Raw genomic sequence first — 72,089 nt, 5'->3', positions numbered from 1 at the left:
AAACCACAAAAGTCATTTATCTTTTTATTATATACATAATTCCACATAATCCACATTTATAACACAAAACTTTATTCCTATTCATACAAATACATTGCGAATCTCAGTTGCTAAAAATTATATTTCCCTTCTTTTTTTATCTGATGTTTGTTTCAATTTAGCACCAGCTACCGTCAAATTTATTTTTAACTGTTGCAACACTTCATCGCGAGTTAAGAGACTTTGTTCCACTTCGTTAACACGAGAAAAACCATCAGCATAATTAGGAATTTCTGGTGGAAGACGGCCATATAAAGCCTGGAATGGTGTCATCCCCGTTGAGTTGTGTGATAGGTAGTGTTATAACAATATTTCGTCTAAGATAGAAAGATGAACCATTTTTTAGGCCACTGATGGACAAAATAGCGCAGGTACTGTTCAAGGCACCGATTCACTACCTCCGTCTGACCATTTGTTTGGGGATGATATGTTGAATTGAGCTTCAACTTTGTGCCCGACATTGTGATTTTTTTTGCCATAATTTACTAATAAAAACAAAACCTCAATCACTAATGATGGACTTTGGCATTCCATGAAGTTTTATAATATGTTCCAAAATCTTTTCAACCACAGTTTTTGACATGAAATGATGAGATAAAGCGATGAAATGGGCGTACTTGCTAAGTCTATCCATGACTACCATGATGTTATTTTTTCCAGATGATGAATTAAGCCTTCAATAAAATCCAGAGTAATATCGTCCCAAAATGACAAAGGAATTGGAAATGGTTGGAGCAATAGGGCAGGTGTTAATGTCTCTAATTTTTTCCTTTGACATGTAACACATTGTTGGATGTACTTGTGAACATCTTTATGCATAGATGGCATGTAAAACTGCTGAGATAATCTCTTAAAAGTACGAAGAACACCAGAATGGCCACTAACTTTGGTATCATGTAACTCGTGGTGAATTTGATTTATTATTGAAGTTGGAACCACTACTCTTGCTTGTAAAAACACAAACTATTCCATGTTACAAAATTCCCGGTCTAGTCATTAGCTTCTCGTTGTGATATATTTTTCATATACACATAATTTTTGAAGCCTTTTTGATCTCATCCCATAAAAAACTTGTTAAGTATATTGGTCGTTCAACATGGAGCTGTTTGGGCGGCGAGACAGAGCATCTGCAGCAACATTCTCTTTTCCAGGGTGATAAATTATCTCATAATTATAACCAAGAAGCTTGGCACACCATTTTGTTATTCTAGAGTTTTTACACGCTGATTAATGAAATATTTGAGACTGCATTGATATGTTCTTCCAAAGAATTTTTGGCCCAAGATATATGGTCTCCTCGTGTGAATAGCCTCGACAATTGCTACATCTCTTTTGCATAAATTGCGTTTATTGACCCCTAAAGATTGACTCGTGTATGAAATATGCCTTCCATTTTGAGTTAAGCAGCCCCAATTCCATCTCCTAAAGCATCACTCTTAATGGTAAATGACTCCTTAAAATTAGGCATTGCGAGAGTAGGTGTAGTTATCATTCCAGCTTTAGTGCTAAAAGGGAAATGGTAGAATCTGTATTCCATTTGAAGTGACCATTTTTCAGCAAATTGGTGAGTGGCCGTGCAGTTATTCTATAATTTTGAATGAATTTCTAATAATATCCGGCCAAACCTAAGAAACCACGTAAATCGATAATATTTGTGGGTTGTGGTCAGGTGACCATTGAAGGGTTTTTAGCACATTAACGCAGTAAAAACGTAAATTTAAATCTTAAAAAAAAATGAAACCCTCCGCAGGATCCATGCGAAAAATAATATTTAATTCGTAGTTCAGTATGTTTACCTTAAGAAGCTTTACGTTAATGGAAAGATGGAGGTCTTTAATAGCGATCCAAGAACGATAAGCGGAGATCCCTAGCAGTTGCTCCTCAAGTGTGAAGCATTCCACCGGTATCCACCAAGAGATCAATGTAATGGAGGAGGAAGAGGTTGAGAGAATTAGTTGCCTCCCTCTATTTCTACTTTAGAATTAAGGTTTTTATTTGGGTTAAGGCAAATAGGGTTTATAATAGTATATTTATAGACAAAATTTTCAGCTGAAAATTTTCCATAAAATATTATTATTATTAACCCTTTAATTGATTATTCTTATTAACCAATTAACTAATAATTAAAACACCTTTTAATCATTAATCCCTTTTCTAAACACTTTAGAAAAATAATTCTCTCACTTGATTTAATTTCCAAAATTAAATTCTTAATTAATAATATTAAGAACTTTTCTTAATTAATTTATAATTAATTAAATCTCATTTAATCAATTATTAAATTTGCTAATTAATTATTTATTTCACAAATAAATAATTATCAGCCATTATTAATTAATTTCTCCGCCATTAAATCATTCTCTTTTATGGTGTGACCCTGTAGGTTCAATATTAAGCCGGTAGTAAAAATAAATAATAATAAAACTATTTTATCATTATTTATATAAATTCTCTAATTTATTAAATATGATTAATTAACAAATTAATCATGTTTATTCTACATCGTGAGGGATACTTCTCAGTATATTGCGACTATCCAGATAATACGAATTTACTGCTTAGAATACCAAGAACCTATTCAATGAATAGTTACCGTACAATTAATTCCTTCTACCCTGCAATGTCATGATTAAATACAAGGCATGGAACTCGTGTCAAGCCTGTCTTATTTAATCATATGTTTTCCCATTCACTATGCTTAGTTCTAATTAATGTGAATTAGAAACTCCTTTCTAATTTCATTCACTCTGGCCAGAGATTCCTGAACTAGCATAAGTGGATCATCATTGAATATTCTCTTCCTTTCACTGGAAGGGGTAGATCCTTTATTGATCATACACTATCTTCGTGTACAAATTCCTACACCCAGTAGAGCCCTTATTATTGTCCCTGGAGACTAAGAACTAAACCAAAGTATAGTTCAATGTACACAAGATGACTATGATGACCTCAAGTCTAAGGATACTTGTACAACTATCACTATGTGAACATCTGCTGACACGTGAGTGAACTCCATCAGTTGTTCATCTGTGTGAGTCATGTTCAGTGAACTTATTCTATAATAAGCACCTACATACTAGCTATAGTGTCACCACACAAATGTCTATGAGAACAGACATCCTTCATAGTGAAGCAAGCATAGTATGTACCGATCTTTGCGGATTACTAATTACCAGTTAGTAATCCTACGACCAGGAAATATTTAAGTTCAGAGTTATCATCTTTTTAGGTCTCATTATTATGATCTCATTATAATCCATAAAAAGCTTACTCTAAACTATGGTATATCTTATTTAAACACTTAAATAGATAAAGCCCGCAATAAAACCAAAACAAGTCTTTTATTAATATCAATGAAATCAAAACAGATTACATAAAAGTTATTCCTAAATCATCATACATGATTGGACTTAGGACACATCTCTTTCAATCTCCCACTTTTACTAAAGCCAATCACTCTGGTATCTAATACCCATCTTGTCTTTATGACGATCAAAGTGACTTTGAGAAAGTGGCTTTGTTAAAGGGTCTGCTATGTTGTTATGTGTGTTAACTCTCTTGACGTTGACTTCTCCTCTTTCAACAATCTCCCTAATCAGATGAAAGTGTCGCAAAACAATTCTTATAAGAAGTATGTCATCCACATACAATACAAGAAATGTTACCGCGCTCCCACTAACCTTCTTGTAGACACATGGTTCATCTATGTTTTTGATAAAACCAAACTCTTTGATTGTCTTATCAAAACGAATGTTCCATCTACGAGAAGCTTGCTTTAAACCATATATGGTTCGTACCATCTTACACACTAGGTTTTCATTTCCCTTGGAAAGAAAACCCTCTGGCTGTGTCATATACACTTCCTCTTCAAGTTTCCCATTGAGGAAGGGCATTTTCACGTCCATTTGCCAGATCTCATAGTCGTAGTAAGCAGCAATCGCAAGCAAAATCCGAATTGATTTTAATAGGGCTACAGGCGAGAAAGTTTCATCAAAGTCAATCCCTTGCCTTTGTCTGAATCCTTTTTCCACGAGCCTGGCCTTATAGGTCTCCACCTGGCCATCTGCTCCAATCTTTCTTTTGTATACCCATTTGCACTCATTAGGCTTCACACCCTCAGGTGCTTCAACCAAAGTCCAAACTTGGTTGGTATACATAGATTCTATTTCGAATTTCATGGCACTTTGCCATTTCTCTGAGTAAACACTACTCATAGCCTCATTATAGGTCATAGGGTCGTTATCATCAATGATTGACAACTCATTGTCATTCTCAATGACAAGGCCATAATACCTCTCAGGTTGGCGAGACACTCTCCCTGACCTACGAATGGGCTGTTCCACAAAAGGTTGTTCAGTCTGAACAGGTGTTTCCACTTGATCCGTAGTAGTTTGTGCTTCTTAAACTTCATCAAGTTCAATTTTGCTCCCACTATTTCCTTCAAGGATAAACTGCCTTTCCAAGAAGGTAGCATGTCTGGAGACAAACACCCGATGATCGGTGTAAAAGTAATACCCTAAAGTCTCTTTAGGATATCCCACAAGATTACATTTTACGGATCAAGATTCCAGCTTATCTGGGTCAACTTTCTTGACATAAGCTGGACATCCCCAAATCTTAACATGTTTAAGACTCGGTTTCCTTTCTTTCCATATCTCATATGGAGTTTGAGGAACAGATTTGGAAGGCACCTTATTCAGTAAATATGCTGAGGTTTCCAATGCATAACCTGTTAGATATATTTGATAATGTCATGTCTAATATGATTTATGTTTAGTTTTCAGATCTTACTTAAACAGGACAAATCAGTACTTAACTGAAATCAGCACTTATACTGAAGTCAGAACTTAAGTCGTCAGTACTTAAGGTCCAGGAGATATTTATCAGAAGATAATATCAGGACTTGTAGGAAACGTTCAGATAATAAGGAAGGTAGCTGATTTACAGGAAGAGAAGATCGAGACAAACATAAGAAGAGATATGCATGAAGATGGAATTCTATGAAGAATAGAATACATGGAAGAAAAGATATCTGATTGATATATTTTAGGAAGCAGAATTATATTCCATATCAATTAGCGATTATCTTGTAACTGTGTAGTATATAAACACAGACATAGGGTTTACACTATAAGTGTTATCATTATCGAGAAGATTATTTATTGTAACCCTAGCAGCTCTCGTGATATTTGTTCATCACTGGGAGAGGACAGTTCCATACTGTAATAGAGTTTATTGTTTTGAATAAAGTTTGTTTTCTGTTACTTGAGTTATTAAAGTTCGATTTGATTGTGCTATACACTGTATTCACCCCCCTCTACAGTGTGTGTGACCTAACAAGTGGTATCAGAGCCTATCTGTTAACACACAAACAGTTTAAGATCCAAAAACAATCATGTCTGAAGTAGAAACTCCAACTAAGCCCACCAAAATTGAAGAATCTCCAAAGACACAAATTCAAAGCCGATATGAGACTATTAGAGTTCCCATATTGAGACCATCTGAATATCCCATATGGAAGGTGAGGATGACCATGTTTCTGGAAGCTACAGATCCAGAATATCTTGATAGAATCAAGGAAGGGCCTCACAAACCAACCAAGCTTGTTGTTGCAGTTGCAGGTGAAGCAGCAAAGTTAGTACCAAAAGAAAAGAGTGACTACACTGCTGAAGATGTCGCATCAATTGCTAAGGATGCTAAGGTACCACACTTACTACATAGTGCCATTGATAATGTAATGTCAAACAGGGTAATAAACTGCAAGACTGCAAATGAGATATGGGATGCCTTGGATACAAGATGTCAGGGAACTGATACGATTAAGAAGAACAGGAAGACTATACTCACTCAAGAGTATGAACACTTTGACTCAAAAGCTAATGAGTCATTGACTGATTTATATGATAGATTTGTCAAACTCTTGAATGATTTGACACTGGTTGATAAGGAGTATGATCTTGAAGATTCAAACCTTAAATTCCTGTTGGCTCTTCCTGAAAACTGGGATTTGAAGGCAACAACAATAAGAGACAACTATAATCTTGATGAAACAACTCTTGATGAAATTTATGGGATGCTCAAGACTCATGAACTTGAGATGGAACAAAAAAGCAAGTGGAAAGGAGGAAAGTCAAGGACAGTTGCTCTTAAGGCTGAAGAAGAATCCCCCAAGGCAGCTACCTCAAGGAAAGACAAGGGTAAAGCTCTCTTCACAAAGTCTGGTACTGAGTCATCAAGTTCTGAAAGTGATGATGACTCAGAATCTGAAAGCTTGCCTGAGACAGATGCTGATGAAGAGATGATGAAGCTGTGTGCTCTTATGGTGAAAGGAATCACAAAGATTGCATACAGGAAGTTCAGGAAGGGAAAGAAGTTTTCCAAGAAAGGTGCAAGTTCTAATAAGAATGATAAAGGAACTGTAGATATTAAGCCTATAGTTGTTAAACAAAAGCCAAAGTTAAAACCTGTTAAGTTTGTAGTTGTAAAGTCTAATACTGAGAAATCAGAAGTTAAAAAGGAATTAACTTCTGACAAACTAAAACAGGAAAATACAACTGAAGTAAATGTAGGCTTAATGACTAAGAAGCAGCTTAAGCATAAGCTGAAAGATGTTAAGAATGCAAACAAGGTAAAATTACCTAGGAAAAATAGGAATAGAAAGGAAGGTGTGAAAAAAAGCAATGATTATAAGTCTGTTCCTGATGCTCCTAGAAAAACATGTCATAACTGTGGAAGTTCTAACCATCTGGCTTCTTTTTGCAGGAAGAATAAGAACATAAACTCCTTACCTTCAAAGTCCGGAGTTAAGAGTCAGTCTGTTAGATATAAACCACAAAATCCTTGTTTTCATTGTGGTAGTTTATGGCATTCCATTTATACTTGTAAGGAATATCATAGTTTATACTATGATTATTATCAAATAAAACCTTCTTTAAAGAAAGTTAGCATTGTTCCTTCTAGTGTAAGTTCTGATTCAAAGTCTGATAGTGTAAATTCTGATAAGAAAAATGTTAACACAAACTCTGATGCTAAATCCGCTGCAAATGTTAACAAACTTAATAAGGCCAAAGGATCCAAGCAAATCTGGGTCCTTAAAACTAATCATTAGTGGTCTTTGTGATTGCAGGGCAACAGGAAAAACATCCTAGTTCTGGATAGTGGATGTTGAGGAAATATGACTGGAAATAAAGCCATGCTATCAGACTTTGTGGAGAAGGTTGGCCCAAGTGTTTCTTATGGAGATGGCAACATTGGAAAAACATTGGGATATGGCAATATCAATCTTGGGAATGTCATCATTAAAGAAGTAGCTCTGGTCTCAGGACTTAAACATAATCTGCTGAGTGTCAGTCAAATCTGTGATAGAGGTTATCATGTGGATTTCTTTGAAGAACACTGTGAAGTTGTAAGTAAATCTACAGGCAAAGTTGTTCTGAAATGATACAGGCGTGGTAACATTTATGAAGCCAAGCTTTCAACGAGTATTGATGGTTCTGCAATCTGTCTGATGAGTAGAACATCAATTGAAGAAAGCTGGAATTGGCACAAGAAACTCTCTCATTTAAATTTCAACAATATAAATGAACTAGTCAAGAAAGATCTTGTGAGAGGACTACCAAAGTCAGTATTTGCTCCTGATGGCCTTTATGATTCTTGTCAGAAGGCTAAACAAAGGAAATCCTCATTCAAGAGCAAGACTGAATCATCAATTCTTGATCCTCATCACTTACTACATGTTGATCTATTTGGTCCAGTAAATGTCATGTCTATTGCAAAGAAGAAAGATTCTATGGTCATAGTGGATGAGTTCACCAGATACACATGGGTGTATTTTTTGCACACAAAAAGTGAAACTGCATCTATCTTGATTGATCATGTCAGGCAACTGGATAAATTGGTCAAAGATTATGTGAAAATAATAAGAAGTGATAATGGTACTGAGTTCAAGAATTTGATAATGGAAGAGTTCTGCAAAAACCATGGAATCAAGCAGGAATTTTTTGCTCCTAGAACTCCACAGCAAAATGGAGTTGTTGAAAGAAAGAATAGAACTCTCATTGAAGCTGCACGTACAATGCTTGATGAAGCAAAGCTTCCAACCTATTTCTGGGCTGAAGCTGTGCAGACTGCTTGTTTTACTCAGAATGCAACACTAGTTAACAAGCATGGAAAGACACCATATGAGATGGTGAAGAAAAAGAAGCCAAATTTGAAGTATTTTCACGTATTTGGATGCAAGTGTTTTGTTCTTAAGACTCATCCTGAACAGTTATCCAAATTTGATCTAAAAGCTGATGAAGGCATCTTTGTTGGATATCCACTTTCCACAAAAGCCTTCAGAGTCTATAACTTGAGAACAAGAGTGGTCATGGAATCTATCAATGTTTCTTTTGATGACAAGAAGATTACTGGACTTGAACATTTCAATGATTATGATCAGTTGAGATTTGAAAATGAAGACTTAAATTCTGATACTGAAAATCCTGACAGTCAATATCCTGATACTGCAAACTCTGATGGATTAAACTCTGATGTTATTGAAACTGTGGTGACTATGCCAAAGGAAGATGCACCTATGTAGGGGGGGCATACTGAAGATGCAACCACATCTCAAGAAGCATCAGAACAGACAACTGGCTCTTCAAGTTCTGATTCATCAAGTTCTGATAAGCCAAGTTCTGATAGTTCTGAAAATATAAATTCTGAAGGATCCAACTCAGTGAGCATAGTTCCAGGGGGAGCATCAGAAAATGTTGATGAAGATAGTATGGATCATGGGGGAGCATCCAGTTCTAGAGAAAACCTTCCATCTTGAAGTGGACTAAATCACATACACCTGACTTAATAATTGGAAATCCTGATGCAGGAGTCAGAACTAGAACAGCTACTTCAAGTGAATGTCTTTACAATTCTTTTCTTTCTCAGACTGAACCAAAAAAAGTGGAAGAAGCTCTTCAAGATGTTGATTGGGTGCAAGCAATGCAGGAAGAGTTAAATGAATTTGAAAGAAACAAAGTATGGACCCTAGTGCCAAGACCAAAGAACAAATCTGTTGTTGGTACCAAGTGGGTATTCAGAAACAAAACTGATAGTGATGGCATAATTACAAGGAATAAGGCAAGGTTGGTTGCAAAAGGATATTCTCAACAGGAAGGAATTGATTATGATGAAACATTTGCACCAGTTGCTAGATTGGAAGCCATAAGGATATTTTTGGCTTATGCTGCTCACAAATAGTTTACTGTCTTTCAAATGGATGTGAAAAGTGTTTTTCTCAATGGAGAATTGGAGGAGGAAGTATATGTTGAACAACCTCCAGGCTTTGTAGATTCCAAATATCCAGATTATGTCTATAGGCTTGATAAAGCACTCTATGGCCTTAAGCAAGCTCCAAGAGTATGGTATGAGACTTTAGCTCAGTTTCTTCTGGAAAATGGATTTAACAGAGGAACTATAGACAAAACACTGTTCTACCTCAACCATGGAAAGGACTTACTTCTGGTTCAGATATATGTTGATGATATCATTTTTGGTTCTACAAATGACAGACTTTGCAAGAAGTTTGCCAAACTGATGTAGTCAAGATATCAAATGAGTATGATGGGGGAACTTAGCTATTTTCTGGGCCTTCAAGTCAAGCATAATGAAGAAGGCACTTTTATTTGTCAAACCAAGTACACCAGAAATTTGCTGAAGAAATTTGGGATGCAAGATTGTTCAAGTGCATCCACTCCCATGGCCACTGCAACAAAACTGGATAAGGATACTGGTAAATCAGTAGATATTACTGATTAGAGAGGTATGATTGACTTTCTACTCTATCTAACTGCTAGTAGACTGATATCATGTATGCTACCTGTCTTTGTGCAAGATTTCAAGCAGATCCAAGAGAACCTCACTTAACAGCTGTGAAAAGGATTTTCAATTATCTTAAGGGAACAACTGATCTGGGATTGTGGTATCCCAGAGAATCAGATTTTAAACTAATAGGTTACTCAGATGCAGATTTTGCAGGTCGCAAAATTGACAGGAAAAGCACAAGTGGAAGCTGCCAATTTCTTGGAGGCAGATTGGTTTCTTGGTTTAGCAAGAAATAAAAGTCAATTTCCACATCAACTGCAGAAGCAGAGTACATTGCTGCAGGAAGCTGTTGTGCACAGATTCTTTGGATGAAGAATCGGTTACTGGATTATGGGTTAACATATTTTAAAATCCCTATTTACTGTGATAATCAAAGTGCTATTGCTATGACAGGTAATCCAGTTCAACACTCAATGACAAAGCACATCAGCATTAGGTACCACTTCATAAGAGAACATGTGGATGAAGGTACAATGGAATTGCACTTTGTTCCAACAGATCAACAACTAGCAGATATCTTCACAAAACCACTGTGTGAAACTAATTTTACAAGATTGGTAAATGAACTTGGAATGGTTTCAGGTTCTTTCTCTAAATCTTCTTAGTTTTTGTTCTGATGCATCAGACTTTATGATCAGTATTTACAGATATTACTCTCTCTGTGTATTCTGTGTTTAATTGAAAATTGTTTAAGTACTGATTGTTATCTGATATGAATTTCTAAACTCTGATAGTGAGGAACAGGTTTCTGCATCAGAACCTGTTGTTTTAGAAGCTGAGAAGGTTCCTTCTCAGAAGGATTCTGGAATTGGAGGATCTAAGCTTCTCAAAAGGCTTAGAAGAATGACTTCTGCTGAACCTCTCAAGGAATCCCCACCTTCAAAGAGATACAAGAAACAAAGAGCTAAAAGGCCAGCTTCAGATGATGAGGAAGCAGCAGCTAAGGAAGGAGATCAGGAATCTCTGATCTCACAAGAACCAGAATTTGCTGAAGCTACTGCATCTCCTTCTCCATTGACCCCAACTCAGGAAGCTGCTACAGACATGGCAAACACACCATCTGTGTCTCCTGTACATGAAACTGTATCTCCTATAGACCCAGGCACAAGTGCTGAAATTGATATTCAAAACCTGATTGTGCCTGAGGTTCTCTACTTAGAAACTCCAATAGCAATTCATCCATCAACAATACCTGTTACTGATGCTACTTAAACTCCAGAATTGTCTACTACACCTTCTCTGCATTTAGATGTTGATGATCAGAATATAGGTGAGCATCAGGATATGGCTGTTGATCAGAACTTGGCACCAGATCAGTACTTAGTGGATGATGCTGAAGCCTCAATTGCTTCTCATACTGTTGTTTTATTAGAAGATGATGATTCTGTTAGTTCTGATGCTTCAAATGCTTATCATACTGGTGATGCTGCTATTAATGCAGATGTTGATGCAGCTGGTCCTTCAGGACATGCACCTCAACAAATTGTTCATAAATCTAAACTAGTTAAGAAGTTTGTTACAAGAGAAGCACCAGTACCTTGGAGTGAAACTCCTCGAGGACAGGAGTGGACTACGGAATGGAACTCAGTTACCTTTGTTCCATCTGAAAAGATTCTTGCTGAGCACTTGGCAAAAGCTGATGAAATGTTAATTAGTGATGATTTCAAGACACAGCTTCGAGTCACTGCATTGAGTACTAGACATCTGCAAGGTCTCCATTCAAAAACTCATGAAGAGTTACATAAAATTCAGGAAGAATTGCTCAAGCAAGAAACAGTTAAGAAACTTGAAAAGAAAAGTTTCTTTAAACCTACCTTTGACAGAGTTGCTTACATTGAGAAGACCCAAGAGAAGCAATAGTCTCAGATTGATGATATTTTGAAAAATCAAGTTTCTCAGCAATCTCAACTCGATGAAATCCAAGCCTCAGTGGAATTGCTTGTCTCTCTTCTCTTACCTGCTGATGCCAAAAAGAGGGAGAAAGTAATTAAGTCCAAATGCAAAACTAATCAGACACTGAAGGGGAAGGATGATGAAAAAGATGACCAGGGAAACTCTGGAATGGGTGGAGGTCATGGTCAAGGTAGAAGTTTTTCATCAAGAAGAGTTGAAATTACAAGTCACAGGACAAGTTTTGATGCTGGAAAAAGAATTACTTCTGCTACTGGTAAAAGGATAAGTTCTGATGAACTTTTGGATCTTGATGAAGAATTATCAAGACAGTTATTTCTAAAGGAGAATCCATGAATGGACTTGGAAAGTCTGATGGAAGAAGAAGCTAGACTTAAGTGAGAAAAAGTCAAATCTAAATCTGAAATTTCTGTTGGTAAAAAGAAACTTCCAAAAGTCAAAGGCATTGTGATAAAAGAAAGAACAAATCCTGAAGCAACCAAGGCTAAATCACAATTGCAGATAGATCCAAGGTCTAAGGGAAAAGAGAAAGTTGGTGAACCTATCAAGGTTTATGTGCCTCCTGTGAATGAAGAAATTACTGATGAAGATGCTGATCTTGCTCTAACTTCAAGAAAAATTTCTAAGACAACCTCTGACATGGCTCAAGTTGTTCAGAATCAAGTGATAGTTAGTTCTGATATCTCAAAGAAGCAAGTAACCTCTGACATAGCTCAAGTTAATTTGATATCAGAAGATAAATCAAAGGAAACCTCTGACACTGCTCATGTTAAACCTTCAAAGATACTCCTACCAGGATTCACCAAAGCCAAACAGACTCAACCTTTGAAGACTGCTGTAAGTGGTTTTGAAGCAAGAGTGGTTACTGGAAAGGAAGCAAGAGATAAAACTGGATTGGAAAGTGCTGATGAAAGAAGAATACAAAACACAACCAATGATCCAACTTTCTTAAGTGAACCATGTATTGGAGCAACTCCTGAAAGATTGAATCAACTAGAATCTGTACAGATGGTTTACCATACCTACTTGAAAGAACACATCTTGTTGTACTTCATGACAGGTGGTAGGGTTTATCATATAAGGGAAAATGTCATTCCACTAAAGTATTTTGAAGAACTGGAACATGTGTTATTCTTACTTCAAGTGAATGACAAAATAACAGAAAGTGCTGCAAAATTTTTGAAGAGTCAAATTCAAAAACAGAAAAGGCTTTATTCTGTTAAGTCTGACAGCACATATATTCCAAAGTACAGAAATCACAAGGGTGATATTGTTGAGATGAAGCCTAACTCTGCTAAGATTATAACTACCTTTCTGGGTTACAGGGCTGTGGAATTCAATCTTGAGTCTGACAAGGCGTATTTGATCAGACTGGATCAGGACATAAGGAAAGCCAAAATTAATGATCTCAGGGCTGCAATCTTTCAAACTGGTGAAGATTCTGCAGAACTTAAAGATGCTAAAAGGAGGATGGTTGATGAACTCAATTATGCTGAGAGATGTTTGTTGAAGAACTATCTCAGAACAACTCCTGACATCAGAGAGATCAGAAGATGAAGCCAAGTCAAGATCTACAACTGCTTAAATTCTGATATGAATACAGACTGAAGTTGTTATCAGAAGATAAAGTTGGTAAAGCTTTAAGGACTGTAAGTTGTAGTTATCTAGTCAAATTCTCATGCATTTGTACTTAATGTTTTTGACATCATCAAATATCTGTTAACTTGTATATTATGCTAATTTACAAGTTGGGGGAGATTGTTAGATATATTTGATAATGTCATGTCTAATATGATTTATGTTTAGTTTTCAGATCTTACTTAAACAGGACAAATCAGTACTTAACTGAAATCAGCACTTATACTGAAGTCAGAACTTAAGTCGTCAGTACTTAAGGTTCATGAGATATTTATCAGAAGATAATATCAGGACTTGAAGGAAACGTTCAGATAATAAGGAAGGCAGCTGATTTACAGGAAGAGAAGATCGAGACAAACATAAGAAGAGATATGCATGAAGATGGAATTCTATGAAGAATAGAATACTTGGAAGAAAAGATATTTGATTGATATATTTTAGGAAGCATAATTTTATTCCATATCAATTAGCGATTATCTTGTAACTGTGTAGTATATAAACACAGACATAGGGTTTATACTATAAGTGTTATCATTATCGAGAAGATTATTTATTATAACCCTAGCAGCTCTCGTGATATTTGTTCATCACTGAGAGAGGACAGTTCCATACTGTAAGAGTTTATTGTTTTGAATAAAGTTTGTTTTCTGTTACTTGAGTTATTAAAGTTCGATTTGATTGTACTATACACTGTATTCACCCCCTCTACAGTGTGTGTGACCTAACATAACCCCACAGGAATACTGGAAGATTCGCATAACTCATCATGGACCGAATCATGTCTAACAAAGTTCGATTTCTCCTTTCAGATATACCCCATTCAACTGTGGAGGATATGGAGGAGTCCACTGGGAGACTATACCATTTTCTTTGAGATAAGCTAGAAACTCTCCATTCAAGTATTCACAACCTCGATCTGATCGAAGAGTTATAATACTATGTTTGGTTTGTTTCTCCACTTCATACTTATATTCTTTGAACTTTTCAAAGGCTTCAGACTTGTGTTTCATCAAATACACATATCCGAATCTAGATCGATCATCTATGAAAGTAATGAAGTATGAAAATCCACCCATGGCTTGCGTAGACATTGGTCCACATACATCTGTGTGTACCAATCCTAGCATATCTGCAGCCCTCTCTCCATGTCCATTAAATGGAGATTTGGTCATTTTACCCAATAGACAAGACTCGCATGTAGGATATGATTTAAAATCAAAGGGGTCAAGTAACTCTTCCTTATGCAATGTCCGCAGTCTATTTTCACTAATATGACCAAGTTCGCAGTGCCACAAGAAAGTGAGATTTTCATCATCCCTTTTTCTTTTATTAGTATGTTCAATTTGTAGTAAATTATGCTCTGCGTCACATACATACAGACCATTGTTTAAAATACCACTTCCATAAAGATCGTTATCTCTAAGAATTGAACATTTATTATTCTGAATAACAAACGAAAATCCAACTAAGTCTAACATGGAATAGAAATAATATTCCTTACAATCGAGGGAACAAAATAACAATTATTTAGAACAATAGTCTTGCCCGTAGGTATGTAAATGAAATGATCCTACAGCTTCAGCAGCAACTCTTGCTCCATTTCCCATCCGTAGAATCACCTCCTCTTCTTCAAGAGTCCTACTTCTCCTTAGTCCCTGCAATGAATTGTAAATATGAGAACCACAGGCGGTATATAATACCCAAGTATAAATTTGACTTAGTGACATATTAACTTCGATCATGAACATACCTGAATCAGAAGCGGTAGTCTCACTACCCTTCTTCTTCTTCAATTCTGCAAGGTAAACCTTGCAGTTCCTCTTCCAGTGCCCCACCTTGTTACAGTGAAAGCAAACAGCTTTTCTCTTGGGGTCTTCAGCTTTTGGGGGAACCAACTTTTTCTCACCTACTTTCTTCTTCTTGGAAGGGTTCTTCTTCCTTTTCTTAGGATTGGAAGCTTCACCAATTAGAAGAACAAAACTCTTCTTAGGGGGGAAATTCGACTTCGCAGTCTTCAACATGTTCTGGAGTTCAGGCAGGCTGACATCCAGCTTATTCATGTGAAAGTTCACAACAAACTGCGAGAACGAACTCGGAAGTGATTGCAAGACCAAGTCTTGGCTCAGCTCCCCATCCATGGCAAAACCAAGTTATCCAAGACATTCAATCAAATTGATCATCTTAAGTACATGGTCATTCACAGATGATCCCTCAGACATCCTACAACCGAACAGCTCCTTCGATATCTCATATCGAGTTGTCCTCCCTGCCACATCATATAACTCTTGTAGATGCATAAGGATAGTGTGACCATCCATATGCGCATGTTGCTTCTGTAGCTCAATGTTCATGGAAGCTAGCATGATGCATTGAGCAACATTTGCATCATCTATCCACTTACGATACACAACATGTTCATCATTATATGCATCGCTAGCAGGTTCAGTAGGCTTAGGTGAGTCAAGCACATATTCCAACTTCTCAACCCTGAGAACAATTCTCAAGTTTCGAAGCCAGTCAGCAAAATTAGGACCAGTCAACTTGTGAGCATCTAGTATACTCCGGAGTGATAGTGCAGAAGACATAACGAATATAGTAAATCTGTAAATGATGAACACATAACAACACTTAGCAAATATTCAATTTCATTTCAAAACACTATATGAATCGGGTCTTTATTCATAAGTGGCTCCCACTAGTTTATCTAATTTATACAACCCCTAAGTGAAAATTAAGCATTCATAATGCTAGTGGGAATAGGGATCCTACATTCCATCACACAACCTCGGCTGTAGCACGAAACGTCATGTGATGTTCAATAGGCAGTCAATTACATCTTATGTTATTCCCTAATAAAACTTTAGCCTCTTGAATAATTGAGTCACGGCTGTAGCATGACAAACTCAATATTCTAAGTCAAGTCTAACCCAACATTTCGTACAATTGAATCAGTTTCCAACGGCCCACGGCTGTAGCACGTAACAACCTTTAGATTCTAATTCAATGTACACATCTTTATGTAATAGACAAGTATTTCTTATTTCGAAATCAAAGCCCTCGGATGTAGCACGAAACGACAATGATTTAAAAATAAGAACTACTTTCTATCATGTTGGAAGGCTTTGACCGACACAAGCCCGTTGTGTCATTGGCCAATTAATATTTGATATTATTTAATTTTAGAGGGATTATATTATGTTACAATCATAATCATATTATAAAGAGATTCTTCCTTTTAAATTAAATATTTCAAATCAATAATCGATAATCAGATGATACCCAGATCGGGGGGAGCATTGTCAAGAGGCGTCACTTAATACCCCTTTCTTACAGATAGAAATCTGCTTTTGACAGAATCATCCTTTCTCTCAATATTGAAAATTCATATTTAATTACGTGTTTCATAAACACAAGAATCTCATGATTGTATTCATAATATTATTGTTAAGGCAAGATACGATTCCTATTCTAGATTTTCTAGAGCACGACTTATATTGATTTAAGTTCACCTAAATCTATCATCGCATGGTAAACATAGGCATATATCTCATATATAAAATTAAATAAACAAGTAAATGTAAAGTGCAATAAAGTAAATATATTTGGTTATGGCCCCATCCTATGTGATCTTTATCAAGCTCATGATAAAGATCAAGGTCAATCTAATATGGTGATGGAAATAAATACAACTACTTATTACATAAGTCTTCTTCTTTGTTTAGACTTCTTGTATGCCTCGTCTTCTTCTTTGTATCACCTCCATTGGATAGCCTTCTTGAGTCTTCAATTACATTACATGATTTAAAGTAAAACTAATCTAATGAACTTACATGAATAACTCGAGTTACATTCGAGATTTATGATTACAAAGATTGACGACATGCAAGTCGTATTTAAAACCAAAACCATTACACTAAGGTCGAAAGGCCATAACCATCCACCATGCTCATACAACACATAAAATCATGTTAAAACACATAATCTGATCTTAACATATCATATTATCCATGATCTAATCATAAAAAAAAATATGACAAAAATCAGAAAAATCATAATCAAATCAGAAAAACAAGAATCACTGTTTACGGGAAGTAAACGCCGTCAAACGCCTTACAGAGGAGTCGTTGATAGGTTTAGCTATCAGTTTTGTTCAGACGCTCGTTTACCTATGGAATAGGGTATTCGTTTGCGTAAATCAGACACCAGACCCAGATTTCAGCAAATATGCAGCAGCCAATTCAGAATCCGTATCTAATATGATTCTCATAATTAGAACAAACATAAATCATGTATATATCAGTATATATACAGATTACATAATCATCTTATGATTATACAACTCACCTGAATATCATATATTCAAAACCATACATATATAAGCATATTATTTCAACATCAAATCATGGTGAATCACGTACATGCTCATATATCGAAAACAGTTAAACACATAAACGAATTAAAAACTTTTCGCAAGTAGCTCCGATGCCATTGAAGGAATTTTAGCACATAAACGCAGCGAAAACGTAAATTTAAATCTTAAAAAAAAACAAAACCCTCCGCAGGATCCATGCAAAAAATAATATTTAATTCGTAGTTCAGTATGTTTACCTTAAGAAACTTTACGTTAATGGAAAGATGGAGGTCTTTAATAGTGATCCAAGAACGATGAGCGGAGATCCCTAACAGTTACTCCTCAAGTGTGAAGCACTCCACCGGTATCCACCAAGAGATCAATGTAATGGAGGAGAAAGAGGTTGAGAGAATTAGTTGCCTCCCTCTATTTCTACTTTAGAATTAGGGTTTTTATTTGGTTTAAGGCAAATAGGGTTTATAATAGTATATTTATAAGCAAAATTTTCAGCTGAAAATTTTCCATAAAATATTATTATTATTAACCCTTTAATTGATTATTCTTATTAACCAATTAACTAATAATTAAAACACTTTTTAATCATTAATCCCTTTTCTAAACACTTTAGAAAAATAATTCTCTCACTTGATTTAGTTTCCAAAATTAAATTCTTAATTAATAATATTAAGAACTTTTCTTAATTAATTTATAATTAATTAAATCTCATTTAATCAATTATTAAATTTGCTAATTAATTATTTATTTCACAAATAAATAATTATCAGCCATTATTAATTAATTCCTCCACCATTAAATCATTCTCTTTTATGGTGTGACCCTGTAGTTTCAATATTAAGCCGGTAGTAGAAATAAATAATAATAAAACTATTTTATCATTATTTATATAAATTCTCTAATTTATTAAATGTGATTAATTAACAAATTAATCATGTTTATTGTACATCGTGAGGGATACTTCTCAGCATATTACGACTATCCGGATAATACGAATTCACTGCTTAGAATACCAAGAACCTATTCAATGAATAGTTACCGTACAATTAATTCCTTCTACCCTGCAATGTCATGATTAAATACAAGGCATGGAACTTGTATCAAGCCTATCTTATTTAATCATATATTTTCCCATTCACTATGTTTAGTTCTAATTAATGTGAATTAGAAACTCCTTTCTAATTTCATTCACTCTGGCCAGAGATTCCTAAACTAGTATAAGTGGATCATCATTGAACATTCTCTTCCTTTCACTGGAAGGGGTAGATCCTTTATTGATTATACACTATCTTCGTGTACAAATTCCTACACCCAGTAGAGCCCTTATTATTGTCCCTGGAGACTAAGAACTAAACCAAAGTATAGTTCAGTGTACACAAGATGACTATGATGACCTCAAGTCTAAGGATACTTGTACAACTATCACTATGTGAACATCTGCTGACACGTGAGTGAACTCCATCAGTTGTCCATCTGTGTGAGTCATGTTCAGTGAACTTATTCTATAATAAGCACCTACATACTAGCTATAGTGTCACCACACAAATATCTATGAGAACAGACATCCTTCATAATGAAGCAAGCATAGTATGTACCGATCTTTGCGGATTACTAATTACCAGTTAGTAATCCTACGACCAGGAAATATTTAAGTTCAGAGTTATCATCTTTTTAGGTCTCATTATTATGATCTCATCATAATCCATAAAAAGCTTTACTCTAAACTATGGTATATCTTATTTAAACACTTAAATAGATAAAGCCTGTAATAAAACCAAAACAAGTCTTTTATTAATATCAATGAAATCAAAACATATTACATAAAAGTTATTCCTAATTCATCATACATGATTGGACTTAGGACACATCTCTTTCAACCATGGCTTCAATTTTTTCTGATCAACCTTGACACCTCGATTTGTCACAATATATCCTAGATATTCTAGTTCTTGCTTACCAAACTCACATTTATTTTCTTTGATATAAAAGTTGTGCTTCTACAAAATAGCCAAGGTTTTCTTCACATGACTCAAGTGCAGTTCCCAGGTTGAGCTATCAACTAGTATATCGTCGAAGAAAACTAGTATAAACTTTTGAAGATAAGAACAAAAAATGGAGTTCATTATTGCTTAAAAGGTAGAGGGAGCATTACACAATCCAAATGCCATGATGAGATACTCAAATTGTCCATTATGCATTTGAAATGCAGTTTTTGGTAATGTCAGAATCATGAACTTGTACATAATGATATCCTGCTTGTAGATCTAGCTTTGTAAAATAGGCAACTTCGTACAATTCGTCCAACATATCATCTATTGTTGGAGTCAAAAATCGATCCTTAATTGTCGCTTCTGTTAGCGCTCTATAATCTGTGCAAAACCTCTATCTACCATCTTTCGTTTTCATTAAAAGAACAGGAGAAGATAATGGGCTAGTGTTGGGTCGAATGATACCCACTTCAAATATTACATGCACTTGTTTTTCAATTTTTTCCTTCTAAAAATTTGATATCGATATGGTAGAACATTGATGGGCTAATTTCATTTCTTAAGAGGTATATGATGATCAATTTCTTATAAAGGAGGCAGACTAGTAGGTTCACGAAAGGTAGCCTCGATTCTTTTTAAAATTTTCAGCATTTATGGTTGAGTGTCAATACAAGGAGAGTCCTCTCATGGCTATACATGTATAACAAAAATCATTTGTCATTGTCGGTGGCTCGGTGCTCCTTTACAACTGTTTCGAGAGAAGTTGTTAGAATGGGCTTCTGTACATCTTGCAATGTTTTTAGTTTATTCTCCTAATTAAATTTCTTAGTCAGGTGCTCCAATTACAAATCACAAGCCCTAACATCTCCAACCACTGTATTCTCTATACAATATCTAGTCCTGCCAATGATAAAAAGTAACAAGTAATAGAGAATGAAATACCTTGTAAATTTATAGGTACCTTTTCATATCATTCTTGACACATGATTCGTTCTCCGTTAGCAACATGTACAGTGAAGGACTTTGTAGGAACCACTGGTAAGTGCAGATACTGAGCCACTTTGCCACTAATAAAATTATAAGTGGATCCGCTACCAATTAGCACCATTACAGATTATGACTTGATGGTAGTAGCTATTCTCATAGTTCGCAAAGATTCCCAACTTGTCAAGGCATGTAAAGACACTTCAAGTTCTTTTTAATTGTCATTCTTATTTGACCTTTCTTCATTTATGTACTCCATCATGGTCCTCAATAAGTAGCAGCTTGGGCCCCTGCATCTATAGCTTGGTGTAAATCTTTCATTACAACTAAAATATAAACCTTGAGCTCTTCATTTTCGTATTTTATCCCAACCCAACCGCCTGGGAACTTTTGTGGTTTCTTGTGCTAGTGAATTTGTGGTTGTCGGCATCCGAGTTTGAGATACTGGATAAGCAAACCTTCTTTGTCGGGCAAGTTGTTCATCACGAGTTCTGGCAAGACTTATAACCTCTTATAATGTTTTCGGCTTGAACATTCGTATTTCATCAGCTATTTCATATTTCAATCCTCCCATGAAAGTGCCCATCAGGGACTTTTGTGTCCACTTTTGTACTAGATTGCCCAATTTCTCAAATTCTTTTTGATAATCTCGAAGAAAACCATTTTATTTTATATGTGATAAAGCCTCATTAAATTCTTCCCCATTTACTGGACCAAACCGTGCCAATAATTCTTCTATAAACATGTCCCATATTTAGTTATATTTTCTTCTTTATATGTCCGATTTAGCCACTACCATCATTAATTTGCCTCTCCTTCCATAGGAACTGATGCAAGATATACATTCTAATCTTCCGAGGTCCTCTGAAATTCTAAGAACTGAGCCACCTTATTGAACCATTATGTTGGATCATCATCAGCATATCGTGAAAACTCAATTTCAGTTCGAATCAACGGATAATTTTGTAAGGTTTGACGAGTAGTTTCTGCATCATTGAGTTCTTGCTTAAGTGGTCCATGTTTGATAGTACACGAAGAATAAGTGGTCTTAGAAAGAAGCATAATAATAGATAGAGTTTTTATAGACTCATCAAGCCATTGTAAACGATCGTTCATCCCTATTCTTATCCACTGCATCTCTTCGCGTAAGCCTTCTACTTAAAAAAAAATCAATTCATTCTTTTTTGGTAGTCATTGTAGCTTTGATACCGATGGTAGATCCCAGACGGATTACAATGAAAGAAACTACAGAATAAACTTTCTTTGGGTGAAAGTGAACCACAGTTTTGCAAAAATCTCTTCATGTCTTTCTTTTACTTCTATAAAGACTAATATACATAGTTTTTTAAATAATCATCCACTACAATTACCCACTACTGACAATATTTATCCACTATTGCAATTGCTCATATATTTAAGCTATTTAACACCTTCAAACTTAACTACTGGTCATGAAACAACTAACATACACAACTAACCAGAACTAATGATCAGGACACACTAACAGAACAACTACTGATACGATTAACAATAATAAGTAGAAGTCTACCCCATTAAAAATTCAGATCAGCTAAACTAAAAACTTGGGATTTTTTTTGGGAATCATAAAGGATCTTCCTATTTGATATTGAAGTAGGAAGCAGAAACCAGACTATTTTATTTCAGTACCGACTCCTATTAATATTGAAAATTGGATACTTTATTTAGAGAAGATACCCAATGTGTTAAATTATGATGAGGGTTGTAGATTGTAATGAGATTCAGAATATCGGGTTGATTATGTAGAAGTTGAAGGGGAAATATGAGGATGTGTGATAAAGAACTATCCTTATTTTGTTTATTAGGATTTCATACTTCTATCATTATCAAAACTTAATTATTTATTAGATATTTTTGATTTTTTATTGTTGGTTTGAACTATTTGGAGATTTAATATTTATTTTAAAAAAATTTAGACTTTTCAATTATTATTTAGGAAATATGTTAGTACTCTATTTGCATATTTATGAAAATTAAGTGATATCTCCTTCGTATTTGAAACTTAAGGGAATAAATCTAGCATAAATTATGAGCATGCCCATGTGACTTAAATTTCGTATGTTGGAATTAACCTAATGCAATATAAGGTGATCAATCATATAAATATGTTAAAGTAAATCAACCTAGGTATATAAAACTAAATCTTGGCATACATCACATATAATAACGTGCATCAAAATATATGATTAAGATTAATCAAAACTCCATAATAAGTTTTGTCACTCACAGAGGACAAAACCATGAAGGTATAAAAATTATAACTAATAAACATTCAATGTAAATATAAAACGAGAGGGGGGGCGAGAGAGAGAGATTACTTGAATATAAAATTAGATAACCGAATGTATGCATAAAAGTTCTCTCTCAAAAATAAATATATGAAATTATATTACAATATTTATGTAAAAATCGCAAAGATAACACGTTTAAAAAAATTGAAATTAGATACCTAGTCGAAATTGAATAGAAATTCAACAATAAAAATAATAAACTAAATAATTTTAAATTCTGTTCGGGCACTATATGCGCCCCGAGAGTCTGTGTAGAGCCCACACTCTACCAACAATTTATTTTTTTGGTCCAACGATTTGCCAGTTTGCCCAATGACTTTTTACTTGCCAAATTTCCACTCCATTTTTTCTTCTTGCCATATCTTGAAATAGTAAAGGGGATTATCACAACTTCCGTGTGCATTACCATTTTACTGAACACGTGTAACAAGCCATGTTAAACTCATACAAAACCATAATAGGGTGTGGTATGTCTAGTGAGGTCTATAGTTAATCTATCCAAATAATTTATCCACTCCTGTATATAATTCAGGCACTTCGTGTTTTACTATATGCTTATAATATTACTTTTTTCTAATATTAATTTAATAATGTAGATTTACACATATTTAGGCAGGTAGATTTAAAGTGATAAGTGTAAAAAAAATAGCTTAGTACCGCTCAGTGTTACAAAAAATGGCGATTTCACTAATAATTCGGCCGAAAAATCTCTGTAAGGCAATAAAGTGGTATTATAGAGTAAAATTGGAGAAGAAAATATTTTTTTGACATATCATGTGAAATCAACGATTTTTGACATACCGATCGGTGTTATAATTATCGATTTCACTGAATAATTCGGCCGATAAATTGTTGTAAGGCAACAAAGTGGTATTATAGAGTAAAATCATCAAAGGAAATTTTTTTTGACATCATGTGAAATCGATGATTTTTTGGTCAAATTCGGAGATTTCCGATCAAAAGCCGACGAATCAGATACATGATTCGAGGCTCTGCAGAGAAGAAATCGACAATAGGAAGAAGAAAGAAACTATTCGTTGTGGTAATGAAGATCGGCGAATGCAAACGAAGAACCCAGCCGAGTGGAAAAGGAAGGGGGAGAAGACAACAAAGTAGGAAATGAAGAGATAAGGGGGAAAGTTGATTAATTCATATTTTTTTAATAAACAAGGCACGTAAACACAATGTTACAACAAGTATGTGGCCGTGGAAGTGACAACACTCACAACTCATAGGGCCATGGACCATATCCATGCCAATTTTACACATATTAATATTTATTTTACATATATATTTTTTAAAAATAATGTTAAATTATGTCCGATTTTATTCTGATAAATCCTCGATTTTCGATAAATTATAAATCGGTAACTAAACTGATTTAGTCCTTAGGTTAGTTATTGTCTGATCGTAAGAATTTTCAAGCTGTTAATCCATCAGAATTTAATGACAACATACAAGTTATTTTTTTGTTTGAGTTTTGAACTAAGAGATTAATTATCCTAAGATTATCCCGGGTAAGTTTTCCTAAGGTTATAAAAAAAATTCATATAAATACACGAGGTGTTATTGTAATTATAGAAGATTATATACATTTACAATAATATCATTACTATTTTATATTAAAAAACACATGCATCCTAAGTAAGTTTTCCGAGATAATCTCATAAATTTTATTCTCTTAAATTAAACACTCTGTATATTAGGTAATTTAGCTTTCAAGTTTTATGGTTGAGGTCTTTCTATTAGTTTAATCATAATGGATGTTAGAACTTACCGAGGTGACATACATTTTTACACATAGTATATTACGTGGATAAATAATAAAGTATAAATAAATTGAATCATCCATAAATCGTTATCGTTTTGTTGTCTGGATACCTGAACTATATTGAAATTGAAATTTAGATTATGATGAGATTGAATTAGAATAAAATGATGAACAAAAGATAACAATGAAACTGATATGTTGTCAAATATAAGCATCCACCATTCAACTAGTATATCAAAAAGGTAAAAAGTGTTTTATAAAGAGTATTAGCAATCCAAAACTAATTAAAAGTAGTTCAACAACTGAAATAATAAGTAGTTGAAAGTAGACCATCTAAAACAATCTTAAGAAGTTCAAGGATTCAGAAAACGAAACATCAAAATTTTAATAATAATTCTATTATTTTCCTTATATTATTCGTCCACGTAAGGTACCACATGTAAAAATGCCTACAATCTTACCAAAATTCTAATCTTTATGAATCTTTTAAATGGAGGGATCTAAAACATAAAAATAGGAAAGTTATATTATCTTTATTACTTACTCTTTATTTTATTAGGGACCCACGTAATAAAATTACAATAGTTTAAGAACAGTTCAATTTATTTTTTCAATCTTTTCTGAGAAGAATCCAAGAATTTATTATTGGGGATGTATTTAATTGAGATCAATAGTCAATAAAATTTAGAATATTATTAATAATTTATTTATACGGACTACGCCTATCATTTTTAAGTTAACTTAGAATCTTGTATACATAATATATAGAGTTTCATATTTTAGGAATAGTTTTTAGAATCTTTCAAACTCATTAAATTCTACTTGGATTCCAAAACTTATTAATAAGAATAAATCTACAAAAGTCATCACTTCATTAAATTCATAAATGTTCATGGAGTTTTTAAATTCATATTGAATATACATAGATTTTAAAGTTTTAATTGATTACATCCAAATTTTAAAAGATATTTTATACTCGAAAGTAGATGTAACAAAATTTTAATAATTATATTAGCATCCAATTAAAAAACATTGGATTTCTAAGATTCAATTTTTCTAAAAAATCTTAATTTAAACCATGTAAATCTCCAAGTTTTGAATAAAAATCTAAGGATCATCAAATAATGTGATGATTGGAAGAAAAATCCCAAACTTTAGGGACAAAATTGACAATCTTCCATTCCTATTTGACTTGGAGGGCTTTTATACCTTTTTCTAATTTAACAATCTCTCTTCTCTCTCTTTCGTTCGGCTATCATTTCTCTCTCTTAGGGTTTGTTTCAGATCGTCAATTAAACTATCCCCTTTCTTCAATCTCCCGAAAAATTAGGGCTTTTATCCCAAATATCATCTCACACCTCTCATAATCTTAATTGACCATGTGAAATTGCGAAAAACGGCCCCAATTTGTCGAATTTTTTAGAATTACACGATGAATTTACAACCCAATTTATCGAATGATATGATGATGGGGCAAGTGACACAGATGTCAAATTCGGGTTATAATGGGCAAGCACAGAATGTTCAAGGCGCAGGTGATCATCGAAACCACCCGGATTCGGAGAAAGTTCGAAGATTTGTACAGAAGAAGATTTATGATTATTTAATGGCTAGAGGGCAACAACAATCTAGTGATTTATCGACGAAAAGAATGATTGATTTGACTAGGGTGTTAGATAAGGCGTTGTTTAATGCGGCTTCCACGATGGATGATTATATGAATATGGATACGTTGGAGACTCGATTGATGTTTTATTTGAAGCAGTTACGGAATACTCAACAGAATCAGAGAATTATGTTGCAGCAGCAACAACAGATGAATGCTGGGTTAGGGAATCAGCAGCAGCAAGGGAATGCAGGGTTTGGGAATCAGAGTGTTTTGCAGAATCAGCAGTTTGTGCAACACGGGAATTCTTCGGGGAATGTTAGTACAATGATCCCGACTCCCGGTATGGGTATCTCAAGTTTTGATTTTTAATGTGTGTGGAAATTTGTTGTGGATTATGTCGATAATGTATTTTAGACTAGTTATTATTGGTCTAAATGTGAGTGAGAACTTAAGAATTTTCAAGAATGATGCTTTATGTTGGAAATTAGTTGATAATGGAACAAGGGGTTAGTTGAAATTTTAATAGGTGGGTCATTGGCATTCTCATATTTCGAACTACAAATGCTTGAAAATTGGTCTTTTTTTCTTACACAGGCAATGGTTTTACTTTGTGTATAATGGTTGTGTGTGTGCATATATGTTTGTTATACAAATGTAGGACTTTAGTGTAGTTTATTAGTGTTAAGAATGCTAGTTGATTGGTTTTGGCTTTAAGTGCTAATAAGTGTATCCTTAAATTATGTACCAGTTCAAGAATTTTTTAAATTGGGACTTCAAAGTTGAAATTTTTATATAAAACAAGAGGTGATTGATTTGTGAATTCAGCAAGAACTCTGAAATTTGATTTTTTTAGTAGAAAGTAGATACTAAACTTTACACCCTTTCCTGGAATGCAAATTGTATTATTTTTGTGGAAGGCAAAATATGCTAAAAATATTGAGTTATCTAGATTAGAATCTAACTGGTTAGTTGGTTAGTAAGTTATAATGAAGCTCTAGCTGTATTAAAGAGCCTAAATTTTTTTAGGGAATTTACTAGATTTAATCCTCTTCTTTATAATCACATCTTTTATTATCCATGATGATATATGTTTTCTGATGTGTATTTTCCTTTTCTCTTTTTTTTGCATGAAAAATTCAGGTGGCTTTTTGCCACTTACTGGTGGCATGGGTAGCGCGTCTTCTTTTTCTAATGGTTATCAACAGCCAACTTCAGTCTTTCCCACAACTTCGGGCAGCAATAATATGGTTTCATCAATGGGCGGAGGTGAGAGAGTTCTAAGCCAGATGATGCCTACTCCAGGATTTGTTAGCACCAATAATACCGAGGCTTACAGGAGTTTGGAGTCTAGTAATGGTGGTGTGGTTCCAACAGTTGAATCTATGATGGCATCACAGCCCCTGCAACAGAAGCAGCACATCAGTGGTCAAAACAGACGTATATTGCACAATGTTGGTAGTCATATTGGTGGTGGGATCAGAAATGGCACCTTCAGTAGTGGTTTGGGAATGATGACTAACTATTCACAGTCTGTGAATGGTGCAGGTAGCTTTGAGAACCAACTGCCAATGTCACAAGTGTTGCATCATGATGGGTACGGGAGTGGTAATGCTGATTTTTCTGGGTCTGGTACTGGTAATGTGTATACTTCTTCGAATGCTCCTGTGCTTATAACAAATAATCAGGCCAACCAGTCAGAATTTCTTAGTGCTCAACAGGATGTGCATGTAAAGCTCGAACAGTCCGTAAAGATTAATTATCAGTCGCCACAATTATTAACTGAGAATGTTGTGCAGTCTCATCAACTACTTCTCCAGCAACCCAATCAGATTTCCCAACCAAAGCTGCAAAATCAGCCAAACCAGTTAATACAGCAAAATCAGCAGATCCAGCAAAACCAGAGTTTACCAAATGGTGAGTCACAAATGCACAAAAACCAGGTGAGGTGGTTATTGTTCCTGCGTCATGCTAGATCTTGTAGTGCTGCAGAATCTTGTGTAGAAAAGCGTTGCATAATTGTTCAGAAACTGTATAAGCATATCGAAACATGCATACTAACGCAATGCCCATATCCTCGTTGCTATGGTACGAGGTCATTACTTAATCATTACAAGATATGCAAGAGGCCAGACTGCCCTGTTTGTGTTCCTGTCAGAGAATACATGAAAAAGCAATACATATGTAAAGAATCTAAGACTAATGATCCTTCTGTAGATGGATCTTTTAGTACCTATAACACAATGGATGCCTCTGGTAGATTGATGAATCAGTCGGTTTTAGATACAGAAGATGTTCATCCTCCTGCCAAACGCCCAAAGATCAAGCAGCCTTTGCAGTCTACAATGCCTGAGCATGAAACTTCTGCCCAGCCACTTTCTGCTTTTCATGATTCTTGTACTCTGCAGGATGTACAGTATTTGGAACATAGACCTGATGAAACTTGTAGGCCAGTAAAATCCAATGTTATAGGGGTGAAGTTGGAGACTCCTGCACAAGGTGTTCCTCATGTTGAGGTGAAAAAAGATATGAATGATACCTCTATGCGATTGTCTGATGGTGTTTCTTCTATACCTAGTGGTGTTGCTGGCTTCCCTAAGGTCGAAAGTTTTAATACTGGGAAAGAAGTTGTCCAGACTAAGCACGAAAGTGTCACATTGCCCGCTGAAAATACAGCTACAACTAAGTCCGGGAAGCCAGAAATAAAGGGAGTATCGTTGACAGAATTGTTTACTCCAGATCAAGTTCGGGAGCATATCACAGGTCTCAAGCAGTGGGTTGGCCAAAGTAAAGCCAAGGCAGAAAAAAATCAAGCAATGGAACACTCAATGAGTGAAAACTCTTGCCAGTTATGTGCAGTTGAGAAGCTTAATTTTGAACCTCCGCCAATATATTGCACACCTTGTGGTGCTCGCATCAAACGAAATGCAATGTATTACACCATAGGACTAGGTGAGTCACGCCAATACTTTTGCATTCCCTGCTATAATGAAACTCGTGGAGAGACAATATCTGTTGATGGAACTCCTTGTCCCAAGGCAAAACTTGAGAAGAAGAGAAATGACCAAGAGACAGAAGAAGGGTGGGTTCAGTGTGACAAGTGTGAAGCTTGGCAACATCAAATATGTGCATTATTTAACAGTCGGAGAAATGAAGGCGGTCAAGCTGAGTTCACCTGTCCAAACTGCTATATTGCTGAAGTTGAAAGAGGAGAGCGTATGCCTTTACCACAGAGTGCAGTACTAGGAGCAAAAGATCTGCCAAGAACAATTCTAAGCGATCACTTGGAGCAACGACTGTTTAAACAATTGAAGCAGGAAAGAATAGACAGGGCAAGGGTCCAGGGGAAAACTTATGATGAGGTTCCAGGAGCAGAATATCTTGTTATCAGAGTTGTGTCTTCGGTGGACAAGAAGTTGGAAGTGAAACCGCGATTTCTCGAAATTTTTCAGGAAGTGAATTACCCGACTGAGTATGCATACAAGTCGAAGGTAGTATTATTGTTTCAGAAAATTGAAGGTGTAGAGGTATGCCTATTTGCTATGTATGTTCAGGAATTTGGAGCTGATTGTCAACAGCCAAACCATCGCCGTGTTTATCTGTCATACCTGGATTCTGTGAAGTATTTCAGGCCAGAGATTAAAGCAGTAACAGGAGAGGCTCTTCGTACATTTGTTTACCATGAAATTTTGATCGGCTATCTTGAATATTGCAAGAAACGTGGTTTCACGAGTTGCTACATATGGGCCTGTCCTCCACTTAAGGGTGAAGACTATATTTTATATTGTCATCCAGAAATTCAGAAGACCCCGAAATCTGATAAGCTCCGGGAATGGTATTTATCAATGTTGAAAAAAGCTTCAAAGGAGAAAGTTGTGGTTGAATTAACTAACTTATATGACCATTTCTTTGTATCCGGTGCTGGTGAATGTAAAGCTAAGGTGACTGCAGCTCGCCTCCCATATTTTGACGGTGACTATTGGCCTGGTGCTGCTGAAGAGATTATCTACAAGCTTCGACAAGAAGAGGATGGTGGGAAGCTGCATAAGAAAGGGACAACTAAAAAAACATTTACTAAAAGAGCTTTAAGAGCATCTGGCCAAGTTGATCTTTCTGGAAATGCCTCCAAGGATCATATGTTAATGCGTAAATTGGGTGAAACAATCAGCCCAATGAAGGAAGACTTTATCATGGTCCACTTGCAGCATTCATGCAGTCATTGTTGTATTCTGATGACCTCGGGAAACTGTTGGTTTTGTAGCCAGTGCAAAAGTTTTAAGTTGTGCGACAAATGTTATGAGGAAGAACAAAAACTTGAGGAGAGAGATAGGCATCCGATCAATCATAGGGGGATGCATACGCTCTATCCTGTTGAAGTCACCGGTGTGCCTGCTGATACACAGGATACAGATGAGATTCTTGAAAGTGAGTTTTTTGATACCCGGCAGGCCTTTCTGGGCCTTTGTCAAGGTAATCATTATCAGTACGATACCCTACGCCGTGCTAAACACTCTTCAATGATGGTCCTTTACCATCTTCACAATCCGACGGCTCCTGCATTTGTGACTACATGTTATGTATGTCATCTTGACATAGAAACCGGTCAAGGTTGGCGCTGTGAGATATGCCCAGATTATGATGTATGCAATGCTTGTTATGAAAAGGATGGAGAGGTTGATCATCCTCATAAATTGACTAATCATCCATCTATTGCGGATCGTGATGCACAGAACAAAGAAGCTAGGCAACAAAGAGTGATTCAGCTGAGGAAAATGCTCGATCTGTTGGTGCATGCATCTCAATGTCGTGTTCCTGAGTGCCAGTATCCTAACTGTCGGAAGGTGAAAAGGCTTTTCCGCCATGGTATGTACTGCAAAATACGTTCGGCTGGAGGCTGTGTTCTATGTAGAAGGATGTGGCATCTACTTCAGCTTCATGCTAGATCATGTAAAATCTCAGAATGTCATGTGCCGCGCTGCAGAGATTTACGGGAACATATACGAAGGAATCAACAGCAGGCTGATAGTCGTCGACGTGCTGCTGTTACAGAGATGATGAGGCAGCGGGCTGCTGAGGTTGCAGGTGGTTGCTGACATCAAGCTGTGGAAAATACGTCAATCAACGAACATGCTTCTGTTTAGTTAAATGAGTGTTTGAAGATTGTAGTTTTTCTGCTCCTGGTCTTTGTCGGTTACACCTACAATCAGGACAGTAAACAACACAAGAAACTCTCCATTGGTAAACTTCTTGTGGCAAGATTGCGGAGAAGTTGGTTGACTATGAACCCACTTGATTATTTTTTTCATTCATATCAGGGGGAATGAGCAATTTTTTGATTCTTAAAGTTAAAAACTGTCCTTCCCTTTTAATAAGTAGTCTGTCTAAGCTGTACACAAGTCAGAAATACATGTAGCAGCAGGAGAAAGGAGTAGATATAGATTATGGATTATGTTTTGGCAGTATGGCCAGTTACACTTTTGCAGTTCTTTCCATATCATCGACTTCATCGCATTTTGTTGGTGTGGTGAGTCGTTTCTGTAAAATCTTTCTGGTAATATTAACTCCTTTCACCCCCAAATTAGCTTTCTTTATTGTTATCCTTCATGCATTGGGGTTATATGGGAATGCTTACTATTGTTTATATTTTAATATATTGCTTTAATACATTATATTTTTTCAATAAGATAGATTTTTAAGTGTATGTTGATATGGTGATAACTTTGCCTTTTCTTGGATCCTTGTTCATATTTGTGTTTAAGCATCCTGGAACGAATAAATACATTTCTGAGTAATTTTTTTTGCATTATCAGTTCTATTTATCTTTGGAAGAGTTGCAATATTTTGACTCATATTTGACAGCAGAGCTTCAATATTTTGGCTCAAATTTGACAGTTTCAGCTGCATCCGCAACCGATCTAAACTAGTGAACGGACACGGGTACATTTTTTACAATTTGTATCTGCAGCCAAGCTAAACTAGTGAAAGTAGATCATGCTATGTTCGGATGTCACTGATCTGCAGCACGGTCTATAATTAGCGCATAATTGGACGGTTCAGCCCCATTAAGCATAGGTATAACAGGCTCCGGACCACTGTTGGAAATTAGTCATATGTTGCTAATGAAAATGGGGAAGTGAAGCTGGGAAAGATGTGAGTCGAGGGATTCTGTAATTTTTCTAAAAATATTAATGAGATTAATCCACTGTTGAAATTGTTCTAAGAGATCAAATAAGAAAATTCTTCAATGGGATGAAACCAGATTCACTTGCAACTTTATCTTAATACATGCACAGGTCCTGGTCCATAAGATGCACACAACTTTTGTCACAATTTGATTGCAATCTCCATCACAATTTATATTAAATGACCAGCGAAGCTCCCAAATTCTCTGAAACCTTTGCAGCGTACAAGCATGATAAACATACCGAATTGCAACTGATATTACATTCCCTGCTACAAGGGTACCTCCAACTGCCCATGTCTTATTGCTTTCTTCTAATTATTAATCGTAACCTGCAGATGCAAGAAACATATTCATTCAGTATACATTTGACGAATTGTGTGACCTGCAGTTGCAAATGAGTAGTCAACCTTACCAGGACGCCCAAACTCTTACAGTAAATTTATATAACTCCGTTGCTTTCATCTAGTTAATCATCAACATTCCTGTAATATTATTACTCATACAGTGACATAATCCACAAATTACTTCTACATATAGGGAACAAACAAGTTTAAAATAGCTTATACTTTTAAAACTATAATAAATTAGTTAGTTATTACATATTCCAGATTGCGTAAATATCTAAGGAAGGATCTAGAATATAATAAATTGGTTAGTTATTACTTATTCCAGATTGCGTAAATATCTAAGGAACGATCTAGAATATAATACAAACTTGACATTTTTCCACGAAGGGGGCGCCTTAGTGCTTGACACCACAAAAACCAGTAATAGTCATGACTCATCTTCCACTACAAAAGCCACTACAAACTTTATTTTTTGCTAAATACAAACTTTACACAATATAATTGGCTGTTTTAGAGTTTGTGGGTAAAAATGTTTGTATCTGAACACAAGCCTAACCACTACCCAAATTTCTTTTAAATTTGCCCTTTGTTGCTCTTTTATGCAGCACCAAGACAATTTCAAATGGAGGATTCTACAGAAGGGATCTGCAGTGAAAACTATGACACTATACTACAGACCTTTGTTCGAATCTGTGACCAAAAAAAAGAAGCACTATTCAACAAATTTACACCACCAAGCAGTAAGCAAGATATAAGAGTTACACAGACAACAAGTTCTCCACCATCGACTCTACTTCAAATGATTCATTTCATCGCTAAGCCACAAAGTAAAAGCTTGTTGTGGCGTTTCAAATCAAGAATATTAAGGATTTAGTAGTTAAAATTGGCAAGCCTAATAATCAATCTCTGCTTATAATCAGAAGCTCGACATTGTGTGTTAATATAAGAGTCTTGTCTTGTCAATCAACATTATTTCCGATTGTTTATGTTGCAGAAATAATTTTAGGCATCTTCCATGTCCAGTTAAATAGATAACAACTTATCTTTTATACTCCATCCGGTCCATTGTAAAATTTTAAAAATTATTGTAAAGTAGTTACTAGGTACATAAAAGTTTATCTATGGATCAAATCATAACCACCATCAAGTTTTACAATAGTGTCATCCAATTTCTAGGATCAGTCATGACAGCCTCATCTTTCCCACAGAAAGACAACATCAACTATCCAACCAAAGAAAAACACAGAGGACGCGTAATAAGAAAACAGAGGACAAGAAAAACCAGAGGATATTGCAATAAAATCGGTAACCTAATCATCAAAAATGTAATTGTGTTGGTAAAAAACATCACATACCTCTTCTTAGTTCTTTTCCTTTAACATTTTCCTGCCACATTTTGTCTACCTACATGCCCTGACAAATGAAGCCATAGGGTGAAACAAGACTCTCCTCGTATGTAGCCACATCAAGAGTACCCGCCCTTTCTCGCAAATTAACACCAAGATTCTTACTTATTCTTCTTACTGGATCATACAAAACAATGCTCTCACGCTTAGTCATCAACAAAACTTTATCTTCCACATAACAAATCGGGAAGACATCCGTAATGCCATCATTCCTATAAGCCCCTCCGAACGACAATGTCCTGATCCAAGACTCTTTCAGCCCATACTCCATCATAATCCACATCTCCAAAAACGAATCCACATCTCTCTCAGTAGACAAAACACAAACACAGCCTCCAAACTCTCCCAAACCCTTAATCCCCCTCTCATTCATACCCTTGCCCAACGACAATACCTTAAATTCCTCTTTAACAAAATCAAACCCTATAATTTTATTCACAGGTGGAAACTTCCCACCAAACCCTAACCAATGAACCACACCATTAACACAAACAGGCTTCACCCAAGGAAGAACCCGAAAAGGAACCTTACTCGAAAGCGTCTTCCAAGAATCCTGTCTAGCTGAATAAACCCTGACCACTTGCTCACCAAGACCAGTATTATCAGTACCAATACTAACAACCATATAGTCATCACAAACAGCAACATAACCAAACCCTGAAAGCCTGATCCTGGCATCCACAGGAAACATTCCAGGATCAGGCAAAACCCGAAACTCTCGTGTCGTGGGATTCATCAAAGAGTAGGTATTAGGAAGGTGGTAAAGGCAAACTAAGCCACGACATGATCCAACTATCTGAATGGGATTGTTAACAAGATTTGAAGGTAGCTTAAAAAGATTTTGATGACGTGGAGCATGATGATGAGTGTTGATGTTGAGAGTTTGTAGAGTGGAGTTTGAGAGAAGTAACAGTAGTTGTTTGAGTTGAGTGATTTGGTTAAGGTGAGTTTTGGTAAAATGAGGAGAAGTGATTAGGGTTTTGAAGGGTTTTGAAACACACTTGAGTTGGCCAAGTGTTTTGATGGGAAGTCTTGCAAGTATGTTTGTGTTAAGTTCAAGTGGTAAATTTTCCATTGATAAGAGTAGAAGAGGGTAGATAGAGATATAAGAAGATGATGAGGTGTTTGGGACTTGGACTTAAAATAATGTTGGAGTCAATGCTTGACTTGCAACTTTGAACTCTGCACAATATTCTGCATTGGGGTTACAAGCTTTTAATTACCCCTCTAATAAATAAATAAAACTAAGTTACATGACAATTCAGAAAGGGTAACAAATATGTCTAGATTTTTTTTATCAAACAATGCACATCTGTTTAAAAAAAAAAAGAATGACTATTCAATTACTATTCTTCAAACACGGCTTAGTATAATCAAGTCGGTCACATATTATAATACACATTAAAAAAATATACGCTTTCAGCATTGAGGAGTCCCGGACCGATATCTGGCACTACAAAATATGTATACAAACAAAAAGGTAAAAATTATTAACACGCATAAACAATAAGTTATATAGAGTCTCCAACTTGCTCTATACAGCTTTATACCCCGAATTATATTATTTTATTTTTAAATTATTAAAATATATTAATCTTGGACTTGGACTGAATTGTAATGAATATATCATAGAAGACAGTATATTAAATTCCAAGACTCCACAAAAAATAAAAATATCATAGAAATTTGTATAAAAAACTACTGACGTGCGAAATTATTACCAAAAATATATCATATACGTTTATATACACGTTTATATAGAAATGGAAATGTAATCTGATACATAAACAAACAATCATACAAAGATCATGTAAACTGAAACGATTATTCAATACATTTTCAATAAAATTTACAAAAAGGTATAAATTATAACCAAAAAAATTGGCAACAAATATATTTCAATATCAAATATCAATTTATAGGAATTTATTGAGAATCAAAGAGAAAGAATTAGCTTACAAGAAAGATTAGAGATAAGGGCATCGAGAAACGAAATTATATCGAGAGACGAAATTATGAAATTGTAAAGTGAATTGATTTAGTGTTATACGACGATGTAAGTTATAAACGAAATGATATTTACTTACATAAGATTAGGTAAAAATTTAAAGAGGATATAGACTATGAATTAAGTGGACCACTAATCGGGTTACAAATAAAGTGGACCACTAATCGGGTTACGAATTAAGTTGGACTGGGTAAGTGCTAAATTACGCAGAGATATAACTCATTTCATTTTATTGGACTAGGTAAAAAGTTTCTTATTTTGAACTTAAATGATTACATTTGTAGAGCCCAAATAAAAAATATATTGGATCGGGTTATGCAATTCGGTTGAATTATATTTTATATCTTTTTTTTAACTAAGAAAAATTTCATTAATCACGAAATTGAATCAAACATCAAATTCCCCGGTACAGAGACCAAAATGTGTTTGAACAATTTACCATACAAGGTTCCCTTGCCAAGAAATGGGCAATTTTATTGGCTTGACCTTTAACGAAAGAAACAGAAATGTCAGGGTGGCTATTAAGAATTGAGACACATTCCTGGATCACATTACCTACTTCCTAATAATTTTCCAGACGCTTTGTAATTGCATTGACCATGAGCAATGAGTCAGTTTCGATATCCACCGTGTTAATCCGTAATTCTCGAGTACACTTCAAAACCTCCAAAACACCCCAAGCCTCGGCCTCAAATACAGAAACCTCCCATGAACGTCCGATATTTTGAGCACAAATAAATTCTCCATTGTGATTGCGTACAATCATTCTTATCGAAAATGAGGCCATACTTGTCACTACAGATGCATCCACGTTTAGCTTTACTCTACCTTCCTCGGGAGCCTGCCACTATATGTTCTCACTCCCACTATGATGTAATCGAGGTAATGCTTTACTCCTTCTGAGATGTCGCCACTGCGTCACCATCTTACTACTCCATTGCATCGCAAGCTCTGGTGTCACCTGCTTTTCTTTCCAGACCTTTAGATTGCGAGCATGCCAAATACCCCAGAAACCAGTAGCAATATGTACACACATTTCCCTAGTTTCTCTGGCTAGAAGTTCAAGCAACTATTCCGGAGTTGATTCCACGCTCCACGTATCAAAATCCAGACCCAGAAATCTCCAGCACTGTTTAGAAAAACTACAATTCAGAAAAATATGTGAAAGATGTTCAACATCGACTACACACATAGGACATAGTATGGTAGTTTGCACTTCTTTACTTTTCAACAGATCACGCACAGGAAGATTATTTTTACAGATTTTCCATAAATGTATTTTAAACTTGTGAGGTACCTCTATTTTCCAGAGATTCTTCCAACCTTGCTCTCGATCATCTGCAACATTTATATAATTATGCATATACCAGTATTTGTATCATGACTTTACGCTGTACTTTCCATTTGCAATACTTGTCCAAGCTATACGTTCACTTACCTGATTTTGAGGGATATGTGTTGCCAGAATCATCCGAGCATCACAGTTTGAAAATAAACTGCTCACCTTTGAGACATCCCACATTTTCCTACCAGGAACAAATAAATCGCTTACTTTAACAGCACTTGCACTATCAGTACTTGTATTTTCCAGTCTACAATTATCTCTACCTCTAAGCCAATAATCCTCAAAAACTCTTATTTTCTTCCCATCTTCTATCACCCATCGAAAGCCCTGCTTCAATTGTTCCTTAGCTTGCCACAATCCAGACCATATAAAACTCACCTCACCTCCTCTTGGCGCTTCAAACAACGAACTAATGAGATAATATTTGGCTTTAAAGATTCTAGCCACCAACGAGTCCGGGATATGCAGGAAATGCCAACAGTATTTTCCTAACAACACGAGATTAAAACCATGTAAATCCACTACACCATATTTGACCTGTAGCAACACCAAAAAAAAGTGTTAAAATGACCAAAAAATATTACCTAAAGCCAAATTATTGGCTATGGTTACACTTTTTAAAAATAATGGGGTGTTGGATTTGAGCCTGCTACAATAGGGGTCTACGGTTACATTTTTTGAAATTTTGGTAACACCTCTCAATGTGTTACAATAGAGTACCTATATTTATATTTTCTATTTTTATGGTAACAAGTTGAAGGTGTAATCACAGTTCTGTTGCAACATACTTTTACCCATTAGTAACACCAAAAATATGTTGGAATAGACTCTTTTGTAACACCATATTTGCTATTGTAACACTCAATTCAATCTTTTGGTAACACTTTTATATCTTATTGTAACATTCTTTTTTAACACTCTGGTATTTATTGTAACACTTTTTCCAATTTTTACTAACATAAATATATCAATCAGTCACACTTGGAACGCTAAAAACTTAAATACATTTAACTTAAAAACTCAAATTGAAGTTCAAATTCAACACAATACAAAGTTCCAAGTCACAGTGTGGGAGGAGTTTTAAACACGCCCTTAATTTTTATGAAAATACAAATCAATTCCAATGCAAATAGTATATTTTCCGGCAGCAACTAGCATGACGACGTCCATAGATACACATGGCCGCCACTTGTAGCCCCTGCAAGCATTCCAAAAGCTGGATCTTCATGTCACAGGTGCCGGTATATGTATCAACTCAAGGCAAAAATCTCCACCACCATGGCCTTGGTTGGGAGCACTTTCACCATACCAGCATCACCAATATTCAATACTTGGGCTCCTCCTTATGCAAAAACTTACTGTCTGCAGTTATCAGATTTGCTGCAACAGAAATTTAGCAATTTAGAATGTGAAGATAAAAATTTCACACATCAAGGAACAAAGATGTAACCACAGTTGGGACATGGGAGCTTAGTTTATTGTGAATCGATACTCGTGTAAGGCCAGAATATGGTGTTCAGTTTATTCTCAGAAGAGACATCCAATTTATAAAATGAACTAATTTTATGAAGATGCAGGAAAATCAATATATTGAAATCCAAAACTAAAAAAATAGAATTTCAAGTTTTATATCAAACTGTGAAAAGAATGGTCCCAATGTTGCAGACTAATTAATGTTGCTAAGAATTGTCTGACTTACTATAGAACGTAATGGGTCATCGACTCGACTTATAATACACCTAAACGTATGATGGATTCATATGTAAGTAAAAGTTCATACTTTGTAGGAAGCGAAGAAAAGCAGTAGTGATGAATATGTGGACAGCCTATATAAGACATCTCTTGAAATACATCCAGTAAAGAAATTTCACTCCACGCGATGATAAACATAGACTTCAGTCAGAAATCATTCTCAACTAGTTGTTTAAAATATACAGGAGGCCTATCGGTTTAGGGGAAAAGACAATATTAGGTCATCAGTTGTTAATACATACTTATAGTACCAATATAAAGAAAGTCCACAACTGATCAAAACTTCAAAAAATATGCCATGATGAACGGGTTTCAGTAAAGTACAATTTTCCAGTATTTCTTGGAGCTGTACATAATCCTTGTTTTCCCTGGCATAGAAATTTATGAAAGAAATAATAGAAGCTCATATAAAAACTATTTTTTTAAATGAATGAAAAGTACCTGTGTCATTGCACTTGTTGACTTGAAAAAATCACAATCATCATGCATAGGCCAACCTATTGAGAAACAAGCAGACGACCTAACAACAATGAAAATATCAAACCAGAGATTATATTAGATAGTAAGGCTAGAAACATTATATTAAACACCATTATATCTTCAATTGATATTGTTGTCGTCATCTGTAAAACCAGAGATTGTTAAGGTAGGGGCACAGCCGAAAATCAATTATTACAAATTTAGCTCTATTAAAAAGTGAGAAAAATGGATTGCACAATGAACATTAGTTTGTATCATGTTGTTTTGGCTGTGAAATATAGCAATATAAGCTCAACCTTACTAAATTTCTATGTTTAAATATATTTGAAATTGTACCTAGTTTGGACTTTGTAGTGTGAAATGAATTGATTCAACCTTACCAAATTTCTCGAAATTTCTTTACCGAAAGTTTTTATTTTTTTCTCTTGTGCTTAATTATGATCAACTGACTATGTACATAATTAACTACTAGACTGATTATCATGTGATAACCTTTAACTTGATATATGGTATTAATCAGTGACAGTCATAAAAAGATTTGGACCCCCTTTACACTATTAATTCATGATCCGAAATGATAGGCATGCTTAAGTGGTTAAACAGCATATTGGACAGGCCTGCGATGTGAAGGTACTAAATAAGCTTCTGAGATATCTCGAAAACCAAGACCCCATTTACACTTAGGCATATTCATGTTCAACCATGACAACCAACGAATCCCTTTTCTGTTCGTGTTGGTCGAACCCCACAGGAAGCTATTCATCATCCTTTATAGTTCTTGACACAGAGATTTAGATAATAAAAAGCACGGCATTGCATATGACGGGATGGATTGTTCTACATTACGAAGTAAAACATATTTTCCTGCTCTCGACAAACACTTCACTCTCCAGCCTTGAATTTTATTCCAAATGCGATCTTTGAGAAAGTTAAATACCATTTTCTTTGATCTTCCAATGAGAGATGGTAATCCCAGATAATTCTCGATCCCCAGATCATTGTGAACACCCAACAATCCCTTTATTATTGTTTGCTTACCCACTCTAACATTAGCACTAAAATAAATCCCAGACTTTTGAAAATTTATAGCCTGCCCTAAAAGTAGTTCATATTTTTGGAGAACAACCCTCACCTCATTGATTTCTTCATTCGTCGCTTTACAAAACAAAAAACTGTCATTCGTAAACAGTAAATAAGTGACTGAGGGAGCATACCTACTAATTTGACAACCATTAATCTTCCTTTCATCAACTATTTTTTTAATCACACATGATAGCCCCTCCACACAGAATAAAAATAAGTATGGTGACAGAGGGTCACCCTGCCTTAACCCATGCTTAGGTGTGATAAGACCAACCTGTGTCCCATTAAAGTTTATTGAATACAAAACTGTTGAAACACGCAACATGATCCATTTAACCCACTGTCCTGAGAAGCCCATTTTCAACATTTGATTTCGTAAAAACAACTAATCCACTCGATCATACGCTTTACTTACATCGAGTTTTAAAGTCACCTCCCCTTCGGTACCTTTTTTCTTCCGTCTCATGTAATGGAGTATCTCAAATGCTACTAGCACATTATCAGTAATACTTCTCCCTGGTACAAATGCGAATTGATTTTCCAAAATAATTCTTGGCAGCATTGTTCTAATCCGATTTGCCAAAACCTTTGCAATTATTTTACAGAGGGCGATAGGCCTTAAATCTTTCATATTATCTGCATTTTCCTTCTTGGGGATTAGCATTATACCTGTGTCATTAAGGTCTGCAGGGAAAGCCAAATCATGCAACTAGCCCTTACAACATCGATAGACTTCCTTTCCAAATATAGGCCAGAATTGCTGAAAAAAAGCTGGGTTTAACCCATCTGGGCCTGAAGATTTATCAGGATGCATCTTCTTGATTGCAAATATGAATTCTTCAAACGTAAACTCAGCCACCAACTTGTTATTTTGCTCCTTTGTAATGACCTCACTACCAGATTCAACATCCATATCCCCTTCTCTCGAATCACATTCAAACAACCTTTTGTAATAATCTTTAACAACTCGACACATCTCCTCATGACTTTCCACTACCTCCCCATCATCAGTTCTAAGTTAAGACACCTGATTCTGCCTTTTCCTCGTAGTGGCATAAGCGTGAAAAAACTTCGTGTTCACATCCCCCTCTGGCAGCCAAAACAATTTTGCTCTTTGTTGCCAATATGCTTCCTCGTGGACTAATAACTCATCAAGTTTATGTCTCTCCTCGAAATATTTCCTTGTCCTCGTCTCATCTGCACAATCTTCAAACTGGCCGATTACTTCTTTTTGATTCCGTATTTTTTCTTTGAATTTATTGAAAAAACTCTTTCCCCATTTTTCAATAAATGATGATATTTCAACCAGCTTAGGGAGAAAGTAAATTGGTGACAACTTCTCCCAGTGCCCAACAACTTCAGCATGAATCTTTCTTCTTTTAGCCATGTATTTTTGAATCGAAAGCGAAATTTTTTCCTGGACTTCTCAACACTACACAAATTAAGCTGAATTGGCTCATGTTCCAAATATATTGTATGTTGAACACTAAGATGACACAATGGAAACATACACCGCCATGAAGCTGAAGCAAAAGCTCGATCAAGTCTCTCACGTGTCCATTCACTAGAACCTCGACTCTTCTCTCAAGTGTAATTCCCTCTGGTCAAATCTAATTCCACCAAATTACATTCTTCAATCATTCTATGAAAACCATCTAGCAAGCATTGAGGGTGTTTATGGATTCCCTTCTTATCTGCTTCATTTAACATGTCATTAAAATCCCCCACAATACCCCATGAAAAACTGGATTTATTAGCAAGATGTTTAATCAACTCCCATGATTCTTTTCTTCTTGTTCTTTCAAGATAACCATAAAATCGCGTCATTCTCCATCTCGAATTACCATCTTTCATGAAGTAGACATCAATATGATTAGATGACCAGACAGCCACCCTACACTGAACACTCTAGTCCAAAATATAGTTAACCCACCACTTCTACCTATGCAATCTACTGACCAACAATCAACAAAGCCCAACTTCATACATAACTTCTTAATTTTCTCGCCATTAGTAAGCGTTTCGGACAAGAATAGGAAATCAGGTTTATGAGACTTTATTAGGTCCCTAGAACACGAACTGCTCGAAGGTTCCCCAACCCTCGACAGTTCCAGCTTATGATATTCATGGCTGCTGGCTAGCTTGCTCCGCAAGCTTAGCCAAATCATTGTTAAAAGACAGAGCACAACCCGTTTCAGAAAGAGCAATGTCTGAAATTGTGACTAATTTATTGTTACCTGGGCCCATCACTAGCCCACCTGTAGTCTCCATAACCTCGTACTCGCCTGGGCCTCCTCTCATTATTTTTCTATCCAATAACTGCATCCCAATTAATTCATCTTCCTTTGGACCATCTCCAAAATTTGAAATCCCACCAAATCCCTGGTTTACTGGGCAATTAAGCTCCTGATTTGATGGAAAAGATATGGTTCCAGTTGGTTTTACTGGCATTCTAAAATTATTCCTAGGAATTAGCCGATTTCCCCTTTTGTTGTAACTACCTTCCTGTGATTTTGGATCGACGTTGCCCCTGCCAGCTCTCTCCTCCCATCCTGAATCTCCTTCCTCACACAACCATTTACTCTTTGTCGCACCTGATGATCTACGAGGTGGAGCTTGTAACCAACTGCCCCAGCCCTTACTCAACTCTTGATTACCTTTCTCCAAAAATCTTCTACAATATCTTTCAGAATGTGTTATTAGCCCACATGTAAAGCAAAAATCCCCCAATCGTTCATACTTACATGTGACTAGTACCTCCACTCCATTCTTCCTCATAATTTTCTTCCTCCGCTTTAACGGATTCCTAACATCAAGCTTGATTTTTACCCTCATAAGTTCTTGCCACATGCTTGTATTATTCCTCTAATCATATTCGAGGAATTCACCGAAAAAGTTCCCTAGCTGTTTCCCACACTTTCTGACATGAAACCAGTTGGTAAATCATACAACTGAATCCATGTGTTGAGCTGCCATAATGGTACACTCCCAGGTTCTTCTCTTTGCGGAATTGCAGCTAACACCAACATTGCTCTATCAAACGACCAAGGCCCCCCCATTTAAGACCCACAATTTGTCTTCTTTATGATAAAATTGGAACAGAAAAATCCTCGGTTCAAGTTCCTTAATGCTGATTCACATAGTCGGCTTCCCTACATCAGCCATTTTTGACTTCATGGCTCGAACATTCATATTTCTCTCTGTGAGGAATCTTTCTACCACACACAATTCATACTTACTGGTTTCTTCCTCTACATCACCTTCAAACACGAACGCTACATTTTCCTCCTCCTCGACATTCAAATCTGCCATTCTATCACTCAAATCTTGTTATCGAGACATATAGACTTACACAAACCAAACTTTGTGCATAAGTTTGATCGGAGAGAAATCAAAAGGCTCTCACATGAAAGGAGAGAACAGTAGGCGTGTCAATAATTTTCATATTTTATATGTTAATTATTTTTTTATGATATATATATATATACTATTATATTAAAGACGAAACTTTAAAATTTTGGTTGTTGATCATTGGTCACTCAATTTGAGCCGTCAGTTCAAACTGATGATAACCGTTATATATAATTTTAAAAATTATTATTCAAATGATATAAGATCGAATCCTACAAGCAAAATATTATTAAAATTACAATTTATAATATATAATGATAAAAACGATTGTGCATCGCACGTGTTATAATTTTAAAAATTATTATACAAGTGATATAATATCGAATCCTACAAACAACATATTATTAGAATTATTATAATATATAATATATAATGATAAAAATGACAGTATATATTAAAAATCATCTCTTGTTTTTGAAACAAAGCAAACTTCAATATATCAAGCAATCTGAATACATCGTGGCTTTGAGTTCTGTTGTAGCCTAATGCTCTATCATGTAGGTGTTGAGTCGTCTCGTACACTTCCAATTTTGTTTAAAATGTTACTTAATTATACTGCGGTTGTTATGTCTTTTGCTATAAAATATATGTTCAATCAATACTGTTAAAACATAAATTAAGTAATGCACTATTGCAGTCTGAATTACGGCAAGAAATGCACACAACAGAATCTAAATTAAGTTTCGCTAGATGAGAGGTAGTCCCTGCAATAATTTAACAGATGCAAAAAGGGACGCAGAAAATTTAAAAATATATCATCTCAGTGTTGTAGTTGAGGAAGTTGAACCCAAGAAAATTCCTCTTTGTAAGCCATGCTTCCATCACAAGAGGCTTCACATGTATAGATGACTATGGTTGACCAATCAAGAGAATCTACTTCATTTTGCACGCCCAAGTAGTACAGTAGCTGCCGCATAATCTGTAAGAAAAATATAGTTTATTCATACACAAAAGAACATGGTTTAAGGTAAAATCCACTCACACTTTATCAACAACTTAAAAATAAAAGTAAGGTAGCTCCCCATACCTGAAGCTCAAAGCAGCGAGGTCCACCACATTAACAACAATTAGGAACGTCAGTCTCTGATAGCTGGCCATTTGATATGGGCCATTAATGTCTGGCTCCAACATGCCTGCAATATCTGTTTGCATATATTTAAGTTATTAACAAATAGTTCTTATATCCAGTGAATATTTGTTATCTTATTAATTAGTGTATTTTATTATATTAACCAAAGAGATAACAAAATTTATCTCAATAACCTAAGATGCCATTTTCAGCAACAATAATGATAACAATTATAATGACAGACAACAACAAAACTTTAATCATAAAATGAAACTAATACTGTAGTAGTTAAATCTTGATTATAACACAAGTGAAAAGAAGTAAGAAGTAGAGCATTCACTAGGCTGAATCCAAAGTAGTACCAATTTTTAGTTTTATAATAGTTGTACATATAGCTCAGATCCAAACTGACAAAGACATATTACTCGCATCTTTGGCACAAGTTGTTAAGTCGACAAGTCAAGCCCGAGTACCGTGGAATTGACTAGTCGACAAGTTGCCCGACTAGTCGTAAAAAGTCGTAAATAGTCGACAATATCCTATTTAAAGTAATTATAATATATAATATAAGTAAACAAACTTCAAAATTATAGTTCAAATAAAAACTAATAGATAATAAGTTCAAATACCCAAAGCCAAATATCTCTAATCAAATAAAAACATAACTAAAGAGTCAAATCAATTAAACAAACACAATCATGCATCATAATCATCCATCCATCTCGAAATCATCTCCATCCCCATATCCATCTCCTCCTTGAGTATTCTCCTCGGGTGGGACACCATAATCATCTTCCACTTCCTCATCATCAAAATGAATATTGTCTTCATCTTCATCTTCTTCATCAATCTGATCTTGTGTCGAACTAGTGTTCTATCGAGTATAGGTTAGAGTGAAACCACCTCTAACTCTCCTAAAAAAATTACGCCCCTCAAGTGATTCGGATGCACCCGAAGCTATATCCACCGCTTCCCAAAACCTATCATCAATGCCAACCCACTCATTAGCCCATTCCAAGTCCTCAAATACAAGTGGATCAAATTTCTTTCCCAGCTCACGTCTCTTTCTGAATCTTAAATCAATCTTCCGGTTGTATTGGACATACACCAAGTCATTCAAATGTTGATGTTCCAACCTATTACTCTTCTTCGTATGTATCTAAATTAATTAAATGTAATTATGCCAACAATAGTAGAAAAAGTTGTAAATTGGCAATAAAGTAATAAACACTTTAAAAGAGAGGAGGCACTTACAACTCAAATGTACTCCAATTGCGTTCACAGCCGGAAGATGATGCACACAAACCAACAATACGCCTAGCAAATGCTTGAAGCTCAATTGCACGACCTCCATATGAGTCCCACCAATCAACTAATATATAAACAAAAATAACACAAAATAAGCATTCTTTTTTTTAATGAAACAAAGTTTTGAAATGAACTTACGAGGACTTTTTGACTTTCTATGCTCAATTGACATCTCCCTTGCAAAGCCTTCCCGAGTATTTTAGTAGGCATCCGCATAATTACTTATTTTATTCCTTGTATCCCTATCCCTGACCATCTTCTCAAGCACATCATTGAAATCTTCTCTAATTCGTGAGGCAAAGTCAGGATCCTTTTCAAGAAGATCAAAGCATCTCCCAAGATTAAGAAACAAAGAAGCCCCATGTAATGATTTTCCCATTTGAATATTCCAACGATCATCAATGATTTTCACCACTTTGAGCCTGTGCTGATTTTCCCATTTGAGGCTACGGTTGAAGAAATTTCCTGGACTTCATCATCATCACCGTCCTCTTCTAAAATTTGCACATTCTTCTTACTCCTCTCTTTCTTATTTTGAATAAACTCGGTTTTTTGGGACATTTACGAATATCCGGATAGCCACCAATCAAGTGTTGTTTAAACTGATTAATTCCCCCATGATTTGAATTCCCGCAAAGAATACATTTAACAACATCTTTGTTAACTTCTAGCATCGGATAAAATGCATACTTCCATCCCAAATCATTTGATCTTCTAGCTTTTCTTTTAGGATCTTTAGTCAATTCTCTCCGCGTACTTTCAGTTTCGGTATCCATTTGTTCCTGCAGAAAATATTTTGAAATTAAAAATAGTTAACTAATGTGTATTGTGTATTTTTTAACTATAGGTGCAGCAATGTGTGTTCTGTGCAGCAGTGTGAAGCACAGTGAATGAAGTAGAGGCAGAGAAGCACAATGAAGCTTGTAATTTTAATGAATTATTGTAGTGAATAATTGTAATTTTAGTGAAGCACAATAAAACATTAATTCTTGTAAAACGGAGAGGATGATTTTTGAAATGATTTTTGTGGTAAAAAAATAAGGGAGAAATTAAAAATTAAAATTGAAAACTTGTTTATTTAATTATAAAATAAAGGAGAATTTGCTTTAAGATTTACAATAAATAATCAAATTATTTATGAAGGGTAAAGGATAAAAATCATTAAAAAATCATAATCAAAATAATTTTAAAAAAAGAAACGAAAACAAGTGAAAAGAAAAAAATGAAAATAATTAAAATGAAAATTGATCATTAAAATCAAAAAAAAAATCAAGTCTTTAAAAGAAGTTAAAAACGACTGTGTTATGTTTGTATATATATACAAGTATATACATACAAACATAGGAGAGAGAAGAGATGAATAGAGAGAAGAGAAGAAGAGATGAACACAGGGGAGAAAAGTAAAGTAGAGACTTACCGGAGATGGAGTCGATCCTTCGGAGACTCCTTCAATTTGCCGGAGAAAAAAAGAAGAGACGCAGACGGAGACGAAGTCACCACTGGTCGGCGCGTCATAAGTGTTATACGTGTGTTTCAGACAAAAAGTGTAAGTAACATCTCTAAAAACCTTTTTTTCGAATCGGGTTCTGGTTTTGGGCCGGTTTCGAGCGGGTGCCGGGTCGGATCCGGGTAAAATCCATGGACGCCAGACTAACAAGTCGTTGCTCGACTTTTTCACACATGTCGACTCGTCTAGTCGTCGACGTGACAACAGTGGGCACAACACTAACTTGACGTTTAAGCCAATACACTCCATAGAATACACAGGTTGAGCAGCCATATTATTACGATTGAAGAAAAATTATCATGAAAGGGATGGTGTGTCACGTGATACACCATTATATTTTATAAGAAGTTTTTTTGCTGTTATACATACACGCAGAGACGGAGACAAGGGCGTCCGGGGAGCCCCGACCCTTTAGATTTCTCAATTTTATGTTGTAATACACATCTTTAAACAAATGTCCCTGCAACACAGTTGGTTGAATGACCAGTTTCATTTCCTTAACACCCGGGTTCAATTCCTAGTTCATGTTTTTTTCAGCTTTTTATCATTATCTGTTGTAATTTTTTTTTTTCAAGTTTAATGATTTTAAAATGTTTTTGATAATTATAAACAATTCTAATCATTACTTTAGTAAATTCAATTTTTGATAACAATGTGACGTATTTTAAATTATAATTTTTTCTTCTCAATTAAATTTTTATATTAAAATTTTAAATTATTTATACATTAAAAAAATTTGTAATATAAAACTGGACCTCCCTAAGTCCGTCAGTGCATACACGTTGATGTTTAATTTGCTGTCATGTCAGCTTCTTTATTTCCATTCTTAAAAGTTTGATTATACTCCTACTTATTTGTACTTGATAATTAGAAGTAATAAAAGCTTTAATATTTTTAAAGAACAATAAGTAAACTATGAGTTCTATGAATTTTAGTTTATTTTCGATAATTTTATAATTAATAAGATTTTAATAATTTGGTTATAATAACTTTATCAATAATACATATACTTGCTCTAAATTATTGTAACTGCAAATATTTAAACTTCATTTATGAATATAAGAGGGAAAATACGTAAATGAGATTATGTACAAAAATAAGGAATTTGATAAAGCTAAATTTTGTGATATAATTAATAAGCTATGTTACTCTGACTCGGGTATGGAGTGTCGGAAATAACACATATCCGAGTGTAGGAATTAAGAAGACTAGTTATTGGGGACACGGGGACACTGGCCGATATTTGGACACGGGTACGGGGAACATATTTTATTAATAAAAAAGTATGTTAAGTTAGACATCTTAGAATAAAGTAACAATAGGACTTCGATTAAACTTGATTTTCTAAAGAATATTATAAATTTAGTATCTTCTCTGCTTTTATCTCATTCTCGCTTTTTTTTTCTTCTTAAATATATAATTTGAATATTAAGTGTGACTAATATTTGATTTATAAATTTGTCAAAGTGTCCATATTTTATTCAAATGATTCGACATGGAATAAGTGTTGTGTCCGTATCCGAGTGTTCAAGTGTCTGACACGGGTACGATAATGTAAACAGAAGAATCGGAGTAACATAATTAATAAGTATCTTAATTTGAATAAAATATTAATTGGACAAATAATTTTTTTGCTTAATTATTGGATAAATATTTGATATCTTAAAAAAAAATATTAATCGGCGACACGCCATCCCCAAATTCTGGATCCGCCGCTGTGTACAGATTTATAGATCTCCATGGTGTCGGAGACACCAGATGCATGTAATGCATAAAAAGTGAGTATCTGCGATTTGAATTTGTAAAGTTGCTATATGCCAAGGCCAACTTTAACCATATATCCAAATTTGGATCACCAAATGGTCTAAATTTGGGCAGGATCCAAATTTTATTCCAATCATATGAATCCAAATTTAATCACCAATATTATATTCTTATATTTTAATTTTTTGTACTTTAAAAAAGAATTAGTTAATATGATTATGAATTATAATAACAACATAACAATTAGATAAAGAGAAAATGTTACATAAAAACTCGAAAAAGGTAAAGCGGGGTATATAAAAAATAAATTTAAAATATTACATAATATACTAATTATCGTATGGTTATTAATTTTCATGTATTCCAGAATTTTATGTATTTTGAAATTTTATTTTATAACTTATCATTGTTTTAATATATTTTATTCTCAATTAATTTATATATTATAACATTAAAAAATCAATAAACTACAAAAAATATCAATATTATAATACTAAAAAGATTTGGATCAATAAATAGTAGTTATCCAAATTTGGACCAGTACTATTCATTCATCCAAATTTGGATCACTTTTTAGTTCACGGTTGAAGTAGTTTGGGGCAACCGCAAGAGTTGGCTCAGTTGGTTAAATAGATGAAAAACTAACCTCTTGGTCACATGTTCGAATCTCACGGGAAGAGAATTTATGATTATGTCTCTTGAGTCAGAGCATGTCGCTTAAATGCGGTTTACCTTCGTTCATCTGGTTTAAGGTACGTGAAGTGCACACCCGAAGGATAGCGGCTGCGAGTTACCTACGAAAAAAACTGTCCCAAATTTGGATTTTTAGTCCACGGTTGGAGATGCTCTGGGACCAAATAAAGATCAAGCAATAAAACATGTATGTATTCTAGAGCAGAGGTAAGGTAGAAACAGTTTGTCTACTCTTCTAGGCCATATTTGTTTCATGAAATTATAATCTCGGGATAATAATTTAAGAATAACTAATCCCTCAAAATTAGTCCTATCGATTAAATAATAATATCTTATGTTTGTTTGAAAGGATTAAGTATATGATTGGACTATAATCTTTTAAAATTTTATCTCATGCTTGTTTTGAGAAATAGTCCTTGAGATTGAAATATGATCCTTTAAATTTTTCAATCCTATGTTTGTTTTACAAAGAATTAGAATGATTATAATTCTTTTAAAAATGACTTGTATTAGTGGATAAAACAATATCTCCTCCCACCAAGTATTAGAGGGAATTATATTCTTATCCTTTACTCCAACAAAACAAACATGAGATGTAATAATTTAAAAAATTATAATACTTAGATAACCCTTCACTAATTTTTTACAAAATAAACATGAGACTGCAAATATAAAAGATTGTAATCATATCCCTACTTAATGAAATGAAACAAACATGACCCTAAACACGTTAATCCTTATACTCCCGGTATCCTGCTCTATGAACGAGATACCCGAGGTATATCTAGTGTGGTTCTATTGTTCATACTATTAATTAGATCATCATTCAAACTTGAAAACTAACCTTTTAACTCTAATTAGCTGGGAATAAGTGTTTAGAAATTTTTAACCCGTGTATAATTTACATGTCGTAATACAAAAAATACGATCATATTGAAAACACGTCTTCCACATTTTTAACTCACATTTTCAAATTATAAGCAGAGGAATATTAAAGTTTGTTTACATCAGACTTTGCTTTAATATTTTTGATGGAAAAAGAAAAGTTAACTTATTTTGCAGTAAACCAATTACCTTAGAACTTGCTCAGGGACCCCAGCAATTCGATCCTCAAAAGTGGCCCAACGTTTTTGGTCTGCATCTGCCTATTTTCCAAACATTAAAGCAATCTACTATTTTGGCCATATAATCATGTACTTGACAAACGTTTGGGAACATCACGCAGACCTCAAAACTGTAAAGCAATGGATCGAATCTTTCATCTGCATGGCATGCTGATGCCAACGCAGTAGCATGACCACCAATTTCAGACATTGATAATCCACAGCTTCTAGTCTTAAATGTATAGTGTTTAGCACAGATATGTAAGTGTTTACAATCTAGAAGAAATGCATATATTGATATATGAAAATAAGATTGTTCATAGAACCATTGTTACATAAGGAATGTAGAGATATTGCAGAGTGATCTGAAAAATAGTAAAAGAAAGTTCCAAGAGAGAGATTGGCATAATAGTCACGCATATATCTAACTAACTCTCAGATCTAACAAATTGACCTGACTTGGCACATGACAGCTCATGACAACTGTGTTTGCTGACTTGGCTGTTTTAGCATCAAGTTCATTAGCCTCCCTCAAGTTAGGGATGGGAGCATGACACATTCCTAACTTGGACAACAGCTGATTAAACTGAGGAGATGGACTGACTTTGGTTAAAATATTAGCCAACTGTGAACGAGTAGGCAGATATGTCAACTGGATCAACCCCTCTAGGACTTTATCTATAGTAAAGTGGCAATCAAGCTCAATATGCTTGGTTCGTTCATGAAAAACAGGATTTTTGGCGATATACAAAGCAGACTGATTATCACAGTGCAATGTAACTGGCTTCAAATCCGTAATGCCAAAATCAGCTAACAAGCGAATTATCCAAGTGATTTCCGAGGCTGAGGAGCCCATAGCTCTATACTCGGCCTCAGAAGAAGACCTAGACACAGTGGGATGCTTCTTCGATTTCCAGGTTATTGGAGATTTACCAAACAACAAAAGATAACCAGTGACAGACCTCTTGGAATCAGGGCAAGAAGCCCAGTCAGCATCAGAGAAAGCCTGTAACTTGATCTCAGAAGAAGCATTCAGTAAATACCCTGTGTGGCAGTAACGGCAATATACCTCATAGTATGATGCAATGCAGACCAGTGTGATGTCCTAGGCTCATTCATGAATTGACTTAATGTCTGAACTGTGTAAGAGAGGTCAGGCCTAGTATTGGTAAGGTAATTAAGCTTACCAACAATGGACCTGTAGTCCTACGGATTTAGAAGTACTACCCCATCAATTCGATATAGCTTAAGGGAAAGAGGTAAAGGTGTAGAGGCTGGCTTAGAAACATCAAAGAAATTAGCAGAAAGTAGTTCATTGACAAATTTTCTTTGGCTTAACAGAATACCAGAATCAAGATAGTCGACTTCAAAACCCAAAAAATAATGTAGTTTACCCAGATCCTTGATACTGAACATATGGTTTAAATGAGATTCTAAGAATCCATACCTTCCAATTTGTACTAGTGAGGATGACATCATCAACATACATAGCAGCAATGCATATTTTTTTAGCAGTTTTTTTAATGAATAAGCTGTAATCATTTTTAGATTGACTGAAACCTTAGCTCAACAATTCTTTGACTAGCTTAGAATTCTAAACCCTAGATGCTTGTTTTAAACCATAAATCGACTTTCTTAGAAAACAAACAAGATTGTCTGGATTAGGAATGCCATCAGGAACTTTCATGTATACTTCTTCAATTAATTCACCATGGAGGAAGGCGTTGATCACATCTAACTGGAACAAAGGCCTAAGCTTACTAGCAGCAACAGTAGGAAGGGTTCTGACAATTCCCATTTTAACTACAGGTGAGAAAGTTTCTTTATAATCCACTCCAAACTTCTGATTAAATCCTTTAGCAACTAAACGTGCTTTACACCTATCAAGGGTACCATCTGCTTTTAGTTTAACCTTATACACCCATTTTCTACCTATAGGTTTCTTACCTGTTGGTAGAGGAACCATATCCCACGTATAATTAGCATATAATGCATCAATCTCAGCTTGCATTGCAACAATTTACAAAGGGCCAGCACATGCTTGTAAGTAAGAAACAGGTTCAACAATATTACAGGGTGGAAGCTTAGAAATGTGTTGAACAAGATTGCACCAATGTGAAGTAAGTTTGCTGGAAGAAGGAAGTGTAGTGTTAGTATGGCATTGATATGAAGTCAAATAAGATGGAGGCTTATGTAATCTTGTTGATCTTCTTAATTGCGGAATAAGATTTGAACCATGCTGATCATTAACAGGGTGATCAAAAGAGACAGAAGTATTAAAATCAACTAGATTATATACAGAACTAGGAGATCTCGAAGAAGCATAATCAGCAATAAAATTATAAATAGAGTGTCCTGGGAGAAAGTAGTATCACTGACAGGAGAAGTGTGTGAATCAGAATCATGAATATCAAATTCAAAGGCTGTGTTTATGGTGGATGGAAAATAAATCCCAGGAGAAATAATATTCTGAAGATCAGGAATATGGAAAGGTAAAATGTGTTCATAAAACACAACATCTCTAGAAATTGAGATTTGAGAAGTAGAAAGATTTAATACTTTGTATCCTTTCTTAAAAAAAGAATAGCCTAAAACACACAAGAATGAGCTCTAGGATCAAATTTGTGTTTGTTAACATTCAGAGTTGACACAAAGCATAGACATCTGAAAATCTTTAGATGTTGCAAATCAGGCAACTCTTTATAAAGTTTGAAATATGGAGTGATATTACCAATACTCTGTAGAGGTACTCTATTTATTAAGTAAGTGGCACACAATATGCATTCACCCCAATATTTAGATGGTACTTTAGACTGAAAAAACAATGATCTGGCAGTTTCAAGAAGGAACCTGTGTTTTCTCTCCATAACACCATTTTGTTGTGGGGTGTAACTGCAGGTGGTTTGGTGATGAATACCTTTCTGTTGAAAAAGAGAAGCCATAGGACCCAAAGTGAGCTCTCTGGCATTATCTGATCTGATAGCAACCACTTTAGCACTAAATTGAGTGTCAATGTATTAAAAAAAATTAGTAAGAATTTAAACACATTCAGATTTATGTTTGAGCAAATGTACCCAAGTAAATCGACTAAAGTCATCAGCAATGGTTAAGAATTGATTACATCTAGAAGTAAATTGTACTTGACATGGCCCCCAAACATCAATATGTAATAGCTCAAAAACATAAGAAGTCTTAATGGAACTATGAGGAAAACTAGGCCTAGTCTGCTTAGCCATTGGACATATTTTACAAACAATGTCTTTAGAAAGATGTTGAATGCAATTTTGAGGTAAAGACAATCTCAATCTGTTGAAAGGTATATGACCCAGTCTGATATGCTATGTATCAGCAGAGACAGCAGAGCAGCATATTTTTTAAGAAAATTCCTTGATATCTTTAGTCTTATGTATGGTATAAAGTCCTTTGCACAAATCACCAAGAAGCATCTGTGACTTTCTGAAAAGGGTCCTGTAAGATGTATTTGTCAGCAGTAAAATGAACTACACAATTTTGTACTGATAGCAGATTAAACTGAAAATCTGGAACATGAAGTACATCTTTTAAAATCATATCTTTGTTGAGCTGAACTGTACTAATATGCAACACTGCAACCCTCTTACCATCAGGGATAGTAATGAATTCATTTGAAAGAACCTTTGTATAGTGTAAAAAAGAATTCAAATCAGAAAAAATGTGGTCAATTGCACCACTATCAATTAACCATTTATAACAGTTATTGTGATCAGTCATGAGACAAAATTTACCAGCCAGCATTGCATGATCAGTCGCCTCCTTTGTCTGAGATGGTGGGGATGAGATATGTTGAGTATTCAGGAGGGCCATAAACTGATTATATTGAGCAACATAGATAGGTTGACTTGGAGATTGAGTGTCTTCTGTATTGCCACAAGAAACTGCAGCAACTTTTATATCCTTATTGCTCTTAAATCCAGGAGGGTATCCATTCACCTTAAAGCACCGTTCAATACTGTGTCCACTAGAGATCTTTGAATATCGATAAGTCAAAATTATCACTAGAAATCTCTGAGCTATCGACAAGTCATTTCTTCACTAAGAGAACTCAGAGATATCGATAAGTCAAAATGAAGACATAAAGATTGGAGACCTCGACAAGACTAATTCTCTTTTAGAGAACTCAGAGACTTTGATAAGTCAAAATAACTATAGAGTAATAAGAGATCTCGATAAGCCATTATACTTATCGAGATGTCGAGTTCTCTATATAACAAACTGGAGATCTCGATGTAAAACTCAAGTACAGAATGCAGATCAGTTAAATATCCAAGATTATCAATCAACAAACAAATCAATCACTGATTTAAAAAGCCTATAAAAAGCAACTTGAAGAGTACAAGATCAAAGGACAAGATTAACTGACAAAGTAAAGTCACAGACATGCACGATTTGCAAAGATACACTTAACTAAAAACAAAAAGTTTTACTTAATTTAAAGTAGGGTTTAGTACATGTTATTGCATGTTGTGTAAAATCAGTGTTTACAGTTCTATAAAATAAACACTGGATGCTTTATTTTAGAGTAACAAAATATATATCTAAAAAATCTTGTAACTCTCAAGAGAGAAGCTGAGTTCTTTATCAACAAAGAACCCAGAAATTTGTAGCAAGACATGATTTTAATAAAAAATTAAGCGAGTTTTGAAAGATAGTGTGTTCATGTGCATAATACAAAACACATTCACTGCCCCTCTGTGTTGTGTTCATTACCTAACAAGTGGTATCAGTGCAAAATCTGAAAGCAAACAGATTAAAGATCTTGGAATAATGAATACACGGAAGCTTAGCAGTATCAAAATTCCTACCTTTGATAGATCTAACTACACAGTATGGAAAAAGAAAATGATGTTGTTCATCGGGATGGCCAATCCATTATACATTCACCCCCATGGTAAGAGTTGACGAGTCTACATATGGAGACATGGTCATTCCAACACATTATGCTCCTAAAGATCCTTCATAATACACTGAACCTGAAAAAGAAAAAGTCTCTCCGGATAGTGGCTTGCAACTGATCTTGATAGTGTCACTTGACAATATAATATACAATAACATTATCAACTGTGACACAGCTAAACATATATGGGAGAAAATAGTGATCTTATGTGAAGGAACAGAGGAGGTTAGGTCAAACCAAAGGAGGATTCTGGTTTTTCAGTATGAGGGGTTTATGGCTAAACCAAAAGAAGGAATCACTGAATTTTTTAAAAGGTTCAATAAATTGATAAATGACTTGCAGCTACATGATAAATACTATAAAGTTGAGGAGGTTAACCTAAAGTTCCAGCTAGCCCATCCTGACCATCTTGAACAGAAAATATCAGCTATTAGAGAAGGAAGAGATTTAAGCAGAATGACTTTGGAAATTCAATATGGAATCTTGAAAACTTATGAACTTGAATTGCTACAAAGAAAATCATTGAAAGCACACCATGGTCATGTTGTTGATGGTTCAAGTGCTTTGATTGTGAATGACAGAGAAGAAAGTGAAGATGAGCAAGATGATCAAGTTCCAGTTGTTCAAGCTATGGAACAAAAGAACAAAGGACCTCAGAAGCAAGTTATGTTGGAGCTGGAGGAAGATGAATATTACACCCTTGATGAACTAGATGAAATGGATCAATCTATGGCTTACTTGGATAGAAAATTTTTCAACATAAGAGTCAAGAAGCCAAGGTTTTTCAAAAGCAAGGGACAATCTTCTAACAGCAACAATTGGAAACCTAAAGCTCAGTATAATCCAGCTAACAAAGGTGGCTCCAATTGTGATGAGTTGGGTCACTTTTCTACTGAATGCAGAAAGCCTAAAAAGGTGAAGAAAGATAAAGCTTACTTGGAAATGGAAGCAAAGTATGAAGCTCTCTTAAAGAAGCAGTCTGGAAAAGCTTATATTGCAGAAGGAAAGAGTTGGGATGATACTGATGTTGATGATGAGGATGAAGAGGTATCAACTCTAACCACTATTGATTTAAATACTTGTCAATATAAGGAGACTGTGGAAAAGATGAGTATGAAGATGTTTCATATACACACTAGCTTAGTGGCAGCTACTGAAGAAGTCAGTAGGCTAACAAAAGCAAATGAGAAGCTTGAGAGTGAGAAGTAAAAGATGAATCTACTGCTTGTGGAGCTTGCGCCAGTCAAGCAAGACAATGAATACTTAAAAAATAAGCTGAAGTGTGCCAATGAGATTGAAGCTGTGTTAAGAGAGAAGATTGAAAAGAATGAGGTAAAACTGAAATCATTCAGAAATGCATCTGAGTTGGTTGGTCAGTACCATGAGAAGAACAAGCCATGTGCTAACATAGCTATTGGTCTTTATTATGATGCTTTGAATAGTGACAAGAAATATGTAGGTGATAAAGGAAAAGTAACAGAAAATGAAGATGTCCCAGTTATGCTGAGAAAGGTTGGTTCACCTATGTTCAAAGTGTTAGGGCTAGAACACACACTAATATTCACGCAAGTATACGCGATCACAAGTAATATAGAATAAATTCTAGCCCGTTTCCACAGGGATAGGTTTAGGTTAATTTCAATCAATGTATTTATGCAACACTAGTATGGTTATTATCCAATGTTAAGACGAATAACAATTTGAGGTTGTTTATACTAAGATTAACTAAGAGATTATACTAAGAACATAAACTAAGAGATTAAGAGAGTTGAATACTATATGACACAAACATGGGATTCTAAGTTCATTAAATACTTCATTCAATAACCTTTTCGTTCTTAACCTTAACATGTAATGGTGATGACACTAATCAGATAACACGAAACTGATAAACGCCAACTTTCGTTATACGAATACCATACTACTAGACATCCACAAAAGAGATAGAAGCTGAATAGACACCAATTGTGTCGAGACCCTATAAGTCTATAGAATTTGACAATATAACGGTTTAATGCACAAGTTATCTATCGTGATTACAAAGGGCTCTATCTACTAGCTTAAAGACAAACCTTCTGAGTGCTGCTAGTGAGCCGGCTAGCTTCTGAACATCATTCCGGGTCCGTGGAGCCTTCATCTCTTGGATTGCTTTTATTTTCTCCGGATTGGATTCAATCCCGCGATTACTAATCATGAACCCCAAAAACTTGCCTGCTCCAACTCCGAAGGTACATTTCTACAGATTCAACTTGAGTTCATGCTTTCATAGGTTATCAAAGCATTCTTTCAGATCTTTGATATGTCCTGGGATGGTTGTTGACTTTGCAATCATATCGCCTGCGTATGACTCCAAGTTTCTTCCGATATGGGACTTGAATATCTTCTTCATTACTTTTTGGTAGGTGGATCCTGCATTTGTCAGTCCAAATGGCAACATCACGTATGCGTAGATCACTCTGTGAGTTACGTTGTCTTTGATACGTCCTTTTGGTTCATTCTAATCTGGTTGTACCCGGAGAAGGCGTCCATGAAACTTAGAATGATGTGCCCAGATGTGGCATCTATCAGCTGATCAATATTTGGCAATGGATAAGTGTCCTTCAGGCATACATCATTCAAGTCGGTGTAGTCTACATACATTCTCTATTTGCCGGTTGACTTTTTCACTATTACAACATTCTCCAACCACTCTGGGTATTTGATTTCTCAGATAATCCCTGCTTTAAGCAACTTTGCTTTTTGCCTCTCCAGGGTAAAGTTCCTCCTTTTTTGCTAGACCGGCTTTCTGTTCGGGTAGACGTCCAAGCTGTGCATTGCTATGGGCTCGTGTAACCCGGGCATGTCTCTTGGACTCCAGGAAAACACATCTCTGTACTCCCGGAGTAAGGATACCAGTTCTTCTCTAAAGTCTACTGCAAGTCCAGACCCAATTTTCACCCTCTTGGTAGGACTGCGGCTTCAATTTTTGCTTGGTCCTGGGTCGAGACCATTTGATAGATCTGGGCTTCAACATTCCTCTTTAAGTAATCATGAGCCTGTGCTGATTCTCCTTTTTTAATTGCTTGTATTGTAGGATTGCCCTGGTCTAGGACCGGGCTTGCTTCAATAATTATCATGTCTTGGTTGGTTTTCAGTTCTTCTAAACTTTATTTGGTTGCTTTTGGATCCGGTTTGGATTCAATGACTTGCACTTCTATTCCGGTTTCTTCCCTTGAGTAAGGGAGGTGCTTTTTAATACTTTATTGTTTACGAAGAACTGTTGCCTTTCTCTTATTATCCTGGTGGGTCTCCGCCATTACCAAAGCTTGACTATAGCATCTCTCAGCTACTTCATAGTCTCCTTTGACTTCGCCGACTCTTGCCGGGGTTGGGAATTTGATTTTGAGATGGGAGATTGGAGTTATTGCTTGCATCCTGGTTAGATTCGGGCGCCCAATTATGCCATTATAAGATGAAGGAGTATTGATGACATAGAATTTGATGACGCGAGTGACGTGTTTAGGAGCAGTTCCAGACATGACAGGTAAGTAAAGGGTCCCTTCGATCGAGACTAATTTTTCCCGAACCCACAGAGTGGGTCTTCCCTGCAGTCATTTAAGCGAAAACTCCCTAGCTGCATTCGATCCACAGTATGCTTGAAGAGAATATTGACCGAAGAGCCGTTGTTTATTAGCATTCTCTTTACTTCATTGTCAAAAATATCCAAAGTCATAACTAATGCTTCATTGTGGTTAGGATTGACTCCTTCACAGTCTTTGCTGCTGAAAGAGATTATCATCTCCGAAAAAGACTGAATGGAGAGGACCTCATCCCCAGAGTCGGGGTTGCAGGGAGGTGAGTGTGGGCCTCCCAAGACTACGTTCACCATATTATTTCCTTACTCGGGTCCTTCTCCTATTTGGTTGTTGTCCCGGGCTAAGTACTTGTTGAGTTTCCCTATCTTAACCTGCTCCTCGATGAAGTATCTGAGGGATAGGCAGTTCTCAGTCTTTTGGCCATGTGTTTCATGATATTCGCACTGCCTGTTGTAAGGTCTGCTCTCCGGAAGAGTCTGTATTGGCTTCAGAGGGTAATAGAATGGCTTATCTTTTATTTCCTTTGAGATTTCCTCCCGGGTCCTCTTTAGTGGAGTCCAATTCGGCTCCTACTCTGGCTCCCGGGACTGGTTAGCTGGTCCCGAGTCACTCTTAGACTTTGTCCTAGGACCAAGTCTTTCGAATATAGGAGTAATATGTCTCTCCTGATTCTGCTGGCTTTGCTTGAATTTTTTTCTTGATGGTAACCCTCTTTTGGTCGGTCATCAAAGTTCTTGCGCCCAGATCCCCCATTCCAAGTCATCCTCATAGCTTGGAGCATATCAATTTCTTTGATGAATCTAGTGGCCATAGAATAAGCTATCGCCAGACTCCGGGGCTCCTTATTGATGAGTTCTATAATGTACCTTTCATTGTGCTCCGGGTCTAAGTTCCTCCTGAAGATGCTCAGAGTCTCCCGCTCGTCCAAGTTTGAGATCTTGTTGATTGCTTCCTGGAAATGCCTCATATAGGCTGAAAGAGATTCGTTATCATATTGCCGAATATTTTCCAGATGACACATGTGCAGTTCATGTGTCTTGTTTGCTCGGAACCTCCTGAAAAAGGCTCCACGGAACTCCTTCCGGCTATGGATGCTTCGGGAGGGGATCCGGCTAAACCATCTCTGGGCCCCTCCCTTAATAGTTGATGCGAAGAACCTGGACTTTGTCAAATCGTTATAGTAGTATATCTGTGCAATTTGCTCAAAATAATTCAAGTGTTCTTCAAGGTTTCCCAATCCGTCAAATAAATCAAAATTATAGTGTTTCAGGTCTTTCTGACGGGGAATGGCCTCCAAGAATGGTGTCAGAGTTTCCCCAACTTCCATCCCAGAGTCTTTGTCCATCATTCTTTGCATCTCATAGATCATATCTTTGAGGTCCTTTTGCTTTTTCTCATCATCATCAGAGATGACCTCGGGGGCGGGGTCCCTCCGGGTCCTCTTGTACCTAGACTTTGCCAGTAGCTTTTCTTCTTCTAGTTGCATTCTTTTTTGAATTTTTAGTTCAAGCTTTGCTTCTTCTTCCTTTCAGATCTGTTCTCTCATCTCTTCCAACCTCTTCTGTTTGGCTGCTTCAATTTCTTTCTTACTGCTCTGATCCTTTTGGTTCTTCTTTCCTTTGGCTACAATTCGGTCAAAAGAGATCTACGTGATTGCTGGGAGCCCCCAGACTCTTCCGGTTCCTCCTCTTTTTCAGCTTCCTCCAGAACCCGGGCTTGATCTTGCCTATATAGCCCGATTACTTCTGCTAGCTCATTGCTGGTTAGATTGGCCATGTGCTCCTCCGCCATTGGTATATACTTGTATTGGTTTAGCTCAATAAGGTTTCTGGCATCCCGAGGGTTTACCACTCTCTCCAGAACGGGGGTGTGTGGCAATGGTTGCTCATAGAGGGTGTCTCGGTCGACTTTCGGGTCCTGTGCTTGGGAGTGGTCCGGATTAGAGATGCACAAAAAGCCCATTGGGTCGGGCTTTATTCGGAGTTTCAAAAGCCCATTTTTTTTAAACGGATCGGGTCGGGCTTTTCTAAAAATCGGTTCGGGCCGGACTTCCTAAGAAATATAAGGCCCATTTTAGGCCCGCGGGTCGGGCCGGATCGGGTCGAACCGGGATTTATCCGGGCTTTTTATTTATATATTAAAAAAAATTAATATTTTATAACTCGAATTATGAGTAGTTTAAATACAGGAGAAAAAAATATCTTGATATATCAGATAGAGTAGTTTAGACACTGAAATAAAAAATTATTTTTTAATATAATATATAAATAATCATATATACCTTAATTGATTCTAATATTATAATATAATATTTTAAAAATCATAAAAAGTATTGTATATTTTTAAATTTTATATAAAAAAATTGATTTTTTAATCAGCATTTTCAAAAAACCCAGGCTTTTATCCGAGCCGAAACGAGCTTTTATCCGGGCTTTTCGGGCTTCGGGCCGGGCCGCATTTTGGAGAAAAAAGGAGGCCCATTTAAGGTTCGCGGGCCAGGCCAAACCTGGCCGGGTTTTTCCGGATCGGACTTTTCGGGTTTTTTTCCGGATTGGATTTCGGGCTTCAGATTTTTTGAACATCTCTAGTCCGGATCTTGGACCTGGGTGCTTGCAGAGGGTCTTCCAACGGTATTCTTTCATGCTCTTGCCATTGTTTCAAATGTACAAACAATAACTGACCAAGATTTCTAACTAACAATATTAATCTAAGGTTGTTTTTGAAAATAGCAAAAACTATCCAGAACTGTAGTGACTTAGATTTTCGCGATGTATGTATTTGAATAAAGTATAGTTCTTTTGCTGTTACGTGGATTTATGTGAATAAAATAAAAGTATAAATGTTTTTTGTGGTTTAAGTATAATTTATGTGAATTAGTAATAAGAAACGGGCAAAGTCTCATTCCAGTTTGATGAGTCAGCTAAGGGCTTAAGCTATGATTGTCGGACCGTCAAGTAGAACGGGACCCATTATTCAAAAGATGGATTAATAGAGAATTATATGACAAGTGTATCAAAACGAATTGTGATGTCTAGTGTTATGTGAATATGTGATATTTGTGAGTACGTGTATAAATTGTGAATTCGTGAGGTTTTCAATATTTTAAAAAGGATTTATTTGATTTAAATAATAATTTAATGGTCCTTATATATTTTTATTAAATAACTGAGATATGAACAAGGTGACAGATTTGCTTTATTATCTCTAAAATAGTCCAAGGGATTTTTTAAAAATGATAGTTAGATTTATTTAGATGTTCTGATATTTTAAAATCATTTTATAGAGTTTATTTCTACTATTTGGGATTTATTTGTAAAATCCATAATAAATAATCTATTCGCTCAAAAATCTATTTAAAAATATGGGTGAAGAGCTAGTTTTATGTTTTATTTTATAAAAATAAAATTTTAGTTATTTGTAAACGGTTTGGAGATAAATTGCATTATTTTAATTGATTTTGTAAATTAAAATAGAAAAAGGGAAAGGAGGATTTTGATAATTACCAAACTACCCTTAAAATGTTATATATATACTCCCCTCCTCCTCCCTCTTCCTCCTCCTTCACCCGTTTTCTCTCTTACTCTCGAACCTCTCTCTCTCTCTCTCTCTCTTGGTATACTCACTCTCTTCGATCTCTCTCTCATCTCTCACCTATTTTCGATTTTAAACCCATGATATTGAAGGGTTTTGCTTCCTTTATGCATATATATGGATAGATGTAGCTATCTTTAAGTTTTCAGAAACCCCAAGTTTGGGTTTAGTTCGGTTTTGGATGTAATTAAAGGGGATTTTGATTTCTCATGATTATTGGTGATGATTTTATGATTGCATATGTATATATGAAGTTAAAAACCGATTAGTGGTAGAGTTCGGTTGGGCCCAAAACAGGGCACCACCGTGCTTTGCCGCCGTCGGTGATGAACCTACGATGAGCCGACGGGGACAATGATGTAGTATTAAAGTGTTACAATACAATCATCCCGATCAACAACTAGACTCTCAGATAAAAAATAATGTGCAACACAACTGAGATGTACTCTCTCTCCCCCTCTCTCTCTCTCTCTCTCCCTCTCTCTCTCTCTCTCTCTCTCTCTCTCTCTCTCTCTCTCTCCCCCTCCCCCCCTCCCCCATACATACACACATAACAAAAGGTCCAATACAAATGAATGTTTTTATTATTGAATTCTTTTCCATTCTTTTCATTTTCTAATTCTTGGCCAGTTCTGCAAATATATCATACACCATTGCAACATGAAACTCCCATTCCCCAAAACATTCTAACAGAAAATCACTGATGTATAGTGTGCCTAATACTGGGCCAGGGAATACTGATAACTCCTGGGTGTGGGGTTACTCCTTTGATATCGTGCCTGGATTATTCGCTGCTATTGTGGTGTAGCTGCTGTGGGGTTTCTGTAAAATAATACCAGAATGGGGGTTTTGGTCCTACGGTGCCTTCGATGTGAGAGTAAGAACTCGTTTTGGGAATATGGAGATAAATAAGAATGCAAAGTGGCTGTGTCTGTATATGATTGTGTATGAGAGTGATTAACCCCAAAACTTTTCCTCTTTGGGCTATTTATAGCAAGGATAGGATTTAGGGGTTGGTACCTTTGAATCATAGTCGTTGGTTCTAGGAGCGGAGGACACCTGGTTACGGAGGATGCCTTACACGTGCCAGGATGGGAATGGCTGAGGAATGTTCTAAGGATCTCCTGACATGTAACCTGATTATTCTCATGATTGATCAATGACAGATGTCTCTATCACGCGTTTGGGCATGTGCCTCACGTGCTGGGGCTTTCAAGGATTGGGCCGTTGGGAATCACTAGTCTAGACTAGTGGTATGCGAGACTGGATGAAGGCAGGACTCCGGACCCCATCCTTCTAGGAGCCATATGTACTATCATGTGTCCCCCACTCCCTTATGCAGATTTTCTGGATGGGGGAGTAAGGTTGATAGTATTTGTAGTTGGTTGCTTGTATTACAAATTTGAGCTTTGATTGCCTCTCAAGTTCGGGTTGTGTCATGGTAGACCAAGACGGACTAGTAGAACATGGTGTAGGTTGCCTTAAGGAGAATTTGAGATTTGCTTGCCACCTAGTCCGGTTTGATTTGAGGTAGACCAAGACGGGCTGTGATAGATTGTTGTTAGGAAAATTTAAGCTTTGCTTGCCCCCAAGTCTGGGTTTTGTTGAAGTAGACAAAGACGGACTAAGATAGTTTGACTTTTGGAAGAACTTGTGATTTCCTTACCCCCCAGTCCAGGTTGTGTTGAAGTAGACAAATTCGGACTAAGGTAGTTTTACTTTTGGAAGAACTTGAGCTTTTCTTGCCCCCTAGTCCGGGTTGTTTTGAAGTAGGAGAGTCCAGATTGGAAGTTAAAATGTTTTTGGGGTGCCCCCCAATAATTTGAATTTTTACAGTTGAAAAGACGTGCTGTAATTATGATTGGTATTTATTACCGTGTATATGTATATAACTGTCAATATATTGGAGCCTTGGATGGACGCTATGGATTGCACCACATGGCAGGACTGTGTGGATTCCACTTCTCCTATAAAAAGCCCACCCCTTATTTATCTTCTTTTTACTGCTCTCCCAGATTTCAACTCTCTAAACTTTTTCTTTTTTCTATTTCGCTTATTGTGTTTGCTTGTGGTGCTTTGGAGGAGTTGAAGGCCAAGGATTGTGCTTCCATTACACTCATTACGATCTTCTTACTTGTAAGTCTTCATCATCTTCATTTGTTTTCTTTCTTTTCATTTGTAGTAGTTGCTCCCATGCATTTGCTCTCTTGATTTTGTGTGTTTATGTTGAATTTGTGTGTATCTACGTGTTCTTGGTTTAGTATGAATGTATGTGTAGGTGTTTGGTCTATGATTTGGTGTTTGATTTTGTCTCTGAGATGTTTCTGCATTTAAGGTTTTGTCATTGGGCCTGGACTGGTTGGGTTTAGTCTGAACCCGTAGTTCTAGGTTTAGTCCTTTGGTTTTGTGGATTTTTCCCTTGGTATTTGGTTTTGGATTTTGGGCTTGTGGATTAGTTGTTTTCCAGGGTGATCCCTCTCCAGACTAGTGGTATATATATTAAATAGAATTGAATATAAGGTATTCCAAGCCATTGTAGGTTATAAGAATTTTAAAATTTGTAGGGATTTAGACTAACCAATCTCATTGCTTTTAGGTATATGGTCCGGTCTAAAGCGCATGCCAAGGTTTACTTCTCCTGCTATCCCGGACCTTCGGATTCTAAAGCTAATTCGGATAGTTCTGACTCTAATCCTGCCCGACTGATATGGGGAAGAAGGCGTCGACTTCGGAGTCCAATGTCCTTAGAAAGTTGAAAGTTGCGCATATATCTCCGAGAAAAGTCCCTTGCACCCTAGAGGGATATTGGATGGATGTGTTGAATTACTTCATAACTAAGAGCGAGGAGATCGAGGATAATTGGTACTATAGGAGTCTTAGTGCTGGTTATGCTAGGCAGCCGGATAGTGCTCCTGGTAGGTATGATGGAGCTGAGTTTGAACAGAAATTTATTGGGATGATTTAAGGAGCCGTATCTCCTTAAGGATGCATACACAGCTTTGGATCATGCTGCTCAGGACTCCTCGATCCAGGCCGCTTTCCAGTTGGATGACCGGATCGAGTGGAGGTGGCCGTTACACGGGGAGAAGATTTATCACCATTTGGCGAATGGGTTTGTTCCCGTTTGGTTGGAGCACTTGAGGTCTGGGTGGAATACCCGTTGGCATATGTGTCTAAAACACTTGTGCAAGTATATTTATAGGTTGTCCCCAATGCAGATTACTCCTAATAGCATCAAGTGGATGTCATGATTTATAGCTTGCTGTAACAACATTAAGGTGCAGCTTACCTTTCGGTTGTGGCATCATATCTTCACAATAGCCAAATCGAGTCAGCCGCCTCTTTATGAGATACGTTTCCGGGCTGTGGAGTGTGGCTACAGGGAATTCAGACCTGTCATTAAACAACCCTCCTTTAAGCATTGGAATGGGGAGATGATCTTGATTAAGGGGTTGGATCTATTAAATTTTCCATACATAGCCATCGAGGGTGTTCATGCCCGGTTTAAGCGGGCCGAGTTAATGGGGGAAGCCCTTGAACTTGTTTTCAACTTCTGTGAGTGTCTCGGGTTTCATCTTACCCGGGATACTTTCATGAATCACAAAATGATGAATAGACTTTGCTGTAAGTGTGCTTCATTTTGTTCCCGGACTTGTTGAGCTTTTACTTTACTCCCCGGACTTATGTGCTTTTACTTCCCCGGACTAATGTGCTTTTTTTTCCTTATCTTTTATAGGTCCTTCATATTACAACCCAAACATGTCTGCTTCAGCATATAGTGACGCTCTCCTCAGGTTGGGAAGTGCTTGTAAGCTAAAGAAGAAGGCGTCTGTTGTGACCAAGGCGAAGGAAAACTTTTCCAAACTTGGGTACCCGGTCTCCGCATCCTTGAGTACTTAGCTCACATAGTAAACTGGTTCTGTCTTTCGTTTTCTTCTCGGATTAGGGCATCCCTAATTGCTAAAGCTCCGGATGACAAGTAGAGGTATAGTGGTTCTCTGGGTTGTGCCTTAGTTAGGACCGGTGGCTGAGAGAGATAAGTTTTGATTTCTTTAAATGCTTTATGGCACTCCGTACTCCAATTAACTTCTTTCTTGTTGTTGACTCCTTTGAGTAGATCAAATGTAACACCCCCAGATCCGGGGTCAGGGATCCGGGTCATCACGGTCTTTCTTTCCACAATTATCACTTAACTTAATTAATAATAAACAACCTCATGCTGTGACCCCACACTAACACACACCACCACACGTCATAGTCCCAGAGATGAAATTGAAATAAGTACAAGTCCTTGAATTCACAATTAAAAGTTATTACAACCCAAAATGATTACTTGATAAGTTTACAGTTAATTGCCATTATCTGCCACAAGTTATAATTATACATAATTGATTCTCAAAAGTAGAATGTCTGATCTACAGATAGATCTACATCTGCAGCTATAGCAGCTACGATCTCAACGGGAAGGCGCGGGGCGCTTCCCACGCTCTTGCGCTGGGTCTGCTTGAGCCTGGTCATCTTTCCTAACTGTTGTTATGTGATGAAGAAATAAAGCAAGAGTGAGCATTACAGCTCGCAAGATAATATATAGTGTAATCAATAATGCAAGTATCTAATAGATAACTTACTGAAAACCTTTATCAAGTGTAAGATAATTACTTACTGGATATAAGCTTAAAGGAAGATGAAGTTACCAAATACTTCACTATACTTATATCATTTATAAGGCTACTTGGACTACCACTGTTCAAAGTATTATAGGTTTAAAAAGGTCATCCCATAGATGAGACCACAAGTTAAGACTTGAATAGATTCAATCTTTGAAATATTATTGAATGAAATAAAGTTACGAGATACTTTATTTAGTCCCGATATATATCTACATATATATCTCTTAAATATTTCCTGGAACCTCTGTTATGTAAAGTATGAACAGAGTTTGTAACATCTAATGAATTTTGGAAAGGAAAAGAATTTTTTTGGCATAAACCCGATATCTTGCTGATCAGGCAAAGATACCAATAAGTAACCTTTTCTACTAGTAGATGGATGAATCCCCCACCGGTAATCACCCTGGCCTCATTAGGACCTTGTGCTGGACCGCCACCCGGCCTCTTACGCGTTGATGGACTGCCACCCAGCCACTTACACTTTGATAGACCGTACCCCGACCTGTCGCTTATGCCGACTCAATTAGATGGGCTTACTTCCTGAACGTTGGGTAAGTAATCAATTCATTTGTTTTCTCAAAACAGCAACCACGTTGCGAATGTAAAATGCACCACAGAGCTGGATCCCCCAGGTTTTGAGCGAGTATTTAAATCCCCTGTGAAAGGAAGATCTTAAATATAAAAAAAATGAGTTTTGGGGTCCACTCTAACTTTAAAAATCATTTGAAGACTCGAAAACATTTTTAAGAATGTTTGGAGTACTGCTGATTTATTAAAATAAATCAGTCCCGATATATTAGAAAATATCTGAATATTATTATTTAAATAATATTCTCATAAAGATAATCCTTATAAAAATAATCGAAGTAGAAGTTTTAAAACTTATACTTGAAATGGATATTAAATAACCAAAGATATACTTATATGAAAGTACTATCTTTATTTGAATAATCGAAAATAAGTTTGATTATCGAAACATTATTCTTTAATAAAATAAAGAATATTATTAAATAATAAGCGGAGTCATAATACCTCGAATGAATATTATAAATAATATTCATTAAATAAAATAAATAGAGTCATACATCCTCCAATGAATATCCAATTAATAATCATTAAATATAATAAACAGAGTCATAAGTCCTCGAATGAATATTCAAATAATATTCATTAATTAATATAAAGTTATGGAATAAACCTTATTCGATCAATAGTTTTGAAAACTATATCCATATATATATATATATATATATATATTATACTCGGGAGCCTCGCCTCCCGGTTTTAGAAAAAGTTCATCTTTTTATCCCCTATACTAAGGGTATACTCAAATACCGCTTATCTCTAGCATAGGTATTATGCAACTATAAGCATTGAACCAACAGATATATAAATCAAGAATATGAAATAGGCATGCATATATACCATATCACATACTACAATATATCGCAAGAATTTGCTAATAACAAATATGCATTTATCGCAAGATCATGCATATACACATATACATCACAACAACAGTTATACGGGTAGAAAACTTGCCTGAGCGACTGGGGGTTACAAATGGCTCGGGATGAGTCTGGTAACCTATAAACAACATGTGAGTTGGAATTAAACCAAAGTCAATTGTAAATCTATACTTTAACCCAATTAGACTCTAACGTTCGCTTTGCGCTTACTGATTCTCTTAAGTCGCTCGAGTACCCTCGGCTCCACCATTTTTAATAATTTAACCATTACGAGTTTTAAGGTGATTCTTTCGCGAGAGTCTTACCAACTGCCTAGCACACTCTACATAAATGTTGCATACTCCAATTAGCCCTTTTTGGTCATTAACATATGTTTCAAAGTAAGGCGAGGGGTAATGATTCGTTCGCGAAATGTCGTTACTTAAAACGGCCGTTTCTCCTAAACCGTACATCGGAATCAAACGAACCACATATCAAAACGAAGATCGTAACATGAACTATCTAAACATGGCAATGGTCAAAACCTAGTAGGGAGTTCTCGGGTCCTAATGTTATGAACAAAAGCAGTCTAAAGTAAATCGGACATTACGACGGCTATGTTTACGCGATTTCCCAATTTTATACCATTCCAATACAACCACCAATCAATCCCAATCCATCCATACAACCAACATCCATCAACAATACATCATAACAGCCCCAATCAACTCAATATTAACAATTATACTTATTCTTAAACTTGAATTTAAACTATACTTAAGTCCTTTAACCAAACCATAAGATTTCAACATTCAATCCACCACCATTCCAATCCAAACTCTAAACAAATAAGCTTCAAGCTACTCTTTACCATAACTATCAAAATCATCCTAATATACAAAGTAAAGCTAGGGTTTGGAGATGATATACCTTCCTTGAAGTGATGTGAGTAGCTAGGAAGCCTTAAGAAGCCTTGAGATGTCTTAGAGATGCTTGGATCTTAAAGGAAAAACAAGAAAAATCAAGTTAAAAACCTTGAAATCACTATTCATTGTCTTCTTCATTGATTTCTTGGAGAAGATTAAGAATGAATTGGAGGCTTAAACTCATAAGATAGCCATAACTATGCATAAAGAGTACTAGAGAATTATCTTACAAATTTAGGAAGCTTGGAACTTGGATTTTGAAAAATCTTCTCTTTGAAAATGGAAAAAGCCGAGAGCAAATGTTCTTGGTGAAGAGAAATACAATTTTTGTTTTGATGAAATGATTTGTTTTGGCTTGGTGGATGTAGTTTTGTTTTTGTTTTGGTTAATTACCTTATTAACCTTGTCTTTGTGTGGTTATAAACCAACCACATCTCCTCCCTCCCTATGTCATGCTTACATCACCTTATTGTGTCATCATCTCTTAATTGTCCTCTCCTTATTGGTTGGATGACCTCATTATCCCTAAACTCCTTGATTAACTTCCTAATTGTTTGCCTAATGACCGCTGATCTGTTATACGGTTCGCTTAACTTTCGTTTTCGTTTATCGTTTGAGGGATCATACCTGGGATCTTATTACTTAGGTTCCCTTAACCTTTCTCAATATATTATATTCCTTTTATGATCCTCTCTTATAATCCTTTAATTTAAATCCTTTTTATCCTGTTACCTTATACTCAATTCTTTCCGTATCTAGTGGATTTCCGGGAAAAATCAAAGTGTTCGGAATTGTATTCTGATGATATTTACATACACTTATATACCCTATAGAGTACCAATAAAATCTCAGAATATCCATAACAGAACCCCTACATAGTGTGGCATGAACAGTTTTCTTATTCATCAATATCAGCAAAAACACTATTCATAAGGGTTACAAAGATTTCAAAATTTTGGGGTTATTACAGTCTCCCCTCCTTAAAAGGATTC

General features: G+C 35.8%; 5 protein-coding genes across 8 annotated transcripts; 1 reads left to right on the top strand and 4 right to left on the bottom strand.

Moving 5' to 3' along the window:
- Positions 1-26,097: 26,097 nt before the first annotated feature.
- LOC141689662 (histone acetyltransferase HAC1-like) lies at positions 26,098-32,158 on the top strand. Its single transcript, XM_074494017.1, has 2 exons — positions 26,098-26,837; positions 27,638-32,158. The coding sequence occupies exons 1-2, from the start codon at positions 26,321-26,323 to the stop codon at positions 31,585-31,587; spliced, it is 4,467 nt and encodes a 1,488-aa protein (XP_074350118.1). The 5' UTR covers positions 26,098-26,320; the 3' UTR covers positions 31,588-32,158.
- A 487-nt stretch (positions 32,159-32,645) lies between these two features.
- Positions 32,646-35,593, bottom strand: LOC141689663 (F-box/kelch-repeat protein At3g06240-like). The gene is made up of 2 exons (XM_074494018.1): positions 34,381-35,593; positions 32,646-33,007 (listed from the first exon to the last, which is right to left on the bottom strand). The coding sequence occupies exon 1, from the start codon at positions 35,504-35,506 to the stop codon at positions 34,430-34,432; it is 1,077 nt and encodes a 358-aa protein (XP_074350119.1). The 5' UTR covers positions 35,507-35,593; the 3' UTR covers positions 32,646-33,007; positions 34,381-34,429.
- A 1,408-nt stretch (positions 35,594-37,001) lies between these two features.
- LOC141691253 (uncharacterized) lies at positions 37,002-37,475 on the bottom strand. The gene is made up of 2 exons (XM_074495991.1): positions 37,362-37,475; positions 37,002-37,280 (listed from the first exon to the last, which is right to left on the bottom strand). Exons 1-2 carry the CDS (start codon positions 37,473-37,475, stop codon positions 37,002-37,004), a joined length of 393 nt encoding a protein of 130 aa, XP_074352092.1.
- Positions 37,476-45,035: 7,560 nt separating this feature from the next.
- LOC141689268 (uncharacterized) lies at positions 45,036-52,329 on the bottom strand. 4 transcript variants are annotated; one of them, XM_074493516.1, is made up of 6 exons: positions 51,926-52,329; positions 50,805-50,964; positions 47,026-47,669; positions 46,834-46,951; positions 45,538-45,652; positions 45,041-45,429 (listed from the first exon to the last, which is right to left on the bottom strand). In XM_074493516.1, exons 3-6 carry the CDS (start codon positions 47,101-47,103, stop codon positions 45,384-45,386), a joined length of 357 nt encoding a protein of 118 aa, XP_074349617.1. In that variant the 5' UTR covers positions 47,104-47,669; positions 50,805-50,964; positions 51,926-52,329; the 3' UTR covers positions 45,041-45,383. The 4 variants fall into 4 exon arrangements, 2 of the variants coding, with proteins under 2 accessions (XP_074349617.1, XP_074349618.1); XR_012562309.1 differs by lacking the exons at positions 50,805-50,964; positions 51,926-52,329 and adding an exon at positions 48,305-49,205 and having other exon boundaries at positions 45,036-45,429; positions 46,834-47,669; XR_012562310.1 differs by lacking the exons at positions 50,805-50,964; positions 51,926-52,329 and adding an exon at positions 48,455-49,205 and having other exon boundaries at positions 45,036-45,429; positions 46,834-47,669.
- An 8,680-nt stretch (positions 52,330-61,009) lies between these two features.
- On the bottom strand, positions 61,010-61,948 carry LOC141691252 (uncharacterized). Its single transcript, XM_074495990.1, has one exon. The coding sequence runs from the start codon at positions 61,946-61,948 to the stop codon at positions 61,010-61,012; it is 939 nt and encodes a 312-aa protein (XP_074352091.1).
- Positions 61,949-72,089: the final 10,141 nt, after the last annotated feature.

Source organism: Apium graveolens, chromosome 10 (genome assembly GCF_009905375.1).
Source record: "Apium graveolens cultivar Ventura chromosome 10, ASM990537v1, whole genome shotgun sequence".
Classification (NCBI taxonomy): domain Eukaryota; kingdom Viridiplantae; phylum Streptophyta; class Magnoliopsida; order Apiales; family Apiaceae; genus Apium; species Apium graveolens.
This window is presented reverse-complemented; position numbering and strand designations above follow the sequence as displayed.

Bases quoted from the DNA above. Each gene is read 5' to 3' on its own strand.
- LOC141691252 (XM_074495990.1), bottom strand. From the start codon at position 61,948: ATGCAACTAGAAGAAGAAAAGCTACTGGCAAAGTCTAGGTACAAGAGG.
- LOC141689268 (XM_074493516.1), bottom strand. From the start codon at position 47,103: ATGCGGATGCCTACTAAAATACTCGGGAAGGCTTTGCAAGGGAGATGT. The intron at 45,653-46,833 runs GTAAGTGCCTCC...ATATGCAAACAG, and splicing joins AATTGGAGTACATTTGAGTT to ATATTGCAGGCATGTTGGAG. The intron at 45,430-45,537 runs GTATGGGGAGCT...TTTTTCTTACAG, and splicing joins CTCGCTGCTTTGAGCTTCAG to ATTATGCGGCAGCTACTGTA.
- LOC141689663 (XM_074494018.1), bottom strand. From the start codon at position 35,506: ATGGAAAATTTACCACTTGAACTTAACACAAACATACTTGCAAGACTT.
- LOC141689662 (XM_074494017.1), top strand. From the start codon at position 26,321: ATGAATTTACAACCCAATTTATCGAATGATATGATGATGGGGCAAGTG. The intron at 26,838-27,637 runs GTATGGGTATCT...TGAAAAATTCAG, and splicing joins TACAATGATCCCGACTCCCG to GTGGCTTTTTGCCACTTACT.
- LOC141691253 (XM_074495991.1), bottom strand. From the start codon at position 37,475: ATGTGTGTACATATTGCTACTGGTTTCTGGGGTATTTGGCATGCTCGC. The intron at 37,281-37,361 runs GTGACGCAGTGG...ATATAGTGGCAG, and splicing joins TGCAATGGAGTAGTAAGATG to GCTCCCGAGGAAGGTAGAGT.